Below are 72,089 nucleotides of genomic sequence, written 5' to 3' on the forward strand. Positions count from 1 at the left end.
CATATGTTTCATATTCGCCTGGAGTTCGCTCCAAGAAATATAGCCATCCCCACCCCCTCACGTCAATCCCACAAGCTTCCGTCTAATTCGAAATTATAAAAAATGCATAGGTTGTTAGAAGCAACTCGAGTACACAGATACATATAATATATCATCTCATTACTTTATTTCCTCTATGAGGGAAAAAGAAAAGTAATAAACCTGCAATCTCGAGGGTGGATGTGTGTCGAACTTCAACCTTCGACAACCTAAGCGAGATTCGCGAGATTTTCCTTGTCGAGGGTTGAAGTTTCGGCTTATGTATTGTTTCCAAATTTTTCTTTATTCGTCGAGTTCTCAACATTCGACCTCCACATTAGTCGAGTTCTCAACGTTCGACCTCTAGCCTCGAACTCCCAAAACAACAATATTTCTCTAATAAGTTTCAAAACAACAATATTTCTCTAATAAGTTTTGAAAACAACAATATTAATATTAAAGGTCCTTTTAATTGTCTTTAACACTTAAGAATTATTGATTGTGAGTTCAAACTAGTTTTAGACTCCTTCTACTCGTTTCAGCAAACAAGTGTGTTTTTTTTTAAAGTAAGATTTAGGTGGTAAAGTCTCATTTAGATTTTTTCGAACCCTTAATAAATGGTAAGTTGGTTTAAAACCACAAATCAAGGTTTTGGGACTATTTGGGTTAGTTTAGTAAATATATCACTCGCTTTGAATAAACTAGATTAACATATTTTTTAAATGTTTCAACACTTGAAACTTATTGATTGTAGGTTTGAACTAGTTCAGGTTTCCTTCATATTCATTTCAGCGAATAAGGAAGCTTTTTTTTTTTTTTTTTTTTTGGTACAATTTAGGTACTAAACTCTTCTACAATTTAGGTACTAAGCTCTTCAACTATATTCTTATTGACTAGAAAATCTTGTAATTTTTTTGGGAGTACAATAAGTAAGTGGAGTTCAAACTAGCAAGATGTGTTCCATTTAAAAGGTAATATTATTAAACATTCTTCTTAAAATCTAATTTGTCTAAAGTGTTGGATCAAAATATGTGTCGAAGTGCTTTGACTATCCTGCAGTTACGTAGTCATAACTTAGTTATTGTTTATGTTTCCATTGAGTTATGATTTCTAATCGAGTTTATTTTGATTCATGAATTTCATTAACTTCTTGTTGAGTTTATTTCTTTTTATAAGATGAGTTATTTATAAGTACTTTTTGATTATGCATTTTGTCAAATGAATTTGGTTTTTATTAGTCTTTTCTCTTTGTTTTGATAATCTTGTAACTTGTGTTGCTTGATAAGTCAGTTTTTATTGAGTTCATTTATGTTTATAAGTTTGTAAGTATTTTTGTTTTTATTTATGCATATTTCTAAATGAAAAATGTTGCTATTAGTCTTTTCTCTTAGTTTGATAGGCTTGTTTGAATTTATAATTAACTGTCCATTAAGTTGTTTATATTGTCTATTGAGTTCGTCTTAGTTCATGACTTTCATTACTTTGTTGAGTTTATTTATTGTGATAAGTTGAGTTTTTTGTGTTTAGTTGTTACAAGTTATTTTTGTTTATGTTTATGCATTTGCCAAGTGAATTCGAGTTCTACTGGTCTTTTCTCTTAGTTTTGATAAGCTTTAATTATTTGTATGGATAAGTTTGTTTATGGTTTCTATTGAATTATATGTGTTTTAAGCTTTTTGGTGTATGATTTTGTTTAATTTTTCTTTCAGTTTGATAGACTTACTTGCTTGGATTGATAAGTAGTTTTCTATTGAATTTGTTTTAGCTGATGAGTTTTTAAGTTGAATTCATTGTGTTTGGTTGTTTGTAAATTTTTTTTCCTGTATCTTTCTAAATGAAAATGATTGTTATTAGTATTTGATGAGTTGTTTTTCATTGCGTTGCTTAAGGCGTTAATTGAATAATTCATTTTAGTTCATGAGTTTCATTACCTTATTGAGTTTATTTATTTTGATATGTTGAATTGTTTGTGTTTAGTTGTTCATAAAATTGGTGTTTAATGTCATTTTCTCTCGGTACTTAGCAAGAATTTAGTTAATGAGAAAGGTTTATGTGAAAGAAGAGGTGGGTGTTTGATAGATTTCAATTTGGTTTCATTTCAATTAAGATGGGTGTTTGATCTTAGGTGTTTCTGTGAATGACTAAATCAGTTTGTATTTGTGTGTTTGTGTTCATCTTTCTAAAATTAATTATTAGTTTAAATTTTCTAACTATGATCTCTCTAAAATTATTGTGTTCATCTTAAATGCTTGTTAATTCTTAAAGAAGATAAAGAGTCAAATGAAGTTATATTGAAAACATTCAAGATGGAAGTAGGAAGATGCTTGAGTTCAAGTTGGGTGTGGTGAAACCGAACTCTTCACTAGAAAAAAGCTAGGTATAGTGAAACTGACGATGGGACTTCATGAAGTATTTAAGTTCAAAAAGACAATTATTTAGGGTCAACAAGTAATTTTAAGGTTTTAGAGTCTTTTTGTACTTATTATAGTTACCAATTTCGTATATCTTTGTAAGTTGAATATAGCTTGTGGAGGGACGAATAATTACATTACGTTCATTGAAGTGAGTTAGTTGATTATTATGTTTGTTGAATGTTAGGTTGTCTATACAAATATCATATTACTTTTATTATATCCATATAAATATTTTTAGTTAGCCTTCTTTGATGTTGGTCAGTATCTCTATATTATTCGAATTTTGATCGACATTATAGCCCAATATTTTTACTAGTGATAACAATTTTATGTACTAAATTGAATATTATTTTTTTAATTAATGAAATACTTTTACTGATGTTTACATATGTTGCAAAAGATACTTGCAATTGCAATGATCATTTATCCACCTTTAGCAACAGTCTTATACGTTGCTAAAACTTAACTTTCAGTGACAAATTTGCAACGTCACTATATAAGACAAATATCGACAAATAATGTGTTGTTAAAAGTGAATTTTTAATAACGCGTATGCGCTAATAAAAGTTGTCTTTTAGCGGCAACAATGAATAGATCACTAAAACCTTTAGCTACGTGGCTACAATGACATTCTTATCGAGTAGCGACGCGGGTTACAGCATTGCTAATACTTTTAGTGACACTTTTTCACCTTTAGCAATGCATTTTATGCACCACTAAAAGTGGTTTTTCTTGTAGTGAGATGGAAGAGAGATAACAAGAGAGAGGAGAGGAGGGAGAAAGAAAATAGAAGATTAAAGAAATACTTTTTCCATGTAATCTTGCCACATAAGCATCCACAAATTTCTTTACATTAAAATTAAATTTTTTTAGAGAGGTACGTTTTAACTTATTCTTAAAAATTCAGGGATCAAATGGTCAATTTCAAACACCAAAAAACTAAATGTATATATCCTTCAAAACTCAAAAGATAAAAAAAATATTTTTTTCTTTATTATTATTTCCTCGTACACATATTCATACACATTCATACAATGCCCAATAAAAAAATAAAATTGGAAATGTAAAATATTAAAATAGAATTACGTTGTGGTAATGGATGAGGCCCATGTGAAGGTGTTTGCTAAAGGAGAAACAACGGTAGTTTAAAAAAAAAATGGAACAAATCCCAAAGTTAAAAGATCAAGATTTTATAAATTTAAAAATACTCTAAATTAAACATACAAACGAAAAAATCTTCATAATTTAATTTAGGTTAAATAACACTTTTTGTCCCTATACTTTCATAGAAATAATAATTTGATTCCTAAACTTTTGTTTTATAACGATTTAATTCCTATATTTTTTATTTTATAATAATTTAGTCACTACAATTTAGCATATAACAATTTAGCTCTTGTATTTTTAAATTTGTATCAATTTAATCTCTAACGTAAAAAAATTATCAAAATTAGATGTCAATTTTGTTACTTTATGATGTGGACTATGTATTTTGTAAAAAAAAAATTAGTCTATAGTTAGTTCATCAATTTATTTATGCAAGAAATCTTATTAAATTTTAACACTAATTTCTACAATAAAAATTAAATCGTTAGAAACTTTAAATTACAAAGACTAAATTGTTACATAGTAAAATTCATTGACTAAATTATTATAACATTGAAAGTATAAAGACTAAATCGTTACTAATCAAAGTTTAAGGACTAAGTTATTACTTTTATGAAAGTTTAGGTACTAAAAATATATATATTTTTTTTTTAACCTTTCTTAGATCCCACGTTATTTTTAATATAATATATACGGAAGGTGAATTAAATTTATAACTTTTATATGTTGATGAGAGTTACTTAAAAAATTAATAGATGAAAGTAGTATAAAAAAATTGTATTCAAAATTTTTCGAACGCAAGTAAAAAAAAATATAAAAATAAAAGGATAAAGAAAAATGAAACTTGTATGTGGGAAGTAGACATAAACCAAATCAAATTTGTTATGGAAAGGTGAAAAAGTAAAAAGCAAATAACAACCTTTGAAATTGAAAATTGGTCAATTACAATTTACAACTACCGACACTCCTATAAAAGAACGTGCTGACCCAATGTTTTATTTATTTATTTATTACTATTATTAATAATTTCTCTATTTCTTATTTTATTATTATTATTATTATTATTATTATTATTATTTTATTTTTTGAAGAATTTTCTATTTTCTTTTTGAAACAACAAATTCTCACTTTTCCCCGTCTCTCCGACATTCGCCATTACATTGTAATCTACGACCAACTGTGTCTTTGATTAATATAATCATATTCTCATTTGGATCTTTAAAAACTTTTTAATATTGTTTTAGCTTTAAAATTTATGCAAAAAATTCATTTTTAATCAAAACTTTCAATTTCGCAAATTTTTACCTTTCTATATTACTAAAAAACAATTGAAAAAATTTCACACGTATTCAATAAATTACATAATGCACGATTTGAAAGTTGATAGAATTTCAAAGGAAAAAAAAGGTTATGATTGTTTTAAATCACGAAGTATTAAAAATATTTTCAAATATAGTAAAGTATCATTGTCTATCAATGACTATGACGTATATTGCTATATTTATAAATAAGTTAGTTTATTTTCATATATTTGAAAATAACTCATTTTCTAAATATCATGATTAATTTTAACATTAAATATTATTATGATGCTATTATTATCCATTTAATAACATTTTTTTAGTATAACAAGTTGAATACGAAAATTTGAATCTTCAACCTCAAGATGAAATACATGTCAATTTCCCACGGAGCTATTTGAGAAGTATGAGTTTAATAACACTTTGTGTATATATTACAAGTTAAAATATCATTTTGGTCTTTGTACTATGGAGTTTGTTCAATTTTAGTCCATGTACTTTTAAATGTTCAATTTTAGTTCTTGTACTTTCAATAAATCTTTAATTATTCTCTCAAAGTTAACTTCATTGAAAATGGTTAAATAATAATAATAGTTTCATGTCATAAAATATAATATGTGAATATGTTTTCAAAATTTATGATGAAAATGTTAATAGATAATATATTTTTTAAAAAGATCCAATAATAAACTAGAAATAATGACTAGATTTAAGATTTATTAAAATTACGAAGACTAAAACTAGACATTTGAAAGGATATAAACTAAAATTAAATAGATCCTAAAGTACTGCATCGAAATAATATTTTGACATTAGAAAGTGGACCCCAATGACAAAAATTGAACCGTCAAATTTATACAATTATTACGATTTTTACAATATAGAAGTTTGAAGGTCCAATTTTAATATTTGTATAAGTCGAAGGATTTCAATTTTTACAAATTTTTATTTGTATTTTTTTTTTTTTTTTTTTTTTTACCATTTAACCTTTTATTATATGAGAAGAATTTGGGAAGTATGGTTCCTTAAAAAAATGGAGTTATTTTCCATATTTCAAGAGGGTGTCCCCTTCACATCTCCCAAAACACAAAGCCCTTAGCTTCAAATTACAAAGCTAAAATTTCAAAGGTTTTTGAAGCTTCATGGGTTTGTTGTCTACTAATACATAGTCTATACCTTTGACAATTTCCCCACACACATGCAATAAACGACCAAACTCCAACCACATTCTCTTCTTTAATTTTTTTCAATGCAAAACCAAACAATACAAACATATTTGTTTTAACCTAACATTTGACTTCCAAATATATTTTTTTTTTAGTTTTTGTCTCTATAAATTACCCTCCTCTTCTCATTTCAAATGCTTCCTCTTTCTTTCACGCATCTCTCTTTTTTCTTCATTACTCATGGCTTTTAGAAGGCTCGTCATCTTTCTGTTCGTTTCGATTTCTCTATGTTTCTTCAACGATCAAGGTAATCAATCAACAACTTAGATCAGATTTTGTTTAATAGCGTCAGTTTATGTACATGTCGTCTCTTTTATTTAATTTTGTTGATATTGATCACTTTTGTTGAATCACTATTGAACTCGAAAACTCAAGTTGAGGATTATGGTAAATTTAGTTATTATATCAATACTTAAACATTTTTCCTCACTCGTCTATCGACTCAAAAATTTGTAGAATATTCAATGAGTAAAAGTGAATACAAATGAGATCCTACTCTGCTATACTGTTAAATCATCACTAAATTCAAAAACTTAAATTTATGTGTAGGCAGAGTTGCTGATGGAAGAAGCTATCCATTTTCAACACAGGCGAGTAGAGAAGCACAAAGTAAAATAATGAGAAAGATGGAAAGAATAATGGTGAAAGAGCAAAACGGCCGTTATTCTCTTTCTTCGAGTACAACAAACTCCTTTGATAATTTTTATCAAAGAAATAACAAAAATAATTTGAATGTAAAATACAAATTGATTAGAAAAGGTGACAATAGTCATGGTAGGAAAGGTTCTAGATTTATGGCTTTTAATGCTGACTATTTTGTTGCTAAACCTCATCCTCCAAAGAACAATGGAGGCAAATGTCTCTAACTATTTATTTTATTTATTTTAGTGGAAATTGTTTCACATGATAGATTTCTAGATTTTTTTTTCATTGTAAGAATTTTAGTAGGAATAAATGCTAAATCATTTAAACAACACAATTTTTTTTTTTTTTTTTTTACTAAACTATTATATTTCAACTTATATATGAGTTTGCTTCAAATTAAAGGTGCAATGAACAAGCCAGCTAGTTTTGTAGAAATTGGTGAAGTTTAAATTAATGAGCACTCTCCATTCTTAGAATGTTTTCCATAATTTCTTCATTATTACTTTCCATTAATTTGGTCTTATGTTTCTCCAGTTTTTTTTTTTTTTTTTTTTTTGTTTCTGAAGATAATACAATATTAATGGTTTTATGTCTAATACTTTGTTGGATCTTTTTTTCTATAAAGAAAAAAAAAACACTGTATTTATGCTCATATTAATATTTTTTTTGAAAATATTAGTAAATAAATAAATACATGATTTTTTTTGTTGGTTTTAAAGAGAAAATGTACAAATTATTATTTTTCTCGATATTTAATCTAATTAATTATGTTAAAATGTAAATATAACTTAATACTAAGCTACTTATATTACTTTTAAGGGGCCAAACCAATTAGGAGTTGGTGGAGTTAGTTATTATAACCCGCTCCAAACTTGGGACACCAAGTATGATTGTGGTGTGTACAACTATTTATAACCTATAATTAAAAATAGTATTTATTTTCCTATAATATTTACTATTTGTCACTATCTTCTATTTATTTTCTTTACTACCGTGTTTACTATTTCCTATCCAAACAAAAATAGTTTACATCTCAAACACAAACTATTATAATCTAAACTAAATAGTCAGCATCCTAAACACTAACTATTATAATCCACCAAGTATAATAAACACATACTATAACTAACTCAGTGTCTCAAACGCCTCCTAAGAGTTCACTAATTTTGCCAAAATGAGTATTACTCAACTGACGTAGGCTTGTATATTAATTTCGAGATCAGAGATTCCCCTACCCTGCATATTTAATCTTAATACCTTTGAAAAAAAAATCACTAATTTTTTTAACTAAAAGAAAAAAAAAATAGTTATATAACCATAAGCTAAGGGTCGGCTTAGATTGACTTAAGAAAAAAATATTTTTTTCAAAAAACTCATTTTTATTTAAACACTTTTGACCAAAATTGATTGATATTTTGAATGGTTGCCAAACACTAATTTCTTATAAAATGACTTATTTTTTAAATTAAACATTTGAAAATGTAATCCAAACACACCCTAAAACTATTCCTCTTATATTTAAATTTACTTAAATATAATAGGATTGGCATACAAGCCATTAACCGATTAAGCTAAGCTGACTTTTTGATTGTCTAAATTTATATATTTTTTTTTATTGGATGGAGGATCAAACTTCTAACTTCAAAATTGATTGTACAAACACTAAGCTAATTGATGAGCTATTGTTAATATGGGTGTATTCTTCATTAAATTACACTCAAATTGACTTTTTAGATAGCTTTCTTTTCCATTCTAATCTTAAGAAACTTTGTATTCCTCATGACTTTAGTAGTAAGTGGAAATATGATATAATCATAGAAACTAAAATTAACCTAGAGAAAATTGAAATAAAGCTTTAAAATTTTACGTTAAATTTCATAATAATAGACAATATGTTAAAGTGAATATAACTCGACTGCAATTAATATATACTCTTTCTTTAAGATTGAAAAGGTCTCAATCTTCATATCTCGACTTAATTACTGTATACTAAAAATGTATTTTTCTAATGGACCGTAAGTATATTTGAAAATTCATACAACAACAACTATAATATACAAATTTAAGGTTTTTTTAAATATATATATATTAATATGATCTTTCCCTTTTGAAAGTTTTAAGGAGGAATAAAATAGAGAGAATTAAAGCATCTTGTCCTTTGTCGAGTCAACTGTTAAAGATCAGAAAAACAAAAAGATAAGAACCTGAAACCCATTGAAAAGAAATAGCAATGAAAAGAAAAGTTAAGTAATTATCCTGATGGGATAATTTAGATTTAAAAAGTAGGTAGCTAGTGATGATGAAAATACACATATATTTGATATATATGATAGTTCCTGATCTTCTTCTTCTTGTTCATGCAAATTAAAGATATACCTAGGAGGAATTTGGTTCATCTCTTCGATTTTTAATAATTGAGTTCCCAAAAGCATCTTCACAATTTCTCAATGGAGTCAAGAAATCGGTTAGAATAATTTGAAGTGAAGAAACTTTTCGTTTCAGTTCTGCATTCTCATGCAAGATTTGTTGGTTGCATTCTACCACCTGTATTAGTTTTTCCGATAATTGTCGGTTCGAAACTTCCAATTGTCCTACCTGATAGTTAGAACATATTAAATTTCTATCAACATTTCAATATTTGAATTTACGACATCTTACAGCAAGAAATTATATATATAGGTCTTTGAGAATCTTGCCTGGTATTGCAACTCTTCAATTTGCTTCTTTTTTCTCATTCGCGACCTCCTTGCAGATTCTCGATTTGATATCATTCTTCTTAGTTTCCTCTCGGCCATTACAGTCAGATGATGATGACGATGAACGTCGAGAATTTCAACGACATCCAAAACGTTATCGTTGCTATAGTAAGAGGTGGAATTGGGAGAGGAGAAGACATTACAGTTGTTGTTGTTGGTAGGGGGTTGGCAAGTAGTGTTCATAGTAGGGAACAATATTTCTCTATGGAAACCACAAGAACCATTTGATTCATCTTCATGATCATCACCTTCTCTTCTCATCACCCTATTTGTTTCCATGATCAAATGTGAAGAACAATGCCTTTTCAAGCTTCCATTAAATGGATTTTCACCAAATCCCAAATCTTCATTCAACTCCATTATAGAAAGAGAGAGAGATTTAAAAAGAAGAAAAAGAAATAAATAAAAGGATGGTTATAAAATGAGAAGCTTTGTTTTGATTTTGAAGGCCCTTCTTCATTTCCTTTAAGAGAGAAGAAAAAGGACCATTAGGGAAAATTAAAAGAGGTAGATGGGTACCCATTTAGAGGTCAAAAAATTAAAAGACTCATAAAAAAGTGTTATTTCATAATGGGCAATTTTCTTCCCTTCAAAATTTTCAGATTATTATTATTATTATTATTATTTATAATATGCCCTTTTGATATATCCTTTTGTAATGTACCAAAATTTTGGAATAATTTTTGCCGATATATAAATGCATGGGCTTCACTTCTAAAATGTAAATTAGCCAGAAATTTATTCTAAATGTTTTTGAAAAGAAAAAAAGAAAAAATGGGGGGTTGCTTAGAACAAATCTTCTACCTCTCATGTCTATATCAACCACAAATATTTATTTGATATTGACATATGCCAATATTCCTACCAAAACCATATGCAAATCCTAAATGATAATGTTTCCTTCTCATTTATTTTTTTTCCCATAAAATCTCTAAATAAATAAGCATAAGCTATAAACTTTTCTTTTTCAAACTCCCACCCACTATGCCACATCTTGGATTCATTTAAGGAAATTTTGCAATTTTTTTCTTTTTTTTAAATATCATTATGTGTTATTGGAGAAAGTGTTAGTGCTTTAATTAAATCCAATTTTAGTTCTTGTAAGCATTTTTTTGTGGGGGGAATTGAGATTGATTATATTAATTATTTGACTACTATTGTTAGTTTAGTTTTTGTATAGTATGAATTTATTGGGAAAATTTGCTGTTTTGTCCATAAGGTTTTAATTATCTATGGTTGCTTCCAACTCAGACCCAAGTCTGCAAATTAAAAAATTTTGCCCTTAGGCTTATTCTAAGCTAGCTTCCATTATGACATGGCCCCCCACCATTTAATATTATTATTACTTTAAAGAATCTGTCTCTATAAAAATAAACCATAACTTTATATATAGCTAATGAAGGGGCCCTTGTAGTTAAGTTATGGCAAAAACTTGGTTTAACAAGCAATAATATTTCTTTTAAAAAATCACATCAATGTAAAACTTAGCTCATCAAGTGGGTGTTCTTTGGTAATTTGTGTTGAAATTTTATGAAAGGAATAAATTTATCCAAACTTGACTTTGTTTTGTATATATATATATATATTATTAAGTCGTTCAACATTTGTAAAATTAGTATATATGTAGTATAAAAGTGAGTTGATTTGTATGTTTAGATTTTGTAGATGATTTTATGTAGTTGATCCAAAAGTCAAACCGTATATATCAATATAGGTTTGATTTTTCGTAACTTCATTTCATTTGTTTTAATTAAAAGGAAGTTCAAATGTAAGCAATTTTCTATATATTGTTTGAAATTTTTATGTCGAATATTATTTTAAATGAAAAAAAAAAAAAGATTAGTGTTAATAATTTGTTTGAGTTATTGTTCTTTTAGAATGTCACTTGATTCCCATATAATATCAAAATGATGTATGTGTACCATTGAGATAAGAGCATGACATGATGGGAAAAACTTATACTAAATAAATTAAAGGACTAGTTGCATAAATAGAATTCAAGCCTAAAATAATAGAATATGTAGTATAAGGATAAAATAATTGCATATATAGATCAAAAAATGGTAAAAGACTAAAAAACTCATGCCTAACCACCATTTTGTTAGCTTCTTCCTGATTTTCTCAAATTAAAAGCTATCATTGATAGCTATCACTGATAGCAGCTATCAGTGATAACCACTGATAGCAGCCATCAGTGATAACCACTGATAACTGCTATCATCTGCTATCGTTGATAACTTCTATCAATTGTTATAAATGATAGTTGCTATTAGCGTTAGCTTTCAATTTGAGAAAAATTAATACAATCTTAAAATATTAACTTTTAATTTGCTATCAATTATCAGTAGATATCATTGATTCACTTTCATCAATTGGAATCAACGTTGAAATATTACTACTTGAGGCTATCAGTTGAAATATTACTACTTAAGGCTATCAGTGGATATAAATGATAGTTTTATAAATAGTGATCAGTTTTGAAAGAAGACCAACAACTTTGAATATCATAGTAGTTATCACTAATAATCTTTTATCATGGCTATCACTGATAACAGCTATCAGTCGACTTTTGTCAATGAGAATCAACCTTGAAATATTAACACTTAAGGCTATCAATGATAGACTTCTATAACTGGTTATCACCTTTGAAAGAAACTCGATATATAGATATCACCCAAGTTTTATCACCGATATCACTAACATCACTCATATTCTGGTTATCAGTGATAGCTTCGTTCACTGATAACATCATTGATAAGATGTTATCAATGATCTCACTGATATCATGTTATCAGTGATAGTTCTCTATCACTGATAACGTGCTATCAATGGTAGCTTCTATTACAGATAACGTGTTATCGGGTAGCTTCTATCATTGATAACATGCTATTAGTATTAACTTCTATCACTGGTAACATGCTATCAGTGGTAGCTTCTATCAATCATAGCCACTAAACACCTTTTTGCCCCTTTCTTGTCCTTCCCAAACATTTATAAGTCCATTTTCCTTTCGATGACAACTTCTATCACTGATAAACATGCTATTAGTGATAACTTCTAGGCATTTCACTTACATAATTCAAGATTCAACTTTATTGATTAAATTCACTAAGTTGGCTAATAATGATAGATTTCTATAAGTGGCTATTAACTATGAAAATATAATAAAAAAAATTAAGCTATCAATGATAGAAAATATTAGTGACTATCACCGATAGACTTTCATTTGCTATTTATATTTATTATTTATTATAATAATCAAACTTGATGATTGGCTTGTTGGTGTTAAGTCACTTATGAATTGAGTATTTTCCTGGATACGGAACTCAACCTCATAATTCTTGTGAAAAAAAAAAGAAGAAAAACTTCAAATAAAAGAAAGAAAAATTTTAAAAATAAGAGAAAAGAAAAAGAAAGAGATGAAGCAAAAAATCAGAGAAAGAAAATAAAATAAAATAATAAAAAAAATAAGGGAAGAAAATAAAAATAACAAAAAAAAAAGAATAAGCAAGAACCGAATAAAGAAAAAAAAATAGAAAAAGGAATAAGCAAAAACCGAAGAAAGAAAATAAAATTTAAAAAAGAAAATAAAAAAAAGAAGGAAATGAAAGAAAATAAAAAAAAAATAAAGGAAAGAGAAAGAAAGGGAAAAAGAAGGAAATGAAAGAAAATAAAAAATAAAGAAAAAAAGTAAAAATCGGATAAAGAAAAGAATAAAATAAAATAAAAAGGAAGAAGTAAAAATTGAGAAAGAAAAAAAATCAAAAAATAAAAAAATGGAGGGAAGATGTAAAAATAGAAGAAGAGAAAGAAATTTTAAAAAAACTAAAAAAATGTGTACAACAAGATAAGAGAGAATGAAATTAGAAATTTAAAAAAAAAAAAAAAATCAAAGATTGACAGATTTTTTCTCTATAGTTACAAATATCCTAAATTAAATCCATTTGATTAAATATTAAATAACAATATATGTTATTTAACTAATCTCATCAAAGATTTACACAAATTATGAATGAATTTTTTAGTAAATTCGTCTCAACTAATTTTAGAGTTATTTTTCTTCTTAAACGAAATTAAAGAAAGAAAGAAGAATATTTAATTTTCTGAATTTTTGAGTATATTCTCATAAAACATAAAAAAAGCTAAACCAATGGAATCAAGCCTAACAAATTAAGAAACAAAAAGTTTAAGAAAAATTATTCTTTTGCCACTAAAGAAAATATTTAATGGGTGTGGTTGGGGGAAGATAAAATCTCACCCTATATGTCTATTAAAGCAATTTAAAATTCGATTTCTACCAAAATTACACAAAATATGAACGAATTAAAACATACCCTTTATCTTAATTAGTAAAATAATATGCGAATTCCAAAAAGGAAAAAAATAAATTAAAAGCTTAATGATATTAATTAAAGATATGCTATAAACAGCCATTATTGGTGTATATAAATGCTTCACCTACCTATTGTCAAATCCTATTGACCCAATAAAGGAGAGATTATGACATTAAACTTATAGCTAAAATTTGAACTTGCGTGTGAAAAATGAATCAATATTTGATTATTAAAATTTGATTATTCATGTGATTAGAAAGGAATTACCCGAAATGAAACAATTAATGATATTCTTAGTATGAAATTGTTGAGACTTTGATATCTTATGTGTAATTCTTTTAGTAAAACACCTAAAATGGGATATTTCCAATGTTATATATACTACAATTAACATACAGTGTAATTATGGCTATAAAATTAGGGTTAGGAAGTCTAATATTTATATGCATTTATATTTGGATAATGATTTACCACAATTTTACGTAATAGAGTAATGTATTTTTCTTTTCCTTTTAATTAATTTTAGTTTTAGGATGAAAAATCAAATCTTGGAGGCGGTAAAAACAGTATATGTTTATTTTGAGGCTCTTTGAATTGATGGGAGAAAAATAAATGTAGTGGTATATACTATATATATTTATGTATTTTTCTTTTTTGTTAAATAAATAAAGAGGTAATTATGTTGGGTAGCACTTTTAATATTAATAATTAAGTGTATAGTAACATTTTAAAAGGATTGTAAATATAGTAAAATCTATCAGTTATAGACTTTATCATTGATAGACTCCTATCAACGCTATGGTCTATCACTTGATATACCCCTACTAATGATAATGCTCATAGATTTTGAAAACATAATCTAAATTTTATTATATCTGCAAATTCTTTTGCATTGTGATATATCTGTAAATATTTATAACTGAAAAAATGGGTTAAGTTATGAATTGGGTTTAGTTACAAGTAGATGGGCTTTCAAGTTTCTAATATTGGGCTTGAGGACCAAGTTGGATAATGTTTTTTTTAACACGTTGATAATGTTGGAAATAATCAGGTAAATAGTCGTAATTATACTATCATTTGGAAAAATAGCAAAAGATAGAGTAGTTTTGAATTATAGAAAAATGAATGGAGATCACGTGAATCGAACTTTTGGAAATCCAAAAATGCCTTTATCATCTCTTTTAATTGCAGTGTAATTAATTCGACATTTGTATTAATGAGACTGTAATTAATTCAACTATATATTCCAGCAGACTTTCAACGCCAACTAGCTTGATTATTTCAAGTGGATAATCATCCTTAAATCTCACGATTTTAGTAGTTGTTATGAATTTATGTATCAAATTTAATACTTATTTGAATGCTTAAATATTCTACACAACTAATTTTAAAATCTTTGTTTGAAATTTAAATTATCATATTATATTAATTATCCCAACTGAAATTTATTATTTTTATTATACTTTCTATTAAATTTAATCAAGATTCACAGTTTTAAAATACTTTTGAATATGATATTTATTATCCTTTTGTTTCAAACATAAAATATTAGAATATGTAGCCCTAGCTTTTTTCATCCTCTCGACGTTTCTTTCTTATGGTTGTTAAACAATTAAGAGTTTTGTTCAATGGTAAGTGAGATGAAAATAACTATTACCACGACTTTTGATTTATTGAAGTTTTCGTTGCTTCAAACACATCTTTTAAACATCTTGTCGATCTAATCCAATCTAAGATTTTTCCAACTTCTGAATATATTAATCCAATCTAATGTGATAAGAATCGTGGAAGACAAAGATGTGAAATCCTAATGTGATTAGAATCGCGGAAGATAATTGACGACAAGTCTACTTTGCAGGATGAAAGACTCGGCTTAATCGACCACGACCAAAGTTCAGATCGCAGAGTCTCTTTTTCCAAAGTGATTCCTATCGAGCCATTGTGAAAAGATAGGCCAAGCATACAGATGGTGTTGGTATTAACCTACTTGCCTTGGGGTCTTATACCCATCTTGATTGATTTGATCAAGGAATGATGTATCATCCTCGAATATTGTTTGTTTCTCTTCTATTCATCAGATCTCCACGACTAACATCAACACCACATCATAATTGGTTAGTAATTTCAATTGATGATTTTTAATTGGGATTTTCACACTCTACTAAACTAATATTTTGGTCTAGAACCAAGAAAAAGTATTGTTACAGAATTTTGGGCAAGTTCAAAAACGATGTAGATGTTTTGGTTGAGTGATTTTTAATTGCAGTGTATTTGTTTTTAAGTTTAGTCTATTTGTTGGGTATAGTTTGGAAACTAATTACACTGAATTTGTAGGTCACATAAATATATATTTCATTGGAAGTATCGCCAAAAACTTTCAAAAGATCTTTGATGACTACAAAACCCTCATCCGAAATATGGTGTAATTAATTTTTCCTTAACCCTAAAATGTCCACATCTGGATTTTCAGAATTTTGAGTAGAGTGGAGGAAATTATGGTTGAGATGATAGATTTAGAGATAGTGATTCTATTCACGACCGTAGTATTGTTGGCGAAGGAGCCAACTTCGGAGAGGAAAATGGCAACAACTTGGTTGGAAAAGAGGACAGTGTAGTGATTAGAGCCTAGCCAACCGATAGTCTCTAGATGTTAGTTTTAATTACAATGTATTTACGTATATTTCATAATAAGTCAAATGCAATCTCATTTGTATGGTTGGAGTAGTTTAGACTTTTATAAATTCGTTTATTTTTTATTTTTAATTTGTTTTACAATTTTTATGAATGAAATGATGATTTACTATTTTTACAAATGAAAAGTTAAAATCTGTTATTCTTCTCATTAGCCCTTGATTTTGTTCTTACAAAAGTGTTAGACATTGAATTGATCTTTGAACCTAGTTGATATGCACTATTCCCCTTTTTAGGTCAGAAGTTTGACCAATCTATCTCTATAGTTTTTTATTATAAAAAAAAAATGAAAACATGACATTTAAAATGATAATAATTGACTTATTCATCAAGCCAATCTCAATATATATATTATCAATGTTTTGTGATGATAATCCTTTTCGTAGAAGTGTATTTTCAATCATGTTCCAATATTTGTATTAATTACACTTCATTTTGGTACTATCCTCATGAATTCACATTCACAAAATTTTATTATTCAACCTTAACATAGTTTCTTTTTTTTTCCAATATCAATTACTTACATAATCGGCGAGCAAATTATAGGTTTGAGGGATGAAGGTGAAGACACATTAATCGAATTTCTCAGATAGAACGTTTATCTCCTCAATCCAGCAACTGATTTTAGCAACGACAATAGATTTCCCCATGATTAGGTTAATCACTTGAAGATTGTCTAATTCAACAAGGATGTTTTGGCAATTTAAGGAAGCTGCAAAGTTTAAACCTTTCTTGATGGCGAGGGCTTCGGCAAGGGACGCTTCATAGTAAACTTGAAGATGAATAGCAGATACGGTAAAGATAGAGCCATTATCATCTCGAATGGCAATTCCAATCCCAATCGATCTGGAAGAAGAATACCAAGATGCATCTACATTGATTTTGTACGAGCCTTGTGGTGGAATCCACTGTTGTTCTCTTGAAGATTTTATATTGCTTGAAATTTCTCTATCACCATCTTGAATCACTCAAATTGAACTTCGGATAAAAAAGATATAGCAATAGGAAGTGACATGACGAATTAATCATCAAATTAGACCAATTAGAGATTGTCACTTAAGCTATAGGTGAGTGACATATGGGGCTTTTAAATTTGCAACCAGTGGATTTTAGTTTTTATTGAAAAAAAAGAGAATTAAAAGAAATTGATTTTGTAAAAAAAAAAAAACAATTTTGTTAAATAAAAAAATGAATTTAATATTATTTTATATGTGTCTAATGACTAGTTTTTACAAATGGTGAGCTCTTTTTTTTATTATTATTTTTGGGTTTTAGAAGAAATTATTTTAAAAGGCATATATTATTATATTTTTTTTTTGTTTGTGTCTAAGAGTTTAAATCTCCACCATTCGATTTTTAACTTTTTGAACAATCCAATGGTCCAAAATAAAATCCACTTTTTGCCCTACTTCCCACTTTTTTTTTTATACTTCATCTTCTCCAAAATTATTTCAACTTTTCACATTTTATAATCCTTAAAATTAGCAAAAAAAAAAAAAAAAAGTCACCATTGTCACTCTTTCTACAAGCTTCCAATTTTGTTTCATTTCATCTTATTCTTGAGAAAAAATCCTATTATATTGTGAGGATTAAAGTGTGTGAGCTTAAACTCATATACCCACTCTTTTTAGAGAGTTTTATTGTGTGATTTAAAGCTTAAAAAAATATTATAATGGTTGGATCCTAACCATTATAATATTTTTTAATCGAGTTTGCTCTTGAACTCATAAAATGAGCAAGGTAGCAGTTTGACTCTCATCCGTGGAAAGAGTCAAAGGAGATTTTTTAATCGAAATCCCAAGAGGCACTTAGGAAAGTGGATGTATGTCGAGTTTGACTGAGCCACTATAAAAAATCAGTGTCTTCTCCTCTGACTCTTTAATTATTTTGCATTTAATTTTAATTGTATGATTTTATTGGTTGAGATTGATTGAGTATATTGTTACATAATTTTTATCAATCTTGTTATTTAGTATAAATTAGAGTTTTTATTAATTTAGTTTTAAAATATCTAATTAGATCAAATTGAGTAAACTTTAAGAAAAAAATTTAATTAAACCCTAGTCACATCCCCCTCCCCCCTCTAGGGTTGCCATACCAGTTTAACACATTGATCTTAGCCTAATCAGAAGATTACAAGGAAATATGGCCGTTAGGAAAGGTAAGGCCACAAAATCACCATCTACAACTTCTCCCCCTTCCAAGACAACCCTGTCGGGGAGTTCAATGCATACTACCCTAAATGATACCACCTTCTCCTTTCTTGAAAGAGATCATGAGACTTCAATGTCAGATCATCAACAAGATTCATTCTACATACTTGCCTCAACAAGTCAAGTGTCTTCTCCTCCTACTGTAACTCCTGCCTCTGTGGCTGGTGATGAAGCCATAGCACCTCATCAGCAGCCATATGGTGTCAATGCTCCATTTGTTCATCCCACTATTGTGGTGAGATATATGGTTGGTTGTTTAGAGAAGTTCATGGAGTAATCTCGTGCTTACTGGAAATATGCTAAGGAGAGAAACGTGACCTTCCAAAAATTCCTTATCTCTGCTAGACTGAGATATTATCCTGTTGTTTCTTCTTTCCCGGGTCGCATCCTTCACGACACTATGAATGAAGAACAAGATTTAGAAGTTGATGATGATACTTCATCTATTAGAGGAATATTATGTTCCTTCTCTTGTTCTTTCTTTGATAATCTCATAACTCATTTTATTTTTACTTTGCTTTTAGTTTCTTTTATGTGTAGTTAGGTTAGTTTTTGCTTTTGATAGGTTAGTATTATTCATTCTACTGGAATTATGTTTGTATGGCTGGCATTATTTGTAAATAGTTTGATGCATGTTGTTTTATTTGTTGTGCAAAGTAGCTCTTGATGATGATATCTAGGGCATATCTCCTTTTGCATACCTTACATTCAACCCCAAATGATACAAAACCAAGACTCTTACTTTTGTCTATTTGTGCAAAACCTCCTTAGGCTAGTCTTCTACATGTACACTAGTTTAGTACACTCGGAGAACCTAGCCTTACATGTTGCAACCGAGCCAAAAGTCATACTCTTGCTTTTGCCCCCTTTTATAGTTTCGCTTTCTCAAGCAAGGAGACATTGCCTATTTTAGTTTTGGAGGAGAAATTTTGCATTTTGTGTATCAGTGTAAATATCTATTATGGGAATATGTATATATGTGTGCTAGAAAAAAGTCAAAAAGAAAACAAAAAAAAGGAGAAAGAAAATAAAGAAAAGAAAAAATAAATAAAGTTAGGATGACGCTCCTCCTTCCAAAACTAACTAAAGTAGCCAGGGGCAAGCATGACACCCGTGCTTTCTTTTGTAGCAAAATGATTAGTGCAGGAAGTGAATGGAACCTAAAGTGTGAGGATTACTCGTAGTCGATGCTTTGCATGACATCTGTGTGGCAAGCTAAAATGAAGGTAGAGATGACACGAGGAGTTTGTCCTAGGAAAGAAAAAGGAAAAATAAATAGCAGTGAAACAAAGGCCTAGAAAAAGCTCAAGATTGGGGATGTGCGAAAATTTTTGTACTTCATATTAGACTTGGTGATTGGTTAAGTTGTAGTGTGTTAGGGATCTCACTAAGCTCAATGATTGGTTGCTAGGTTGGTCTGGCATGTTTAGATAAATGGTTAAAGAATGTTGAACCTCTGGTCAAGTGATACTCTTATGCGGATTCTTTAGAAGTTCATAAATACGCAAAGTACTTAGATTAAAGACCGTTTCTAAAAGTTACTATCTTCACACTTATTGAACTAAGCATGCATGTTTTGATCTATTAAAACTGTTTTTTATGATGCTTTCTTGAGGATAAGAAATGATTTAAGTTTGGAGGTGTGATACATGCCATGAAATGCATGTTTTTGGGCACTTTTACTTAGAAAAATAAACTTATGCATGTGTTTTCCTCTAAACTCGGTCTTATTTGGTTAAAATGAACTTATGAAGGTTTGATTGAGCTTAAAAGATGTTATTTACTGATTTAGAGTTATTTTTGTGGATTTTGGTACGAGACTGAGGCTATATTGCTAATTCTCGACTGATACAATCACATCACCATTGTGACTGCATCATTGAGTTCTAATTTTTCAGATTTCAACCCAGTTAAGAGTAGTTGTGATTTTCACGTTCCAAGCTGTTGGGCAACCCCCATTTCGACTGGTGATCCCTCAAGGCATGGATTTTGGCCCTTTTCAATCGATTTGGGGCCTATATAAAGAGGATAAGTCCTCCATTTCAACACACAACTTTCCACCTCCGAATTCATCACTTGCTTCCCACAGATTCTATCATTTCCATCAGTCCTCTTGGACATTTTCTCAACTTCACAAGGCAAAGCCTCGAGAGCGAAAGTTCTTCTAAGGCATAGTGGTTATAGGTCATTTCATCTCGTGAAAGTGTGTGGTGAGGAACGATTTTTCCTTGAAAAGGGGGAAGACTAGGAATTTGAGGACTTGTCCCGAGATCCCTTGAGTTGTATTTTCCAGCATTTCTATTCATTTATTTCTTGTAGTTCTTTTATTTTCTTTAAACATCGAACTCTACATTGTAGCTACGATTTATAATCTAATAAAGTTCATTATTTTGTCATTTATCATGGGCTAAATCTTCCTAGGGGTCCAACAATATAGATGACCTAGGGTTGTTATGGCTTAAGTTATGTTGCACCTCATACCACTTTGTTTTACACATTCTCTTTGTTGAGTTTAAAGATAAAATCGGTAAGTTAAACTAGCCACTTAATTTAACAATCTAGCGAAACTCTAATGCTGAGAAGGTTAGGGTGTAAGCAGATATCACAATGAGATATGAGACTTAGAGCCTAGAAATAGGATTGTCACATCACCTTAGAAATAATGGCACCACATGATAAAGAAGCTTAACTTGAATTAATCTAAAATCCAGCTAACCATAGAAACATTAACCATTAGCTGCTTAGACCTCCTAAAGAAACTTGACACAAGATCGAATAGGTGTAGATTTCTATTCATGTGTAATTCACTATTAAGATATGATGCAGCCGCATTGTTTAAGGCACAACACTCGAAAGGTCGAAACATTGTTTGCCCCTATTCGATTACCGTTGTTGTAACAACATGACCCCCTAGGACTTAGGTTGGGCCGTTACTAAAATAAATACATGCATAGGATTTGAAACGACGCTCAGTAATGTTGAAATAAATGCTAAATAGTCAAGAGAAGTTCAAAAGAAATTTATTAAACGCAATTTTTAAAACAATAATTGGGTACCCATAATTCGTAAAGACTATTAAAATATAAAAGTAACAATCCTTCATAATAAGTTTCAAACAGTAAAACTAAAAATTGAGGGTAAAATAAGGATTCTAAATTTCATGATGCGGAAGTGTAAAAACTAGTCCCAATGGCTCGATCATGAATTCCGCTGCGCAATCGCCGGTGCATCTCTATCCTTACCTGAAACATCAACATAAGAAAGAATGAGTATGAAATACTCAGTAAGTAGGCCCACCACTGGGGTCAGGCTAGGCATCTATATCCTCTAGATACCCGCATATGGCACATAAATACATGTAACAGACAAGAGACTGAGTCCTATCCAATTGTAGTTAAATATGCCCACAAAACTAGTGAATCCCGAAGGAAACACAAAACTAATGAATCCCGAAGGGAACACAAACTGGTGAAACCCGAAGGAAACACAAAACTGGTGAATCCCGAAGGAAATACAAACTGGTGAATCCCAAAGGAAACACAAACTGGTGAATCCCGAAAGAAACACAAACTGGTAAGCATCTAATTAATCAATGAGGATATTCACACAGTCTTAACGTGCTAAGATTCAACATTTTACAGTTCTAAAACATACATAAAAATCCTTGATACCATGGCTTCATCACATACACATAATTCTTAATAACATATTATACATCATCCATGTATAACTTACATCATAAATCCACAACATGCAAGTATGTCTCAACACCAGCAGATCAGACATCGACATATGAAAATGCATACTATCACATACTAACGATCAAGTACTTAGATGTGTATGTAAACAAATCAGAATTCATGCCAGAACATACTTTGATTCAGGTCATACTGTCAATCAACATGCTAACATTTACCATAACATACACTTATCATGCTAGCATACAACTAAAGCCTGACCCGTGGGCAGTTCCAGTGGTAAGATTACTTACCTCAAATTTGGTCCCAAATTAACCCAAGTAATTAACCTTCTTACAACTCTTGGAAGACTTTGAATCCACCCTATAACATACATTACAAATATTAATTTAGTACCCCTAGTCCAAAAATAATAAATCCAAAGTTTTAAACTCATCTTTGGGGTCTAAATCCAATTAACCAAATTAAATCAAATGACCACAAATTTAACTTGCCGAAGTCGTGGCTTGGTTCGAGGCCAGTTCCAAAGTTCTATTTATTTGTCCAAACTGAACCTAAATCAAAACCAAAGTATAATAACTAAATTTTCAACAATTACCCTTAATCAAAAAGGGAACCAAACCAACTACTCACCCAAATTTTACCAAAATTGATGGAACTCATAATCTTGTCGGTAGCACACAAAAGACTTTAAAATGCCTCCAAACTTTGTATCTAAAATCCAAAATCACAACTAATCCAGTAATTAGGCCCATAATTGGTTAGTTATTCAAAACCTGAACCACAAATCCTCAAATTCCTAACAAAACTCACCCAAACTAGTAGATCCAGCGAGTGGCGATGACATCCTGCTTGACGGTGGTGTCGGAGTGGAGTCGCACAACCTAGGCAGCAACGACTCGCAACCAGAGGCGACAAGCTACAGATTCGTGGGTCAGAGAGAGAAAGGTGGGCGTTTGAAGCTCACCATTGAGCGGTGCATCGCTGGTGAGAGTCGGATCCAGCCGATTGAGAAAGGGGCGGTGCTGGGTCGCGAACGGCGAGGCGGCGCTTCAGATCTGGATTTTCCGACGGAGTCGACACGAAGGTAGAGGGCAAGCGGCTGGATCTGGGACTGAGACAGCTAGGACGTGCATCTCAGATCTATGACTCGGTGTCGACTTCAGTGGCTGGGAGGAAGCGCCGGCGCGACGAGCAGTGCGAAGGAGGGCGAGCGGCGCGAGAGGCAAGCGGTGCAGAGGCTGGGTCGACGGTGTGGCTGGGAGAGTTTCGACTCAGATCTGGCGGCTGACGAGGTTGGGTGACTGAGGCGGCAGTGAAGCGATGGAGGTCGGGGAGGGGTCTCGATGGCTGCTAAAAGAAAGGGGGAGAGAAAGAAAAGAGAGAGGAAAAAAAGAAAGAAAAGGGAAGGATTAAATAAAATAAAAATAAAAAATATATATTTAATTCTTTTCCTAATCCCGATTATTTTCTTAAATTCCCTCATTTTCCAATTTGGAATTAATTCCTGCCATCAATTTCCAACATAAATATCCAACTTCAATAATCAAATTCCAGTAATTACTCTTAAATATCCAAAATTTCCCCAACTAATATAAATTAATGAAATTACACTACAACAAAATTTTGAGGTGTTACAGTTGTTCATTATTTTAAAAACTTTTCTTTCACTACCACAATACAATCTCTTATTTGGTTACCTCGATTTCATTGATTCATAGTCATAGGTAAATTAAAAATCACTATGGTTCTGTGGGATTCGACACCTGGAATACTCTGAGTTTATTACTTCATTGATAGTGTATGCTTTTATCCATAATATTTTGTTGCTCATATATTTGGTCGATCAGAAAGAGAAATTGAAGGTGGAAGAATCTAGAGAGGAAAGGGAAGGGAGGACAACATTTACAGAGGAGGAAAATGAAAAAATTAAGGCTTTTGATTTTTTCCCGTTTCATTCTCTTTTTTTAAATAAATAAATAAATATATATATATATATATATATATACACACTTTAGTGGCACAGTAATTTATCATTAAAGACTATTAATTTTCTTGTGGCGCGGGTTAATCTGTCACAAAAACTTTTAGGGATGTTGGTTTAGTATCTGTCACTAATATTTATTTTCTGCGACATGTTTTTTTAACATATTGCCGTAAATTAGTATTTAATTAAATATTTTGACCATGTCGCCAAAAAGTCATTTTCTTGTAGTGTCCATCCTCTCTCTCTCTTTTTTTCCATATCATCTTACCACAAAACATGGAGATGGAGGAGAGAGAACAAGAGAGAGAAGAGGAGAGAGAAAGAAAATGAAAGATTAAAGTAATTTTTTTCAATGTCATCTTACCACATGCATCTATAAATTTCTTTATATTAAATCTAAAGTTTTTTTTTTTTTTAGAGAAAGACCTTTTAAACATATTCTTGAAAATTCAGGGACCAAAATGACCAATTTCAAACATCAAAGACTAAACATACCTATCCTTCAAAACTTAGGGATCAAAATTGTAGTTTTCCCTAATAATAACAGATAAAATATCATTTTAATCCCTCTAACTTAAGTTTTATTCTATTTTAGTCCATGTATATTTAATTTTAGTATATGTACTTTCATAAATCTTAAAATTAGTTTTGATAGTTAGTTTCTTGTTGATTTTTCTTTAAAAAAAAAAATAGTCACTTTGAGCTTTCTCTTTATAGATAATGAAAATATATTTACATAGTGTCTATTCGCACGTAAAAATTATTAGTATTATTTAACCAATTTCTATAAATTAACTTTGAAGACTAAATTTAAGATTAATTTGAAAGTATATATATTAATTTAAAAACATTATTGAAAGTGCAAAGACTAAGAATGGACAATTGTAAGTATTGACACTAAAATGAAACAAAACCCAAATTGTATAAATGAATTTGACATTTTAACCTAATAAAATACATCGTGGAAAAATTCAAACTTGCAACATGGCTCAATCACCAGATGACACGTGTTGGGGGTGCAACCTAAAGCATATTGAGGTGTTAATAACTTGATATGAACTTAATACTAGCTTAAGCACATGACTAAGATCAAACTTGTGAGAAATTTCGGTACAAGTCATATTGCTAGTTAATTGCACCTCCTTGTGTTAATAGCTCTACATTAGTACCACTTCTTACTTCTTTTTTTTTTTTAGATACAATAGGGTTTCAATATTCAAACTCCAGATGTCGTGGTCAATAATACTCATGTTGCTAAATTTAGTTAAGTATTACCATTTTTATCTTCTATTTAATTTTTATTAATACACCTACTATTTTGTATATATAGAAATATAAAGTATACTAATTACAATGGAAATTATGGCAAATCTAAAATTATATTCCATCAATACATAAAGTAGATCACTAAATTACTCTAACAAAACTCATAAGTGTTAAGTGATTAAATGTTGTTCCTTAAATTTTATTGACTTATTGTACGTTTTTTTTAATGATTATTCGAATGGAAATATAAAGGAGTTGAAACGTAAACACTTATAAAGTTTTAAATAAAAATAACATTTATCTAAAATTAAGGTGCTATTTAACAAGATTAACTTTGAACTACAAATAAAATAATGGGAAAAATAGTTTTTTTTTTTTTTTTTTGGTGAAATGGCTAATAATTAGGAGCGAATATTTAATAAAAAATTAAGGTTAAAAATGTAAAATTTGAAATTAGGGGTGATATTGAAACAAAACTCAAATCTCAAATATAGAATTGTAATTTTCTGAAATTGAGAAATTAAGAGAGTGAACCCAGTGAATGATTATAAAAACTCACTTCATATTTTGGATACCAATTATAATCTATAATTAATATTACTATTTCAAACATCTATTTGTAAAGTAAAATTTTGAAATTTAAAATTAAAATAGAAAGTAGCAACTAACAAAAAATTAGCGACAAAAATATATTTTTCTCTAAATTAAAAAGGAAAGCTTAGGGCACTTTTCCAAGTTGAATTAAAATTTTGATATTTTTAATTTTAAATTGGAGGTTATTTCCATAAAGAAAAAACAAAATAATAAATTGGAATTGTTTTCTCAGTTCTCACGCTCGCAATTTTTTTTTTTTTTTTCTTTCCTGTTTTATTCTCTTCGATAAACGGATAATAAAATATCAAAGAACGAGAACGGCGGCCCCTTTGCCCAAGTACTGATCGTCGACGACGATCCCATCTGAATTCTTTCGCCGGAATTAATCGAGGCGGTCCGGCCACTCTGCCACTCATCGACGATGGCGGAGGACTCAACTAACTCTTTCGTCTCCCCAGAAGATCGCATAAAAGCCCTCATTTCTTGTCCTTCCGCGAGTACGAAATCCGGGGCCGAAAACGAATCTGTAGAAGGTGGATTTGATGAAAATCAGTCGCTGAAAGACGACAACCCTTCTTCTATCTGTGTAATTTGCTTTTCCGATGATGGAAAAGCGGAGAGAGGTAAGCTTGATTCCTGTGACCATTATTTTTGCTACGTCTGCATCATGGAGTGGGCGAGGATTGAATCTAGATGCCCTGCTTGCAAGGGCAGGTTCACTGTTATTCATAGAATTGCGAAGGATGGCTGTCGTCTCCGTGAACGAATTGTTGATATTCCAATGCGGAATCAGGTCGGTAACTCTGTAATTGACATTTTACATGAAGAAACTCTAATAAAGATTGACGTTTAGCTTTTCTAGGGTTTTAGGGATGCGATTTTTTGGTTGGTTGAATATCGTGTGCTTAACTTTTGTGAATATAGGAATTTTTCACCTTAGAAGTGATGCCAAATATGCTTGACTGCAAGTATTAGTCTGATTCTTGTTTCAATAATGCAATGTAGCAATCTCTGCAAGTATAGTTCTTCTCTTTCTGTTGAACCATGTAGTTCTAGGAACAATTTTTCATATAATTGCGTTTGATTGTATTGAACTATGTAGAAAATTTGAGGGCACTTGCTTCGTTTTCAGGATATGGTCGAAATAGATATACTTTTGCATCTCTACCGCATCTATGACTCTTTCTTCTATTATCTACTCGTTCCAGTAACAATTGCAGAAGTCTTTAAAAGATTGAGAATTTTTGTCCTTTTATAAGGTGAAATTGCTTAAGATATTATCTTGGTAATGAAACATAAATATGAAAAGGTAATCACCACCTTCACTACAGTCTCAAAAGCATATTTTTGAAACATGAACATCTAAGACCCATTTGATAACCGTCATGGATTCAATCCATGGTGGCTACCTATTTAGGATTTCCTACAGGTTTCCTGGACACCCAAATGTTGTAGGGTCACTCGTGAGATTTATCGAGGTGCACATAAGTTGGTCCAGGCATTCATGGATAGCAAAAAAGAAAAAGAAAAACATTTGATAACCCTCTCATTTGTAGTTTTCTGTTTATTATAGTTGGTCATGGCAAGTTTTTTCTAAGCTTTTCACTTTCTTTATAAACAACAAACTCAAGTTTTCAAAAACTACTTTCTTTTCTAATTTTTAAAATTTGGCTTGCTTTTTTGAAATGTTAAAAAATAGTAGGTGATAAAGCAAGAAAACTATGTTTATAAGTTTAATTCTTAAACAGAAAACAAAAACAAAATGGTTATTAAATGACCTTAATTTTGTAATATTCGTTTTAAGCTTAATTTTAAAAAATATTGAAATTTCTAATATTCGTGTTTTCTAGAGCTTGTTTTGTGTTTCTCCTGAAACATAGTTCCAACTTGGATGTAGAAATCTGCATGGTTTCACAACCTTGTACCTTTCCTGATTTCAGGATCACTCTGCTTCTGGAAATACTACGATTAGGGATCCGTATGCAGAAACATGTTGTACTGTGTGCAGGAGTATGGAAGATGAAGGTCTCATGTTACTCTGTGATCTCTGTGATTCAGCTGCTCATACTTATTGTGCTGGTCTTGGTGCTAATGTACCTGAAGGTGATTGGTTTTGCCATGATTGCACTATCTCCAGGGCTCGACATACTGATCCTGAATTGGATACTAGTTTCAACGATCAAAATCAAACAGCAACAGTTGAACCACACATTGCCATTTCCGTTATAGTAAAAGAACCAAGTGCTCAAACAGTTGCCATAACTCGCAGAAGTGCTCTTTTACATTCAAATCGTGAGCCACCTTCTGCTGTCCCCAGTTCAAGAAGCAGTGTGGCCCATAAATCATTGCCTAGTCGTGGTGGTAAAGCTGCGGGGACAAGTGCAAGAACATTACGTCGCTGTCGGAACATCCATAGCCATATAAGGGCATTACGTGATAATTGGGATGCTTTACAAAGAGGGTCACTGAACTTTCCTGCTAGCAGCTCATCGACATATTACAGCAACACTTCCAAACAAAATACTCGTGCTGCACTAAACAACCAAACAGGTCAACCCCACTTTTCCACAGGCATTAGCTTGCAGGCGACCTCTGGACCTGTGTGTAATGGAATCTCTTATGATGTTGAGAAGGCATGGCGGATGATGGAAAGTGCAAAGGCAGAGGCTATATGTGCGGGAGATCAAACCTTGAGACATCCTGCTAAGAGACAAATGAGCACAAAAACGGAAGATTCTCGTACAACGAAAGGTCAACAGTACAAAATCAAGAAGCCAAATGAGCCAGCCAAGCATAAAAAGGAAATGGGAAAACAAAGATTGCTCGAGTTGGATAAGCTAATGTGTCATCCAGTAGCAAGTAAGAAGTATAAAGCTTCTGATGAGTTTTTTCCTACAAATTCATCCAGTTATGGAGAATCTTCCTTGGTTAATATGGTTCACACTTGTCGAGATGATTTCAACTATGAAAACAGAAGAAAGCCATCAAACAAAATGGTGGATGAACTTTCATCATCCTCCACAATGACACAAGCCTCGGAAAAACGCCATCCCACTCAGGAGGCTGGCAATGATCACGATTCCAAAAGTGAGATACGAACACTGGTCAAGATCAATCTAAAACTCCTAAGCCGAGGCAAAAATTTGGGTACTACCTCATATTCCCTGCTACATGGCACCCATAACCATTAGTTTGATGTGCAATTATATCTTGTAATAGGATTACGTTGAGTGGAGTAATAATTAGTTGAGATTTATCATTTATGCAGGATATGAAGGATACAAGGAAGTGGCAAGGCTTGCAACACACACAATCATGGCAGGATGTGGTTTAGAACCCCCTCCAAGACCGAGCAAGCGATTCTTATCGTGCTCGGTTTGTAGACATACACAAGAAGAAATCCAACGGCTTCACAGGTCCACTCTGATGCCAAATTCTTGCAGGGAATGCTTCCTGGCGTTTGTGAAGGATGTTGTTAATGCCATAATGTTAGAAAAACTAGTGGTGGGTTCTTCTTCCTAAGCTGTAAAGAAACTAAATTATGTGTATTATTTACCAGAAGAGTCGGGAGAGGACAGAATAAAAGCAGAGAGTTGAAAATTAGTCGGGTTAGAGGTAGAAGAAGGCCCATTTTGATTGACTTTTCAAGTGTTTATAAACACGTTTTTGGTTCTTAGAAACACTTATTTAAATACTTAGAAAGTTAATCTAGCACGCCTGGAAAAAAAGAAAAAAGAAAGGAGAAAGGGGTGTTGAGTGAGGGATTTGTTGGAACATGTGGTGGGGCTAAGGGCTGATGTGAAAATGCTTTGTGCTTTGCTGTGGAGTCTCTGTGAAAGCACTTCAGAAAAGCGCTTTGCGACAATATCACGTGACTTTCAAGAACGTCAGCAGAAGTGGACTTGGCCATTGTTTTTTTGTTGGTACTCTTGTATTTCTTCTCTTCACACTTTGAATTTTTCTTCGTAAATAATTATTATTATCATTATTAGTTTAGTATTTCAATTAGATTGTGTCTCATTGATCACTAAATAAAGATGAGAGGTCATTTAAATTCTGATTTTAATAGAATTTTGGCATTCATGATTTAGACAAATGTTTCAAAATTGAAAGTTCAAGAAGGGTGTAGATTTGGAAAGGTGATGGATCTATGGGACAAATAAATTAAAAGGTTAGAGACTCAACATAATCTTAAAAGTTTAGAGAAGTTTAGAGATATGATCTTGTAATTTAACTAAAAATTATTTTCAAATCTATGTCTAGTGGATTTTTCAAATTTGATTGTCTAAAAGATTTTTTCCAACTTTAAATGTGTAAAATAGGTTATTGAATTTTTTATTTTGTATATAACATCTGCCTACACTTTAGAGTGTTTAGTTTTTTTTTTTGTTTCTAATAATAATAATGCCTAATATGTCGTGAAAAAGTTCAAGGCTAGACGTATAATTTAGTCTTAAAAAATGATACAAAGTCCATAGTATTGAATTTTAATCTACATGTAGCTATCAACGAAGATTTGAAGTCGACAAGAGGGTGGATCAATTTATATTATAAAAAAAATCTATGAAATATGAAAAATAAGCTGTAAAATGTCACTGATATAATCATCATATTATAAATAATGAACATATTAATTTATTTAAAAAGCATAAAATATTATTATATTTTATATTTCTTTTAGATAAATCCATCCACTATATTTTTTATCAATATTTTTATATAATTAAGACCTCAGTTTTTTTTTTTTTTTTTTTTTTTTTGGCCAATGACATTTTAACCATTTGGTAAGTGAAATGTGTGAAGTAAAATGTCCCCACATCCAACCAAAACCATTACTATATTATAGCGTGAAATCTTTATTGTTTTTATTTTAATAGACGAGTCCCACACCACACGTGACGCGTGTCAGGAGAGGAAAACGGTGTGTTTGGGGGTTTGCGAATGGCAGCACGTGGGGGAGGAGGCGGCAGTGGGCAAAGCAGGCAAGGATGGGCACACGTGACCTAACTGCCTTATCACGTGCCTTGAAACTGAACTAGACTGCCGTATTGGGTGCTGTCACTTCATCATTTGTCACAGCCCTAAATGCCCTATCACATCTAACACACCTCTTTTTCTTTTTTTTTTTCCTTTTCTATAACCATTAATTATTCCCCCACCAAACCGAAAAAAAAAAAAAAAAACTCTCTTTTTTACTATATTAATTAATGGGAGATCTTTAAAAATACAAAACTAATTACACGAAATAACCAAATTTAAACTTTTTTTTTTTTTTTGTCTATTATGGATAAAAATTGATAGAAGTCTATTAATAGTATCTGATAGATGCTAATAAAAGTCTATCAATATTTATTAGTGTTTTTTATTTTTTTTGTAAATATTTGACATTTTTTCTATATGTGAAATTTTTTCTTAATTAATTATTTAATTTACTTTTACAATTAATTTAATTATTTATACCAAACATTCTCGGATGACATCCATCTAAATCGCTTTTTATTTCTTATAATAATTTTTAGGTTAAAATATTATTTTGTCCCATGAAATTTGTTTTATTTTAATCTCTATATTTTCAATTATTCAATCTTAATCATTGTATTTTCAATAAATCTTAAATTTAATCATTTAAAATTAAATTTTACCAAAAATTTATTAAATAATAATAATAATTTTCATGCAAAAATATATATATATGTGAATGTTTCCAAAGTTCATAATAAAAATACTATAAATAACAAAAAAAATTAAAAGCATCGATCATAATGGGATTAAATTAAGATTTATTGAAAATATAAGAATTAAATTTGAAATTTTTTTAAGTATATTATATTATAAATATTATGATAATAAATGTCCATTGGATGTTCATGCTTAGTGTCCATTAACCATATGTCATGTTCTCCTTTTCCAAAGTATTGTCCATGTGTCTCAACATTACACATTTATTAGTATTTATGTAATTCATTTCCTACTTGTCAAATTGTCTATAAATAGTGTGATTTGTCATTTTGTGGGTTTTGGAAGACGCACACATTAGGTTGTTGAATGAGAAATTTTGGACCAATCATAAGTTGGCACATCATTTATAAATTAATGACGAAATTTCAAATCATTAAATTTTGGCCCAATTAAGAGTTGACATATGTACCGAATTTAAGTCGAAGATAAATTTCGATGATGCACGTGGTTTTATCATGACCATTGAATTATATAAGATTAATATAACCCAATTTGATATTATTATTTAGGTCAAAGTCCAACTAGGCCCAAAAATAGGTTAGTTTGACCCAAATGTCAAATCACGTCTAAATTCGATTAATTGGGCCCAAATGCTAGACCCATGGACCAACCAAGCCCAAGTCCAACTAATTGGGCCCAAAGGCTAGGCCAATGGATCAACCAAGCCCAAGCCCAAGAAGCTCACTCGAGAGCCCTATAAATAGAGGAGCTTTCTTCATTTGTGGGGGTCAACAATTCTATATTCCAAAGAATTTAGAAGGAATTTTCTACAATCAAAAGTCTCTTTGACTCCTAAATCTGATCACGCAACATTCTGACCATGCTTAAAGACTAAAGTCCATTGAAGATACAAGCATTCTGAACACTCTTGAAGACTAAAGTCCTTTGAAGATACAAGCACTCCTCCAAGACTCGAAACTCAAGAATATCCACACGCCCCGCTTCTATACATCAAGCGTACGAATTGGAGAAAGTGTAGAAATTCATCCTTTTTATTTTATTTACTTTTGTTATCTATTTTATTTACTTTGGTTATTTATTTATTTTAATATAATATTTTATTGGTATCTAAGTTCCTGTTGTGCTCCTCAAGTTCACAACACATTATCAACATGAGCTCTTATCGTTTAACTTGCTAAATGTAGGTCCTAAAGGTATGTCGGTTTTTCTCTATTCGTTATAATTAATAAATTAAATGTTTTTTTTACATATTTGATAAATATTAGATTTATAGTATAAATATAATATTTTGTAATAGTTTTACTATTAAAAATATTATAAAATTAGAATTTGTAGCATTTGATATTAATGGTAATAATTATTTGTCATTAGTGTTTGATGTCAAAACACACCTGGATGCCATCATAAAAATGTGATAATTGGAAAACACTTTTTCTTCCTAAAGCTTGTCGTAAAGGGATGCACTTGAGACTCTAAAAATTTAAATCAATATGTTAGAGAAGACATTTTTCTACATTTCGGATATGCTCCTGCAATAGTAATATCGAGAAAAATATTTTAAAAGTATCATGCACTCATCTGATATATTCTCGTGGCTTAATGAAATAACGAGTTATTGATTAAAAAAATATATATGAATCTCAGCCAACTAAAGCAACAACATTCCCTGGAGTGAATATCGTGAATTTTAATAATCGCAGATGAAAAATCATGAATCTCAACCAACTAGAACAACACCATTCCTTGAAGTGAATGTTGTGAATGTTAATAATCGTGGTTGAGGCCATGGTCAAAATTGAGGTCATGACCGTGGCAAATAAAGAAATAATTATTATTTTCATGGTGGTCGTTCTAATCATTCAAATTTCAAAAGAACCACACAAAATGATGATCACAAAGGACGAACTCACAAGATAAGAGTTTAAAAAGTGTTGAAAATAAATGCTTTTAAGGTAGAATGACTGGGTAGTGGTCACGTACATGTCATACGTCAAAGCACTTAGTTGATCTCTATCAAGCCTCCCGGAAGGAAAAAGGAAAATATGTGGAAGCAGATTTTACATACTACGATAATGAGATATTTTACCCATCCAATATAAGATATTTGGATGTGACACGTTTTTTCATATCTCCTGAAGAGGAAATTGGCACAATTGATGGCTCAGGGGTTTCTTTTGATTTTGAGAATATTTAATATTAATGTTATCCGTTTTTTTTCATGTTTATTTAATTGGTTAATATTATTTTTTGTATATTTCAAGTGTTGTTTTTCTTATTGTAATTATTTTCTTTTAATGAAGAAATTTGGATAATTTTCATATGTTGGGGGACTAAAAAATAAGTAAAAAAGATCTATATCTGGCCGATAGTGCAACTATACATACAATATTTATAATTAGAAAATATATTTTCAAACTGACAATATTGGAAGCAAAAGTCAATTTAATATCAGGTTCTGCAAACTTGATTGAAGGTTTTGGAAAAGAAAATATTATTTTGTTTATAGGAACAAATTTTACAATTGACAATGCGTTGTTCTCTAGTCAATAAAAAAAATCTACTTAGTTCTTCATGCTTAGTGTCTATTAACCATATGTCATGCTCCCATTTTCTAAAGTTGTCCATGTGTTCCAACATAATAATGTATATATAATCTCCTTCATATTTGTCAAATTGTCTATAAATAATAACATTTGGTTGGTTTTGTAAGATACACATAGGGAAAAATCCAAAAAGATTGGAGAAAGTGAAGGAATCCACAATTTTTATTTTATTTACTTTTGTTATTTATTTATTTTATTATTATATTATATTACATTAATATCCGTATTTCTATTGTATTTCTCAAGTTTAGATCATATTAGTCTAAAATGATATTTAAACCTAATTTTTAAGCTTCCATATTAAAGGAAAATGAAAGAAAAGTAAAGAAAAGAAATGAAAGTATGGGCAGAGAAAAAGAAGGAAAAAAACAAAGAAAGTGGGTCCCAAAAGTAGTGAGTTGGCCACGTGAGGCAGAGGGTGTGAAAAAAATCACGTGCACCTCGCGGATTCTGCGCCGGTACCCTTTCAAATTTTAATATTTGTTAACTGATCCCTAAACGGATCCCTTCAGAATGTCCGTGTTTTATGCCACCCCTTTCCATCTTTTACATTTTTTTAATTTCATTTATTATATGACCCTTCAATAAGAAAATAATAAATTTGATTAAAAAAAACACACACACACTTTTTTTTTTAATCTTTCAATTATCTATTAGTTCCATCCTAAACTTAAATAAATAATGTAATTTTCTTTTTAAAAAATAAATCATGTAATTTTTATTAAAATTTTTTTTTATCTTTTTGTTCCCAAATTCCATAAGTTTTAAAAAATTATCTTCTTTTAATCTATGAGTTTTAAAAAATAAGTTTAAAAGGTTTGTGTAATAATAATAATTATTATTTTAAATTCAAATTTGATTTGGTAAGAATTCTCTATTTTTAAAAACATATTTTTTAATTCAAAATATCATATAATTATATAAAATAAAAATAAAAATATTTAAAAAGACATTTTAAACCTATTTTTAAATATTCTAATATTAAAAACTTACATTTTGAAAATTTAGAGACAAAAAATGTATGTTTTTAAAATTCAAAGACCAAACACATTTATCCTTCAAAATTCAGAGACTAAAAAGACAGTTTACACCTTAAAAAAATGTAAAGAACTTTCTATTATATATATGTTTCACGATCCATTAATCACATAAGAGAGTGAAAACTTATTAGAGTGTGAAACTTAAAATATTTTTAAAATGGTAATGATGAAACTGAATTTTTTTTTTTCTTTTTAGCAAAAAAATCCATAAGAAGTTATAGAAGCAATAATAATGACAGATTCTTGTCTTTAAGTGTGAATGAAAAGAAAGAAATGATGGAGAGGACAGGGAAGATGGAATTGGGTCACTAACTATTGCATTTATTATTATCAACTTAAATGAACCCACTTATTAATCATATTTCCTTAGCATTTATTTATTTATTTTTATTAAAATCAAATTAAATTACTATAAATAAACTAAAGGAATTTAACTTCTTTTCCATATGTGTGTATATAAAAGTTAACTAAAGAATTTTTAGGCCATGATTTGATAATGCTTTTGGGCTTTTGTTTTGAAAAACACTAACCAAACATGTTCATCACATGGTTAAATGAGGGTGGGAGAGGAGATTTTAGAGAGAGGGGAAATTAAAGAACACGTCTTACAAATAATTTTTGTTTCTAAAGTCAAATTTGTAAGATGATGAGCAACTCGATTTTCTTTACGATGAATAAACCTAAAATGCACCTAAGAGGAAGGAAGTAGTCATTGTCGGCATAACTGGACAACTACACCAATGTCGAACATATTAGAGAAATCTCTATTGTTAACAGCTTATAAATTTGAAGACAATCTGTTTCCACAACAAGTGGATGTGGCCCTACAAGGCTGCAATATAAAGCTAAACTGAATGCCTACAATAACAACTAAGACTGAATAAGACCTGCCAATTCCACATAATCTATAGACTGCACACTCGACAGAAGAGTTGTAAATAGTAAAATCTAAATGATATATACAATTCCAAAGGAAATAAATTTTATTAATTATTTTTTTCTTAATTTAATAATAGTGATTACATCCAACAATTGAATGTATGTCCATTATCACTAAATTAAGTTCATCCTAGTTGCTATAGTTAATATTTGAAAAAATATATATAAATGTTATCATCTTTATTTCTTCTACATATTTTACTATAATAAAAGTATAGTAACCTAGTTTATTTGAAAATTAAAAATTTTACTTGTAGAATATTAATTAAAAATTATTTATGTAATCAATAGGTTGTTGAAGATAAGTATAGAGATAAACTCTAATTAGGAAAATTAATTCAAACAAATTTAGGAGGTTGTTCTCCCGTTAAATCAAAAAGACTAAAACTAATCAACAACCTAAAACCTTTCATGTTATATCAAATGGTAACATAATTATATTAATAATTAATATGCAAGTTGGAAAGCTAATTAGATTATTTTATAAAGAAAACAATTGTTTACTTGGATTTAAAGAAAATTAAGTTAAGTAATTGTACTTTTAAAAAAAAAATGTGCCTACTACCATTTCATTACTCTTACAATTTTTTCTTGATATAATTTCCCATAATTGGCCTATAACTTTTTACAATTTTTTTAGAATCAAAATATCATATATATTAAAAACTATAACCACAATTTTTTCCCTTTTTCACAAATAATTTTTTAAGGTACACTTCTCTAATAGAATTAAAAAAAATAAATAAATGTAGAGTATTTAGGTATCGTACATAATCATTAATTTTTCAGATATCGTAATTCTTTAGTATTTTAATATCTAGTTTCCTTTGGATCTTTTTCTCTTCAATTAATTTTCAAAGAGATCTTTATGATTTCGTTCAAATATTTTTTTTAGATAAGACTCTGTATCCATCACACAGATCATTTATTTTCAACAGCGAAGGATATTGATAAACATATGATTTTTTAAATGATTAAAGATATATAAACCAAGTCCAAAGTGAATGATTATATTATATATTCATCCATGCTTGAAAGAAAAAATAGAAAACATTATCTTAAAAATTTTAGAAGCCTAGTTTAGTTGATTATTTATTAGATGGGTGTTATTTAATTCAAGATGTGCACATGGGGGAGGGTGATTGTGGATAAAATAAATAAATAAATATAGATTAAAGAAAACAAAGAAAGAGAAAATGCCAAAAAAGTGGCCTTATTTTTTTGAGGCTTTTGTTTAAGCTTCAAGCTTTGGACTTTAAAAAACACAAACAAAACACCCTCATAAAAAGGAAAGGAAGGGGTTGTCAGTCACGTGATTATCCCACCCCTCCCACCAACATCCTCTCCCTCCGCAAAAATTAAACAAAAATATTGGAGGTGATATGAATTTGAGAAGCATGACCGCAAATAAAATATAATATTAAAATAAATAAATATGATATAAATACAAATAATATGAAATAAATAAATATTAAAATAAATTAAATATAATATATATAAATATATAAAATAAAATAAATAACAAAAGTAAATAAAATATCAAATTATGGATTTCTCCACTTTCTCCAAACCTTTTAGAATTTGTCCAATGTGTGTGTCATTCAAATACCACCAAATGACACTATTTATAAGCAATTTGACAAGTAGGAGGTAGATTACATGGATACTAATAATAAGTATTTACAAGACACATAGACTAACACTTTGGAAAAATGGGGACATGACACATGGTCAATGGACATTAAGCATGGGCATCTAATGGGATCTATTTTCTATAATATTTATAATATTCCTCCTTAGGTGCCCATTATATATATATGAAATATGCGTTAAAACCTTACTAGGAAAAAACCCATTGGGAAGAAAATCCTAGTGAAGGAAAAAGAGTATATATTTCATATAACCTAATACTCTTAAAAAGAATACAATATATTTACTCCCCCTCATGGAAACATCACTTGAGATCTTCGAGTCGTCGCATTCCAATGTTGTGCACCAATTTTTCAAAGGTTGTTGTAGGTAATGATTTCGTAACTAAGTCCACCAACTTATCCTTTGAATAAATTTATTGTATAGTGATGTCACCAGTTTTTTCAAGATCATGAGTGTAGAAAAGTTTTGGTAAAATATGTTTTGTTCAATCTCCTTTAATATATCATCCTTTGATTTGAGATATGCATGTTGTGTTGTCTTCGTATAATATTGTTAGAAGATTTTTACTAGAAAACAAACATATGTTTCACAAATGTGTGAGTCATTTATCTTAGCCATATACATTCTCGACTAGCCTTGTGAATTACAATAATTCCAGCATGATTTGAGGAAGTGGCTGTTACGGTCTGTTTCACTGATCGGCATGATATAGCAGTTCCTCCACATGCGAATAGATAACCAGTTTGAGATCTAGCTTTGTGTGGATCACATAAATATCCAGAATCTGTATAACCAACCAGATCAAAATTGATTTATTTGAATAAAACAAACTCATATCAATCATTCCTCGGAGATAACGGAGTATATGCTTAATTTCGTTCCAATGTCTTTTAGTTGGAGAAGAAATATATCTTGCTAATAAACTTACTGAAAATGCAATATTTGGTATTGAATTATTAACAAGATACATAAGTGTACCAATTGCACTAAGATATGGTACTTCAGGACCAAGAAGTTCTTCATTATCATCTCAAGGTTGAGGTATATCTTTCCTCATATTCAATGAACGAACTTTCATTCGAATGTTCAATTGATGTGCTTTGTCCATATAAAATATTTTCAAAACATTTCCTGTATAAGTTGACTGATGAACAAATATCTCATATGCTAAATACTCAATTTGCAAGCCAAGGCAAAATTTTGTTTTTTCAAGATCTTTCATCTAAAATTCTTTCTTAACATATTCTATTGCCTTTGAAAGCTTTCCAGAAGTTCCAATTATATTTAAGTCGTCAACATATACAATTATAATAGCAAATTATGTCTGTGATTTCTTTATAAAAACACATGGACATATTAGGTTGTTTTGATATTATTCTTTCAACAAATATCCACTCAGACGATTGTACCACATTCGTTCTGATTGTTTCAATTCATATAGCGATCTCTGTAACTTTATTAAATACAATTCCTCGAAATTTGGTTTATATGTTTCAGGTACCTTAAATTCTTCTGGGATTCTCATATAAATATCATTATTAAGAGATCCATATAAATATGTCGTGACTACATTCATAAGATGCATGCCCAGACTTTTATACATAGTCAAGCCAATTAAATATCTTAATGTAATTGCATCTACCAATTAGAGAATAGTCTCATCATAATCAATACCAAATCTTTGTGAAAAACCTTGTGCAACTAGTCTTTCTTTATACCTTGTGACCATATTATTTTCATTTTTTTCTCATAAATACCTATTTGTATCCAACAGGTTTGACACCTTCTGGTGTTCAGACTACTGGTAAAAAAACACGACGTTTTGAAAGTGAGTTTAATTTGCCTCGATTGCTTCTTTCTACTGAAGCCATTCTTTTCTATGTCGATATTCTTCAACAGATTTTGATTCAGAATCCTCATTTTCAGATATAATATCAAGAGCAATATTATACACAAAAATATTGTCGATAACTACATGAGTTCGGCTCCATCTTTTTCCTGTTTATTTTTTAAATCACATTATTAACTTTAGGTATTCCACCTTCCTCACTAATCATGTCAAGGATTTCTTTATGGGTATTTAAATCCTCAACCAAGTCTTCTTGACTATTAATTATTTTTTTTCAGGGATTTTTATCTTTGGAACCCATTGGTTTACCACGCTTCTGGCGTGTTCTAGACTCATTAGTAACAACTTGTTTGGTTGGGATATCAATTTTCAAAGGAACATTTCTGGCTGGTATATGTGATTTAGTTACTTTCTTTGCATCTATAAATGCATCTGGTAACTGATTTGCTATATTTTGCAAATGAATTATCTTATGAATTTCAAGTTTACATTGATCTGTACGGGGATCTAAATGAGACAATAACGATGCATTCCATATAATTTATTTTCCAACTTTTTAATTCCTCCCCCTAATATAGGAAAATTTATCTCATTAAAATGAAAATCAACAAATTGTGCAGTAAATACTTCACCCGTTAGGGGTTCAAGATATTTGATAATTGATGGAGAATCATATCCAATATATATTCCTAACCTCCTTTGAGGACCCATCTTAGTATGTTGTGGTGGAGCAATTGGAACATATATTACACGTCCAAAAATTCTCAGATGGGAAATATTTAGCTCATGGTCGTAAGCTAATCATAATTGCAAGTACTTATGATAAGCTACTGGCCTAATGTGTACAAGTGATGTTGTATGCAAAATAGCATGTTCCTATATAGATGTAGGAAGCGTAGCTTTCATAATCAATAGTCTAGCAATTAACTGCAAACGTTTTATGAATGATTCTGCTAAACTATTTTGTGTATGTACATAAGCTACAAGATGTTCAACACTTATCCCAATTGACATATAATAATTATCAAAAGTTTGGGATGTAAATTCACCAGCATTATCAAGACGAATGGTCTTAATTGTATAATCAGGAAATTGTGCTCTTGATTTAATTATTTGAGCAAGTAATCTTGTAACTGTAAGATTTCGACTTGATAATAAGCACACATGTGACCATCTGCTAGATGCGTCTATTAATACCATAAAATATCTAAATGATCCATTTGGTGGATTAATAAATCCACATATATCACCATGAATTCATTCTAAAAATGCAGGTGATTAAATCCCCACTTTAGCTGGTGATGGTCTAATTATCAATTTTCCTTGAGAGCAAGCATCACATGATAATTCATTAGATTGAAGAATCTTCTGGCTCTTCAATGGATGTCCATTTGAATTCTCAATAATTCACTTCATCATTATAGATCCTAGATGACCCAATCAGCCATATTAAATTGTAAATACGTTTGGATTCATGAACTTCAGGTTGACTGTTGCATATGTATCAATTACTCGTATATGAGTATAATATAATCCAGAAGATAAAGCAGACAACTCTTCTAGTATACGTTTTTCATTTGAGATAGTAGATATTGTTAGCTTTAGGGCTTCAATCAAACTAAGTATTTTAATGATAATAGACTTAGATTTTTTGTACTAATATTTTCAGTGTTTCAGAGTCACTATCTTGTAGAGCTCGGAAAGACGATTCCAACGCAATTTGAATTGCTCAAATCGGAGTTTAAGCGAGAAAGTTATAAGCAAAAGAAAATTGGAGAGGAAATCTAACGTGGCAGATGACGTGGCGCTCCAACCGGTCACTTTTTGCTGATGTGGCAGTGACGTGACCACCGTGGACGAATGAGATAATGACAAGTGGCGGTCACCCAGCTTCACATGCGGACACGCGCGTGCACCGCACGTGCCTGCGGTTTCTTCACAGAATGCGGCGCGTGATGCTAAATCCTCTCCCCTATGCACGTGGTGCTCATTTCATCCGGCTATTTTTTTTTTATTTTCATTCTTATTTTCCTTTAATTTCCTGATCCAAATTTCTCCAAATTCTCACTAAATTTCAGTCTTTTCAAATTTGATTTCCTTCCTAAATTGTCATCCTTCAAATCCTTTTTATTCTCCAAATCTCAATAATTCTAATCTTACAAAATTCCTCTCTTAATTACAAATCCTTTCCTTTTCTATTTTTATTCAATCTCCACCCTTCATTTGCAATCATATCCAATGGCCAAAATTTATCCCCCTCGCCTATAAATTCGACTTGATTTTACTCTTCATACACACACCAAAAGCTATCAAGTCTTAAGCTCTCAATTCTCTATACTCTCAAATTCTTGTCCTCCTTGCTCCTAAATTGGCTTAGAGTTATTTTTGTGAGTTTTTTTTAGTGCTCAACTTATTTATTTAGCCTTCAAGAGGTAATATTGTGAGGTTTTCTTTTAATTTTTGGGAATTGTATTAAGGTGTGGGTACACCTTGGGTTGTGAGAAAAAGAAATTGGGTTGATCCTGAACCAGTAAAAAAGATCTTGGGTTTCTCTTTAGAAAAGAGGGTTGTGTGTCAGTTTGGTCCTCACCCGCAAGAGGATCACTTAGTGAAATACCCAAGAAGGAGTCTTGGAAAGTGGAGTAGGCAATTTGCTGAACCACTTATAATTCCCGGTGTTTTCTCTTCCTTTCTCTCTTTTATTTCTTGTTTTCAATTTTTTGTTTCTTGTCTTAGATTATTTTTTTAATCTTTCCTAATTACATATTTAATTTCTAGTGTGTTATTTAAATTTATCATTGATTAAATTGTCTTTAAATTTGAAGTTATCATAGCTTGCATGATTTAAGTTTTGTCTTGCATAAATTTTCTTTAATCAAATTAGTGGGTTAACTTTATTGAGCATTGTTTAAAGATAAAATTATTTTTTAAAAATTGGTAGTCAATCCTATTCACCCCTCTAATGTTGCCTTTAGATCCTACAAATATGATATATAGATATTGTACATTATTCTTACTATCAGTCTCAAAAAGATAACCATTGCAACGTATATCTTTAAAACTAAGTAGATTTCTTTTTGATTGACTAGAGAACAATGCATTGTCAATTGTAAATTTTGTTCCTCTAGACAAAATAATATCTGCTTTTCCAAACCCTTCAATTAAGTTTAGAAGACCTGATATTGTATTGACTTTGGGATGAGTCATATGGGATGGGTCAAATATGTCATTATCCAAAATTTTCATATGAGATGGGTCAAATATATCACTAGTATGCAAAATTTGATTCCACATTTTTCTATTTTTCCTTCAAGGAGGCTTGATAGAGATCAACTAAATGTATTGACGTACGACAGGTACATGACCAATGTCCAGTCATTCCGCATTGAAAGCATTTATTTTCAACACTTTTTGGACTCTTATTTTATGGGGTTTTTCCTTTGTGATCATCATTTTGTGTCAATCTTTTGAAATTTGAATGATTAGAACAACCACCACAAAAATAATAATTATTTCTTCCTCTATCACAGTTACGACCTCGACCACGATAATTTAAAATTTACAGCATTCATTTCAGGGAATGATGTCGTTCTGATTGGTCGAGATTCATGAATTTTCATCAATAACTCATTATTTTGTTCGACAATGAGAAGACATGAAATTAATTCAAAATACTGTTTAACACCTTTCTCTCGATATTGATACTACAGGAGCATATTCGAGACATGAAATGTAGAAAATGTCTTCTCTAACATATTAACATTAGTAATTTTCTCTCCGCATAATAATAATTTCGAACTGATTTTAAATAATGCGGAGTTGTAATCACTTATTGATTTGAAATCTTGTAGCCTCAAGTGCATCCACTCATAACGAGCTTTAGGAAGAATAATTGTTTTTTTTATGACCATACATCTCTTTCAAGTTTTTCCACAAGATATGAGGATTTTTTATTGTAAGATACTCAATTTTCAATCCCTCGTGGAGATGATGACGAAGGAAAACCACAGCTTTTGCTTTGTTCTGATTGGATGTTGTATTTTCTTCTTTAATAGTCTCTTCAAGATTCATAGCATCCAGGTGGATTTGAGCATCAAACACCCATGAAAAATAATTATTGCCATTAATATCAAGGGCGACAAATTCTAATTTTGTAAGATTTTTCATGGCAACACTATTATAATATATTGCGTTTATGTTAGAAATTTAATAGATGTTAAATATGCAAAATAACATTAAATTCATTATAATGAAGACGGAAAAACCGACATAACTTTAGAACCTATCTTTAGTGAAAAAAACGACAAAAGTTGCTGATAACGGTTGTGAATTCGAGGAGCACAACGGGAACATAGATGTCAATAAAATATAATATTAAAATAAATAAATAAAATATAAATATATGAAATAAATAAATTAAACATAGTATATATAATATATAAAATAAAATAAACAATAAAAGTAAATAAAATAACAAATTATGGATTTCTCTACTTTTTCCAAACTTTTTGGAATTTGCCCAATGTGTGCCATTCAAAACCCACCAAATTTCACTATTTATAGGTAATTTAAAGATTACATGGACACTAATAATGAGTATTTACAAAATATATAGACAACACTTTGAAAAAATGGGGACGTCACATGGTCAATAAACACTAAGCATGGGCATCTATTTTCTATGGTATTTATAATAGGAGGACAAATATAACAAATAGTAACTTATTATTGTTACTTTTTTAATTTAAATTTTTTTATTACTAAATCGAAGATATGTACTTATGTGAATTGACCTATTCTTATATTGACATATAAATAGGATAAATAAAACATTGTTAGCAATATTTATATGAAAAGATTCTAAAGAACAAAGAACAACTATGATTTTCAACTCATTTGAATAGGTTTAATTTCCAAACTTGGATATTTGTGTGTGATAATATTTAAAAGTAAAAATGCTATTGTCTTATAGATTTTGATTTTTTTTAAAAAATGTTTAAAATGTCTTTCACGGATTATTTGGTGTTTTGCTTTGAGTCGAATTACAAAATTTGGAGTTAATATGATCAGTTGGGTTATAGGTTCTTAGAGTCAGGCGTTGAAGATGATTGATAGAGATGGTTAATTGTCAAAAATGATTGTCGAAATTGGTTGATGGATTGTGGTAATTACATGGAGTTGGACGTTGAAACATGTCACTAACAAGGATTATCATTAGAACTAGTAGTCGACAGTGACTGACAAATGAAATCATTAGAAACATTAAACGAAGGGAGGGAGAGAAAGAAGGAAATATGAAGTTCTTGATTAATATACAAACTCTAATATTGTACATTATTAAAATGGATGAAATTGAATTATTTAATATCGATTTGGTAAAGTTGATAGATCAAATACTTCTTAAATTGTAAATTGTGTCCACGCGAAAAAAAAAATACAAACTTACCTAAAATTCAAAATTAGTTTCAAAGTTATAATATTGTGGCTTACAGCTTGGAGGCAATAAAAAAATTGGACTCCACAAAACATTATTATTATTGTAACAAATTTCAAATAAGAATTTCGACAAGTTGGGATTGCCGAAAATATTTGAAAAATAAATCGGGATTGACGCCCCGAGGCATTATATATATATATAAATGAATTTAAATTAAAGCTCGTGGACAGCGACGCCGTTAATTAAACGGCGTAGTCTCACCGAACGGAAAACGACGAAAACCAAAGAACCAAAAAGCAGGAAAAAATAACTTTTTGGTCCACAATTTTTTTATTTAGTTTTTATTTAATTTCAAGATTTTAAAAATGTTACCTCATCATTCCTTTAGTTTTTTTTTTTTTATTTACCCTTTAAATTTTAAAATATTACAATTTTAAGTTGGTTTCCATTTATTTCCAGATGTCAAATTTCATATTTTCAACTTTAACTTTTTACTAAATATATAGTTTTCAGTCATGGCATTTTCTTTTACTACTAAAATTAATTTTAAAAGTTACCATCTTAATTATTGTAAATTTATTAACTAAAACTTAATGTCAGAAATTAAGATAAGCCTTAACAAAAATCCGTTGGTAAAAGTATAAATATTTAAATTTAAGACCTAATGAAAACTACACATAAAACTTGAAAGGTTAGAAATAAAATAAAAAAAACTTGAAAGTTTTTTTTAAAGAAAACTTTCAAAGAATAGAAACATAAAGGAAACTATTAACACAGAATAAGCAAAAATTTAATATTCTTTTATAGAAGCGGATAAAAGTCTATCAGTGTCTATCAATAATAGAAATTAGTAGAAGTATATGATTGAAGTCTATCAGTATCTATCATTCTTTTATTATTTCTATAAATAATTTTATATTATTTCTCTGTGCTAAAATTTTTCTTCTTTAATTAGAAAAAAAATAAATAAGAGAAAAAGAGAGAGTATAAATAAAGATGCTGAATCCACCACTAACGCTTGTTTTTTCAATTACAATTATTATTTAATTTTTGGGATTTTCAGTTTTTGAAAAAAGAGAAGTTGGAACCCCAAAGAAAAGAAAGAAAAAACACAATGTTTTGTTTGTAAGCGGCAATTCGAAGCAGATTCTTCTTCTTCTCCATTTTCCCAACTCTTTCTCTCCATTTCTATTTTATTTTTCAAATTTTCATTTCTGCTTTTCAGTTCCCATAATTTCTCTGTTTCCACCCAAAATTCTTCTAAATTCACAAGAAACGATCACTTTCTCATCCGATTCATGCTGGTACTGCTCTCTACTCTCTGCTTATTCATCAAATTCTTCATTTCTTATTGTCTCTGTATGGTTTTGTTTCTTGAATTTGTTCTACTGTACAATTCATCTTGTTCTTCTACTGTTCTTGTAGCTAGAATTCAACAATTGCTTTCTTCAGAATGAGAAAGATGTTTTTTCTGAAGGAACAATCACAATCTTCCACTCCGATTACTGAAAACGTTAACTGAATGAGCCTTTCAGATCTTCATACCAAGGCGTAAATTCCCCGATCCGTAAGCTTTTGCAGGAATTCAGGTTCTGAGCGATTCATTGCTGGAGAATTTTTCGATCTCCATACTTAATTCTAGAGTAAATCACTGAGAATTGAACTTTTTTGGGAACGCTTTTGAACTCGAGGAATTCGCATTGATTATAATTAGCGATGGAGCTTCCTCAACCTCCCCGTCCACTAGGAACTGAAGGTTATTTTTCGATTAATTTCAATTTCTGTCCAATTTAATATTTCTGAACTTAAGTTTACAGAAATTGAATGTTAATGTCAATGTTAATGTTAATCTTAATCTGAAAGCTCTTGTGTACAGGACGGAAACCAACGCATGACTTTCTGTCACTCTATAGTCATTCAACTGCTCATCAACAAGATCCATCCCAGTCCTTTCAAGGTAAACCTCGCAGATTAAAGTTAGCAAATCCAACTCAAATTTTGATTTCCATAAACTATGTTTCTTCCTATTATTAATGATGTAATATACAGTTTAGATCCAAAATCAATGGGACTTTTATGTTCTTTAGAATTTCTATTCTAAAGTAAAGCCACGTCTTCTGTTTTAGGTATTTATTTATTTATTAAATTGTTTTTGTTTGAAAACGAAATAAAAATTATGGTTGTTCGTGCACGTGACCTTGAATTAAATCATTGATCTGGGAACAGGAAGTAAAGTAAAAGTAGGGCTTGAATTAAATTAGAACAGAATAGGCGATAGAATAGGGTCACTGAATTCCAAAAAGGAAAAGGAAAGGGTCGGCAGGTAGCAAATTAGCGCCACCAGATTGGTGCGCGCTCTTATCGATGGGGACCCGCTTTTCAGCTCATGTGTCGACAAATGACTTGACCTATCGCACATTTCAGGATAAGGGATGCAAATTCAGCCTCCCTTGCGGTACCCCTTAAAAATTGCAATTCTTTTCCTTCTTTTTCCTTTTGAGATGTGCATATGCTTCTGAATAAATTCCATAATAAATAAAGCGAATCTCTCTAGCTTTGCCATGTGGATATATCTTTATACTGTTGATACTTACTGCTCCCCTACCATGCGTATCGATTACGGAATCGTCATTATGAAGTGCTCTTTTAATGTGGGGACTTTGAAATTTATGCATTCAGCTTGTTCTTGTTTTTTGGGACAGTTGTTTTTCCAATTCTTTATAAGCAATGATTGTCATATTAGTGGGTTACCTCTCTCCAATGGAAAAAAGAGAATAGTTAAACATGAACAGGGAATTTAGTCTCGAAGTTTTTTAATCCCATTTTGAGGCTGAATTTGGATTAGCTTATTACAATATATTTTCTATTTCTATGAGAACAGGAGGGTTTCTTAAAACGCATGATTTTCTCCGGCCGTTGGAACGGATTGGGAAGACATGTGCTAAGGAAGAGAAAACAATCAATGTGTCCACTGCAGAACGAGCAGCGCCAGCCTTGGAAACTCTAGCACATAATTCTCCTGCCGAGCGTCTATTACCAGGTGGAATTGGGACTTACAGTATTAGCCACATTTCTTATTTCAACCAGAGGGTTCCAAAGGCAGAAGGATCGGTATTTCCAGTCCCTCAGGCGAGCAATACTGACAAAAGTGATGACAACTCCCGTTGTAGCTCTTTGTCTGGAAATGGTTTCACATTGTGGGAAGAATCTGCAGTTAAGGGAAAGACAAGGAAGGAGAATTTGGGTGACAAACCTGGCTTAAGGGGTAAAGTTTTTATCGTTACAATCTCAGTTCTAATATACAGCTGGATCACACACGACATTTGCTACCGTACCATAGGCCATGTTCACAGAGGAATAATATTTGACTAAAAAATAAGTCAACAGAGTCCTCGTGGACTTTCTAGTTTCTAATGTTGCTGGGGTCCCTATTGACTTCTTAACATTGGTTCTTTCTTGGTGTTAAAACAGTCAGTAAGAACCCATCTGCGCGTGCATCTGTGTGCTTTCTCTTGTCAACTTTTTTGCTTGTTTTGCTTGCATGCATAAGAATTCTAATACAGAGTTTTGGTATTAGTTCATATTTTTCCCTTATCATTTGAGCTTTTCGATTATGTTAATTTCCCACTGAACGGATCTTCTGTTCTTTCTAGCAGAACCACCGGCAAAGATTGAGCAATGGGCCGTTTCAACAGAGCAGCCAATACAATCATCATCAAGCATCCATCGCAGCAACTTCAGCTCTCTCTCCCCCTCTCAGTCAGCCACTTCTCTCGTTTCTAACTTTTCAAAACTTTTACATTATTGTTTTGGTTTCCGTATATAAATATTGAGACTGGACTTCCTTAAAATTTACGTACAGGCCTTCAGGTCAGCAGAACCGGAGCTTCAGTGAGATATTAAAGTCCACAGCCAATGTTTCCTCCATGGAAGAGGAACTAGACGATGGCAAAGCATTTGTTATTAAGAAAGAATCATCGCCATCCACTGCCTATAAAGGTCCATTTCCTTCATGATTTCTGTTCGTTATACCCATTACCCGCAGATTTCTTTTGACTACTATTATAAATAGCGAAGCAATAGGCCAAATTTAAGGAAAGTTGATCAGAAACGTTGGAGCTTTTTTGTTTCTTTTTTGGAAAACAATCCATTTTTACCCTGAACTATTAATTCATCCAATCGCACTGCAATTTCTATTCTAAGTTTTCGTATGAAAAATCATTGGAAAAAATGTATTTTGATATGCTTTTAATGAAGTATAAAATACATATGGTATAAAATTGATAAGATTTTAAAGAAAAATGAAATTTGTGAGCTTGGGCAAAGTTACCACAGTAGTTAATTTGTGGACTTATCAAATTCAATTTTTTTTATAATAAATTTTGATACTATTGAAAATAGTGACTTTATGGAGTTTTTTACACTACTGTCTGTTTTAAAGTTAGTGAAAATGGAATCATATTAAACTAAATAAGTTTATAGATAAAATTGATATAATGTGACAAGTTTAGCGGGGAAAATTGAATTTTACCCATTTTTTAATAACTTTGAAGAATTTTCCCCAGAAAACTCTTCTCAAGTATTCATCTTTCTAAAAACCTCGGATTTACAGGTGACTTGAAGATAAATGTCGGTGGAAAATGCTCTGATCAGAAGGCTAACACGCCGAGGTCCAAACATTCTGCAACAGAACAGCGTCGAAGGAGCAAAATTAATGATAGGCAAGATTCCATAAATATATGTTAATTCAGTGGCAGACAGTACCTTCTTCAAAGCGTGTATATCTTTCCTTATAGAAAGCAATTCATTTAACAATCACTCTAGAAGTTTGAAGTTGAAAAGTTGCATGCAGGTTTCAGAAGCTGAGAGAACTTATTCCCCGTAGTGATCAGAAGAGAGACAAGGCATCATTCTTGTTAGAGGTAAATTTGCATGTCACTAGATGATACTTCACTTCTCTTTTGCTTATAATGTGCAGTAGATTGATTTCTGAACATGTTTCCAGGTTATCGAGTACATTCAATTTTTACAAGAAAAGGTTGGCAAGTTTGAAAGCTCACCACCGCAAGGATGGTATCATGAACCAGCGAAATTGATCCCCTGTGTAAATATTCATTACAAACTTTCTCTCTCCATATATTCCTCTTATAAAAATTTTGATCTTTTGTTCTTGTTCCACTAAAGTTAATTGTATTAGCTACCTAATCAGGAAACCCTCTGATCCTCTGTCGTGCAGAGAAACAATTGCGATCTAGCACAATGTTACATCGATCGTTCTCAAATAGCAAAGAGCGGCCCTGTGTTTATATTTGCTGGGTCTGACGAGAAAAATATATGTCACTCCCCTGCGTTTCCTAGGTGTTCGCACAACCCACTAGAATCTGAAGTTAGTACTTCCACCACCTTCCGGGAAGCGGATCAACATCCTGGAACAACCAACAAAGGAACATCTTATTCAATCTTGGACCCACACCATTTCATGCCTGTCATAAGTGAAGGTGCAAAAACTAAACTCCGTTCTCAAGTAGCATATAAAGCAGACAATAAACCATGTGAAATGCAACCACTATCATGCGAGACGAGATCATGTACTACCAATATTGCTTCTGTTGATAACAAGCTGAAAGAACCTGAGCAGAGCATTGAAGGTGGCAGAATTAGCATCTCAGGAGCATATTCTCAAGGGTGAGTATGATATGGTAAATTATAATATTAACGATCTTCAGTTTTCATTCAGTCAAACAATAAATTTAGCGTTTTTCAAGATTGACATTGTAGTATTAGTAAGTAGCTCTTATTGGAGCAAAGTTAATTGTTGGAAGAGGCAAATAGTAAACAATTTGAGATTTGGTTTGTTGATGAGCAGGTTGTTAAAAATTCTCACACAAGCGCTACAGAGTTCTGGAGTTGATATGTCACAGGCCAGCGTCGCTGTGCAAATAGAACTTGGAAAGAGGACAAATTACAGAGAAACCGTTCCGAGGCCTGCTATTGTGGTAAACAAGAACTGCTAATACTACTACATAATAAATGTCAATTTTTCTAGTTTATTTATTTTATTTTTTTTTAGTACAATAGAGGTATGGGGATTTAAATCACAGACCTTTTGGTCACTACATCTTGTAACGCCACGTACCTAAGATTCAGAATCTGGATTCGGTACCTAATAGTCTCAACATTCTTTTGCATCCTTACGACCTAGTAATGTCATCCTTGCTTGTCTTGAATGATGTTGTTAGTTTGCAAGGGATGGAGGGGAATGTCGGGGCCATTAAGTACTAAGAATCCGAATTCCAAACCCTGAACCAAATCTTGTGTCTGGGGTGTTACACATCTATACGCCAGTTGAGCTATGTTCACTTTGGCATGTCCTTTTCCTCGTTGTACCAATATTTCCCCCAATTTTTATTGTTTTCTTTGTTATTTCATAGGATGATTCAGCTTGCCCAAGTGAGAGAGGGATTGTTGGTTCGAGAGTTGTAGCTGGAGAGGACATGGAGCAGGCATTCAGAAAGAAGCAAAAGACATGAAAGAAAGATGACATAACAAGTATTCTTCTCCTGTCAATTCAATTTGTTATCATTTCATTTTTACGTTCCATTTCTTCCCTGAGGGGTTAGTTTATGGCCTTCCAATTATTGGGGAAATGCATCTGACCCAGATTGATTGTACATTAGGATAGTTCAATTTCTAGTTTTAATTTAATTTTTTTGGGCATTCCCCATTTTAATATGGTGAAGATGTAGCTATGCTTTAGAAGTTAAGCTTTCCTTAATATTTAGAGGCAGTTTTAGATGTAAAGGCTTTTTGTAAAGTGTGTCTCATTGCCCACTCTTGTCATAAACTCTGCGCTTATTTCTGGGAATGAATCAAAATAACAAAACATGTATAGTTTGCTCTTCAACTAAACACTAGCTACATTACTTTTATAATTTTGGTTAAAACCAAAAGTTGAAATACTATCATTGACCTCCCACTAGAATTTGAATCGTTCTATCATTCTAGTTGGAGCACCGCACCATTCTAGGTCAAAATTTTAAAGGATAATTGATAGCACTTTTATGACTAATAATTAAGTATATAATAATATTTACAAATTCTTTTGCATTGCTATATCTCCAAAAATTTTGGACTTGCAACTACACCAAATTTAAAAGATTCTTTTTTGAAAGATTTATGAAACATCACTAGGAAAGATTGGGTAACATTAGGCATTACAACTTTTAAAAGTACAAGGAAATAAAGGGTAAGTTGAGTAGTATTTTTATAATTTAGCTAACAGTACTCTAGAAACCTTGTGATCGTGTAACATATTTTCAATAAGCTCGAAGAAGATTAGAAAATTTCGCCAGAAATTCTAAATTCGGAAATGTGTGATAATTACAAAGCTAAATGAAATCATTACGCAACTTTAATAATTATATTGAATCAATTAGCATGGATTAATTATATTTTAAGTTATTTATTAAAAATTTGTATACTTTCCTGGCACGACTCTATTTTTCCTCATTTTATGGATCTCAACGTTGCTCTCTATAAACATTTTCTTTCTTCTAGCAAAGATTAATTCTCCGCCGCTATAACTTAAAGAAGCATCAAACTACGGTATACTCCCATCTTTGTTATTTAATTTATTTAGTCGTAATCCAAAAGCATATCTTAAAAAAAATGATGAGCATCCACTTCCCCTCTACTCTTGATGATAATATTTGAGACAATTAGAATTCAACCTATGTTTCCCATGTTAACAGAGTTTGCCAGCTTTGAAGTCCATGTGCACTCTTATTCCACTCCCTTATTATGTTCCATCCACAAAGCTGCAAAAATCTCAAACAAATCTGCAAACCCTTTAATCTAATTCTATTATTCCATTCATTAGCTTTCTTGTTAAGCTTAGATATGATATTGCTGCAATGAATAATTTCACATGATTTGATCAGAACACAGATGGCAATCAGGACAAGTTCCTAACCAAGAAGAAGTAGAAGAAGAAGAAGAAGAAGAAGGGATCTTAGAACAAAATAATGATCATCAATTGCGAATAGATATAAAAATCAATGAATAAATTTGCCATTATGATTGCCTGCTATGTCTTACAGGCAAAAAGAACATATCAGAAGGAAGAAAGTGAGACGAACTTTGCTAAATACATAAAATATGAACTTAACACTGTTGCTTTTATTGGGAGAAGGAGTAAAATAAACAATCTTTCACTCCCTAAGCTCCTCCCCTCCTAAAATATGAAGACTGAGGCTATGAATGGGAGTGAGGCAATGAACTGTGGAGAAATTCCATTCTACAATTCATACCAAATCCATCTGTGTATTAACTGTGCATCTCCTACTCAGTTTGATGGTGCTGCTGCTCTCAGCTGTGTATATACAACCATGTTCCAAAGAAAATAAGCGTCCCTCCAATTGGCTTCTTTATATACTCTGGCTTTTCTATATGCAAATCTGTTGACCTTGAAATTCTTGATCGATCCCATTAGTTCAACCTCTCCATGTACTGAAATGTGTCACAGTCTCAACATTCAAAACTCAAATTATTCTCTTTAGCATTGGAGAAGAAATAGCCCATTTTTCGTCCTCCGACGGTGGCAAACATTCTTCAGGGTTCGCATAGAAATAATCCTCTTCTTTAGGTTTTCCGTGGATCACAGTTCGTTTAGTTGGTTTCCCCATCCGGTCTGCATGGGCTTCTTTTACAGCCAAGGAGAACTCCTCCCAGCTTAGCTTTTCACTATTGTATTGATCTATCAAATTGAAAAGTATCCTTCTGTCCAACAATATGGTCTTCTTAAATCCAAGGTATCTACATAAGTAATTACATACCAGTTAACATCATTTGGAAAGTGAGAATCAGCAATCAAACAACAGCTCGATAAGCAAATGACTTAACCATATGCAGTAGATAAGCAAATGAATGTAAATCACTAGGTACCTGCGATGACCTTCAACAACTTTAGCCATATTCCCATCATATGTAGGAACAAATATATCACTTTCCAACGAGACAAGGTAATCTAAAGCAGCCATCTGGGATGAGTGATTCTGAAAGAACCTGAGATCAGAAGGTTTCAGCAATGTCTCCTTCTTGACCTACGTAACCAAAACCAAAGACAGCTTGTAAGGGCAGGAGGACATAATGTTAATGGGGATACAGAACCTGTTGCATTAACTAATCTACAAACCAGTTTTGGATAAGCCTTTGCAAGACTCTCCATCCTCCTTTTTCCTCCATAGATTTCACCAGCTGCAATATAAATCTGAAAATTAGGATCAATGTCCAGCGCCCTCAGTGTAAGTGCAGTTTCTTCTGGGGTCAAGGGGCACAATCCATCCTTCCTTTTCTGTTCAGAGTCTATTACTTTCTCTTTCCACCATGGATATGCATATCTGCATATATGAAGTGTGAAGAGAATTTTCCAAAAATCTTAATGCCAAATGATTGAAATATAAATAAATAAGCATCACCTCATTCTTGTCAAATCTTCTATTTCTTCACTGTTACAACCTTGAGTACAGCCAGAAAAAGCCAGCATATCCATCTCATACCTAAGATGAAGTACTAGGAAAGGGCCATTTTTCCTAAGCAGCTTGACAACCCTTTTCCCCAACTCCTCTATCGCTGAGGTGAATCTCAGAGCACTATAGTTTACTCGACATCTCAGCTTCTGTATCTCCATTGGTTGCTCATTGTTGGCAAGTCGGGCATCAGTTCTGTTCAGATGTAAAACTTTATGCTTCTGAATCAGCGGAAGAATCTAGAATTGGAGAGAGGGGGAGAGAGTTTTCAGAATTATGTAACAAAGATAAACAAAACTACATAAAATCCAGAGGGAGGTCCTAATAGTTATTTAGAATACCTGTTTGGAAATAACATTGATATGTCAGGATACAAGAGTATCTAAATGTTATATTCCATTGCATCAACATCTGAAGAACATAAAGAAAACTAACCTGATTATGATAGTATGAAATGTCAGACCAACTAATAGGTGGCATTGTGTAAGCCTTTCGCTGTTCCATTCTCTTCTTAAGCCCGTCAGGCAACTCTCTTATGATGCGTACTTGATCTCTCAATGATCCAATGAAATGTTCCACATCAAATATATCTTGAAATTCACTGAAACATCAATATAAGTTCATTTTAACTAATCATATGAAATTTTCTCTCACCCAAGATGAAGGAAATTGGAAAGAAAAATCACGCACCTGGGATCATTCCAGAATGAGGTCTTATCAAGTTCAGGTACTATAAGAGTTACATTCAAATATTTTGCAATTGCAACCATGTCACATATCTACACAACATACAGAAAAGGAAAAGGGGGAGTGGATGGGTAGAGTTATTAAAGTATAGCATAATTAAAAATTCAGTCTTTTTTTCAGATTTTGAGAGAGACAGTATTATGCACACTGAACTATTGAAATCACTCACCGCTGCTCTCATTTGGTTAAGCCCTCCATTGCAGGACACCATCAAGTAGCCATTGTTCTTGTAATATCCTGAGGGAGAAATTAAAATTTCAGATATAAGAATCACAGTTCAACATCCCATGGAAATAAGTAAAGACTAAAAAAGGTAAATAATTATATAAAAATCGACAATAACCCTTCTGTGTATCTCTAATCTAATAATGAAATGAAACAATTCCACACGATTGCTCCAACTAAATTAATATTAAAAAGAGAAATGCCAAGTAACAAATCAATCTTGATTCCCAACCAAAAAAAACAAGAGGATTAAAACTGATGTCAAGATCGTTTTCAGTGATTTCCAATTCAATCAAATCTTTCACAAACGAAAATTGAAACCAAAACTAAGGGAAAGAACAAACAAAACTCACGTTTAGGAGGAAATACAATCTTGGGTGGAACTGAAAGAGGATTTTCCTGAACTCCAGAAACAGCAGCAGCCACAGATTGATGGGAAAAACAAGAGGGCCATCCTTTCAAGACCCCAGGCCCCCAAAACTCCATTAAAGAAATCAATTGAACAATGCAAGTCCAGAGCAAAACAGTCGTTGTTAAACGGATTAACCACGGCCGCACTCTCGACCCTGACGAGACCATCGAACTCTTCAGTTTATCAACCTTGCTTTCTCCTAGTGTTTTCAATTCCATCACCGTTGGTTCATTGACCTTCCTCCGATTTCCCTCTATCTTGCACATTTCTATTCTTCTCACCCGTTCTTTCAGGTGAGAATCAAAGAAGAAACCTCCTCTGATGTATTATTATTTCAGGAAATCAAGAAAGAACCCTCGGAAATCGATCTGTTCTGTATTCGATGAATGCCGAATCAGAAATGCACAAACGAACACATGCAGCCAAAACGGAATTATGTGTGTATATATATATGGGAATAAGTTATTACGAATCTTGAAGATTCGTAAGGGGGGGAGATTACGGTTGAGAAACCAGATCAAAACAAGATAGAAACTAAAACAAGAATCCCGGACCTCAGAGAAGAAAAACCGATATATAGAAACAAATTCAAAACAGCATCAACAAACACTAAAATACTTTCTTTCTTTCTTTCTACAACGCACATTACCGAAATCCCCGTCGGCGTCCCCTTGAAATCAGTCGTCTCGAAGAAACGAAGAACTTCAACAACAATATCGTTGAAAGATTCTTGAAATTCTCAATTCATTCAAAATTGTGAAAACGATGATGATTCTACAAACAGAAGTTTTCGGCGGAAGAAGATCGTTTTTGCATCACCATTCGCCCGGAACCTCGCCGCGAATACCGATGACGCTGTTGAGAATATATAGGAATCGGAGAAATTATAATTATATTATTTTAAAAGGAATTTTTGGGTCTAATTTCTATTTGCTAAATTTGTCAAAATTAGCCTCCAAATTTTACCATACTAGTACCCTTTTAGAAAGTTAACATTAAGATTTTTTTTTTTTCCAAAATTTGATATTTTTTAAAATTTAAAAATCACTATATAATCATAATCTATTTGATATAAAATTTGAAAAAATATAAGTTAATTTTTATTCCAATCTTGGTGATTGATCTTTGACTGACGTTTTCAACTAATTTTTTAAAAGAATCTTAGTTCTAAGAAATAGTATAATTTAAGGATTATTTCTGAGAATTTCTCTTCGATATGTTAAATTTGTTTCAATTTGCTATAATGAGATTTAAGTTTTGTTTCAAATTGATCCCAAAATTTCTAGTATTAATATTAAGAACCGGAAATAAGTATTTAGTAAAAAAATCGAGGTTAATAAATATCAAAATTTATAGATCAAATTGAAATAAAACTCAAATCTCAATCATATAATTATAACATATTATGAAATAAATTGAAATCAAACTCAAAATTTAAAGGATTAAATTGAAAATCAAACTTAAAAATTAAGAATAAAATGTAGATTGAAATTTAGACATCAAATGAAAGCGGTATTTTTTTTCTAAATTAAATTAAAATCTGCGGAATTCGGGTCGGACTCGGGTTCACGTGTAGATAAAACCGACCCAACTCGGACCCAGATACGGTGACCCCACTGTGACTGATTAGTCTATCTTCTACCACTGAGATTCTTCCACGTGTCTCATAGAAAATCAGGCTTAAGAGAGATCTCGCCTGGGGCTCACTGTCTGTGACCCTCGGTAGGTGGTGAAATAAGTACGCGAAATCTTTGATATCACGAGATTTACTGAAATCTCGCGATATTTAACTTGTAAAAAATATCGCGACGCGGTTTTCTTTGAAATTTGTAGTCGGTGGACGTAGATTTGAGTTTCCATTTTTTTTAAATATTTTATTTCGCTTGACATGGGAGCCCACTCACAGAATTTATTTATTTATTTTTTATTCTTTTCTTAATTCACAACATTAATTTATATCATTATTATTGCTTTTTGTAGACACTTATTGTATATTTATTGTTTATAAAAATATATATGTTTCTTACAACGAAGATTCTCACAAAATATTAACAAAAATAAAAAAGGAAAATATGTATTTTTTTAACATTCAACCAGAAAGATGTATTTTTTTAATATTTTATAAGAAATTAATGAGAATTTAAAGGAACAAAGGATTAAAACTAGTTTTTTGGGCGAGATTTTTGAGTTTTTGAAGAGTTATTCAATCTTTAAATTTGTCATTGGTCGAATTTAATTTTTTATTCTTCTTATTTATTTATTTAATTATTATTATATTATTATTTGTTAAGATTTGTGGAGAAAAATAACAAAATTGAGAGAGTTAAAAATGGCAACTCTTGTCTTATTTCAAGGTTTAATTTAATGGGTTTGATTACTAATAATGAAAATTTGTACACATTCCATTTAAATTTTGATTTGTCTTTTCCTTTTAAAAATAGTAAAATTATGCATTACATTAAACTGGGATTTGACATGTAAGGAAGCAAAATTATGATTACTCATTTATTCTTCAAATTTACTTTGTTTGTTATTATTTTTTAAGAAAAACCTTTCGAATTTCCTTAATCTGAATGCTTTGACTTACAAAATCAACTGGTTGAACGTATTAGGTATAAATAAAAATTTAATATCATATTTCATTTATTAGACCCCGTTTTTTTTTTCATTTTAAAAATTAAATCTATTTTTCTTATCACCTTAAAAAAAAAAAAAAAAAATTTTGTTCTCAAAATTTGATTTTATTTTTAAAATTATTGGTAAAAAATAGATAATAAAAAAATTAATTTGAAATTGAAAGTAATATCCATAAGCTTAATTTTAAAAACACAAAGTGATTATAATAAAAAATTTAAAAATATATATTTTCATTGTCGAGATCTTTTATATAGTATCAAATGTAATTTTTTTTTCTAAAATATATATTTCTCTGTTGTCGTGATGAGCACCATTTTGTTTCCTCTTTTTAAATTTTATTGTCTTTGTCGTTTTGTTTCTTAATAATATTAATTCCTTTATTTATTTATTTATTGTTTTTATTATTATTATTTTTTTGCAGTAGTTGATATGATAACAGAGACAAAACCATAACTAAAACATGGTGTTCATGTACCAATTTATGTTCCTCAGTCTATGAACTTTACTTGGATAAACTGCAAAATATTTATATTAGAGCTTTTTTTTTTCGTGATTATTTATTTGATTGATTAATAACTAGAACTTCTTGTGATGTTGAGATCTCGTCAAAGTTATAAGTAAATCGAATCTACAATTAAGTTGTAGAGTCCTCTTTTGATTCATTCTAAAACATGTTTCGATGCTTTTAATATTTAGACGTAAAGTTGAACATATAATAGGTTGCTTAACTGTATAGAGAGTTAATTCCTCTCCTCGACGTCAATGTCAACATCATACGATGAGTCATTATGTCTTAAAGTTGAGGAGTCTTAATTTAACTCATTGATAGTAAAGATGAATTTAATTGTTAAATGTCCGTTAAAATAAAGGTTCAGGCGAGGGAATGTATCTTCACTAGATACTCACACGTCTGTTAATTAATTTAAATAATTTAAAGAATTAAAACAATCATACATAATTGATTATGTTTCATTATTTTTCATCACTATTAAAATTAAATTTACAATTTTAGTTCATAGTAATTTTTTTTTTTTAAAAGTGAGTATTTAATTTAAAAATTCATGGATACAAGTGTAAATCATGAAATAGGATCTAAATTGAATTAAAATTCAATCTCCAAATAAAATTGTAAAATTTTCTTAAAAATTATATGTATAAGATTTGAAATTTAAGGATCAAATGAAAAAACTAAATCTAAAATTTAAAGACCAAAAATGTAGTTTTTCAAAAAAGTAAAGTATCATAGTATATAAGATTGTTTTTAAATATAGAAAATGAACAAAAATAAGAATTATCAATGATAGACATTGATAGGCACTGTCTATCATTGATAGTTCTAAAATTTTAGAATATCTTGTAAATATTTTCAATAATTTTACCATTTGAAATAATTTTTCTAATATATGTGTGTGTGAGAGAAGATAAATGTCATTTTTTTTTTTAAAAAAAAAATCTATTTATATTAGAAATGTTGACTTCATTGGAATGAGAATAAAGAACAATGAATGTAAAACGTCAATAGAAATGAAAAGTCATTGAATTATAATCAAATTTTTAAAGTTTTGTTGCTAAAATTATTTTAGAATATATATTTTTTTATTACACATATATATGTGGTGGTTATTTGAGAATCATGGAGGCTATAAATTTCCAAAAATTATTATAAATTGATTTTCTATTATTAAACTCAAGAATCTCATTCCTAAATTTGTAGTGTGAGACCCACAAATTAAGAACAATGACAAATACATTTAAATGATTCATATTTCTATTCTTTTTATTACGCACCTCATTAATTAAGTAAAACACAAGGTTAGGTTAATTTGGGTACATCTCATTTATTCTCTAATGTGTTCTTTTAAGAGTTTGATTAATGTTCAAAGAATTGTCAAAAAAAGAAAAAAAAAACAGTAATGTTCTAATTAAGAATCTTGTGTGCTTTAATTTATTAACATTTTTTTTTTTTTTTACATTTGCTCCAAGAAAATTCATAGAATGTGAACAAGATGTTTACATATTCATTGTAATTACTAAGTCCCAAACATTCTACTACATTATTTAGGACTTTTTTAGGAGGTATCAGAGTTTGAACGTAAAGGAGTAAATTTGTCAATTACGGTTGATGTATATTCATGTTGGTTCACTAAACATGATTATAAATATACAAGACAAGAATAAATTATTTGAATCAATTAAGAAGACTTGAATTTAACACATATATGTAATTAATAGAGTTGAGTTAAATTCTTGAGATTTGGAATTTCAAATCAAGTTAGTCTTTACATTCAAAATTTTGAACAAGTTTAGACAAAAATGCTCACTTTTGGTTATTCACTTGGAAACCATTAAATAATTTTACAATAAGGTTTTAAAAATACACTTTTGAGGTTACAAAATTCAGTTGAGGTAATGATAATCAATCATTAAATTTAGTTTGTAAATAATAAAGTTTCCATACTTTCAAATGGATAAAAATTTAGTACATCTATATTTTAGCATGTAGCAATTTACTACTCAATTAGGTTTGTAATGGGTTAAATTACGAGTGTGAACTTTTAAGCTTGTATTTGAAAAATCTCCAAAATTTACCTGAGAAAAATTAGGAACAATGCCAACATGAGTGTAACTCAACTGAAGGGAAAAATGGCTACCAATAAAATTTGAAAGACTACTTGAGTTTTGCTATATGTGTGGCTGTATTGGTCCCATTGCCAAAACTGTACAGGGGACAATCTGAATATCAATGAAAAATACTCCTTCCAATGTGGTGCTTGGTTAAGATTCTCGGGTTTCTCGAAGAACCCAAGAAATCCACAATCCCCTCCAAGAAAACAAAACGAACCTGATCAACAACATCAAACAGAACCTTGTTCCAGCAAGTCACCTTAAACTAGTATACCCCCAAAGGTTGTTAAAACAGGGGAGGTAAATCTAGAAGCAGGGAAAAATCAAGATATGAAAATAAATGAAGAAGATGAAGTACGTCATCCTAAGAACAAATCTTTATTTTCCAAGCAACTTGATAACTCATAGAAATACAAGTTATTTCACTTCTCTTATCTATAAGAATTAAAAAAAATCATCGGAAATGTTTTAGCTTAACAAGAAAATCATGCAATTAATTACATTACACAATCACTAGCATACAAAAATTCATATCCTTGCAAATTATAAAATTTGAGCTTTTTGAACGTAGAAATATACTTAAAGCGATGAAGAAACTGCTGCTGCCGGAGCACATGGAAAAACTTGACGCCTAAAATGGAATCGCATTAGTTCAATTGAGGCCCAAAATGGAATCACATAAGTTCAATGCGATAAGTGGAGACAAGGCATTAAATACAATTGACGTATGGGCGGTGGAGGTCAAATCAAAGTTGGTAGCTGATAACTTGTAGAAATACAAGTTATTTATGCTGCCTTATTCAGATATTGTGGCCAAAAGTGAAGGAATATGCGTCGATTGTATGAAAATGAGCTCAGAAATATAATAATTATGAATTATCGAAATTACACCCATTAACATGTCAAGATGGTAGAAGAAGATATTTTTACTCTGTTTTGCAGGAAACCAAATCACCGCTTGCGATCAAGGCTCAACGAGAAACTGAACAATGCATCTCTGTTACATTGCGTCCGTCAATCAACAACGAGGCGACGATTAACGCAATGACGACACAATACAACAGTCGATCCAGAGCTAAATTTCAATCGCACGCGGTAATAAAAACACACCGCATGCGAGCAATTGATCGAAAGATGCAGCTGAGTAATGCAAACGTGGAGGATTGTGACACGTGTACAACTAACCGTTGTGCAGATTTGACGGTCTGATTGCATAACAGAAGGAATATTTATTCCTCCATCTTAGGAATTTCCATAACAAGAAGTGGGGTCCACAAGCCAAAAGTCGAAGCTTTTTCACCTATAAATACCCTTATAGAATTCAGAGAAGAGATACTTGATATGGGTATAATTGATATGAGGGCTAATTACTGCTAGATTATTGAGAGAAAGGCTGAGCTGAGTACTGATCGGAAGAAATCTAGGAAGAGAAGAGACAAGGCCGAGAGGTGAGTCTCAGTGCAAATCTGCCAGATCCCCGCCGTGAAGCTTTGTGCTTAGTTCCTTGCTATTGGTTGAGCAAGCCTGAGAGGGAGGCTCATCCTTCTATTCACTTCATCTACGCCGACAAGCAAATCTCCATCCAGATTGGTACTAAGACGTTGGCGCTTATTTGTATTTGTTTTTAACTCTATTTCATCAAGTGTATTTCATCTTCTTAATCTCTTCATTCACAAATCATGTATCAGACGTTTAATAGTTTTATTGAATGTTTCGATCACTTTCATTACCACTTTTCTGTCTATTTTCGTTCCTCTATTAATCGATTTCTCCATGAAGTTTTCTTAATACCTTGGTAATTAATATGGATTAAACGAGTAACTTAATCTGTGCAAAAGAGATAAATGCATTTAGCTAAGGCATGCTAGACGACATCTTCACCTGTGAGAGCAAAAGTAAAGATGTCATTACGATCTGTCGAGAGAAGGTTAGAAGAATGCGTTAACTAAAGCAAGTAGTACTTCTAGAGATGGAAGCAACCTTGCGTTCATTACGTTCATTCCTATTTCACCACAGAGATGTGGAAACGTGGCCGATCACCTAGAGGTGTACGCCAAGGGAAAAGCGGAACAGTACTTATATCTTTAACGCAATTAAAGAACTTGCGTTGTTTATATTAGTTATCTTTTCTGTTTCTTCTTCGTACATAAGACTTGTCACTGCATTACACGATCTTTGCATAATCTTCACAGTCAGCCTTGACCTCAGTATCTTGTATCATGAATTTTGTATCTTGTATCATCTTAGCTTATATTTACTTTATCGTAATTTACTTTAACGCAATTTATGTTATTATTGCATTTTTACTACTTTACTTTACTTTATCGCATGTTTAATTACTTGTACATAAATTCTTTTATAAATTGAAAAACCCCTTGTCGCATATATCATAAGCATAATGCAATGACCTAAAACAGTCCCTATGTTCAACCTCGGATCACACCGAGAAACTTGCGGTGAAATTATACTTGGTTTCAACGCAAGAAAACTTGTGACAACGCACAACATACTACAAGAACATTTATCAATAACGTATATCTAGAAGTAATATAACATATTATCATCGCATGAAATCTATGTCACAACAAGTTTATGACGCATAAGATTACATTTTGCGTTTACAAGTTTATGGCGTCATTGCCGGGCAGTGGTTAACGGTTTATTGTTTGAGTGTGTTTGTGGAATTTGCAGGACAAATCTCGTTGTACTGGCTGTTCAACGTGGAGAGCAGCTTGACGGTTTATGAGTACTGGTGCTGAACCAGAATTCGAAGTTGACTCTGAGATCGAGCGTACCTTTCACGCGCGAGCACGTCAGAATCAGATAAGGCGAAAGAAAGCAGCGAGTATGGCAGATAATAACGACAATGCGGTTCCCGTAGTAAATCAAGAGGCTATTAGGCCAACACAGGATCCTGTTTTCCTGGCTGCTGATCGCAACATCCCCACGAGGAATTATGCGGCGCCCAACCTGTATGATTTTTCGCCTGGGATTTTCGAGGCTTACTATGAGGAGAATGCAAGGTTCAAAATAAAGCCGGTCATGCTACAAATAATCCAAAATGCAGGGCAATTTGGGGGTCTGCAAGGTAAAGATCTGCGTGCCCACTTGACCAGCTTTGTCGAAATATGCGGCAACTTCTCATTACCTGGCGTAACCCCAGAGAGTATTAGACTGTATCTGTTCCTTTACACCTTGAGGGACGAAGCCAAGAGGTGGGCTCACTCGCTGGAGCCGAACGAGATCACATCATGGGATCAGCTGGTAGAGCTATTCATAAAGAAGTTCTTCCCACCGGCCGTCAACACAAGGCGACGAAAGGATATTTTAAACTTTGAGCAAATGGAAAATGAGACCCTGAGCACCGCCTGGGTGTGATTTAGAAGATTGGTGAAAAACTGCCCGCATATCGAGATACCCGATTGCGTTTTGATGGAGACCTTTTATAACGGCCTGAACAGATCGACGCAGGCTGTCTGACGCCTCCGCGACAGGAGGTTTTATGGACAAAATGTATACTGAGGCTAAGTCATCCTTGACCGCATATCGTTGAACATGGATGATTGGATTGATGATGGCTATGGAGGCCGAGGCGCCAAACGAAGAAAGAATGAAACTGCCATTGTCCCTGCGGAGACAATGACCACGTTGGCCGCTCAGATGGCCGCGGTGACCTCCATCCTTCAATCGATGACAATCAATCAAAGAGCCATCTCCCAAAAATCAGCGCAACCCGCTGCACCGGCTCAAGTGGCCGCAATAAGTTGCGTTAATTGTGGAGGGGCTCATGTAGCAGAAATGTGCCCATCGAATATCCAGCAAGTATGCACCATCCAGAACAACCCCTTCAGCAACACCTTCAATCCTGGCTGGAGGAGCCATCCTAACTTCGGTTGGGGAGGCAATCCTAACCAAGGGGGGCCAATCAACCACTAGAGTGGCAGTCGAGGAAATCCTCATTTTCACCATAACTCGAACCAAGGGCAACCAAGGCAATCGTATAACTAACAACCCTCATCATTAAACACCTCTGGAAGCTCGTTGGAGACCTTGCTAAAACAATACATAGACAAAAATGACGTAGTAATGCAAGCGTAGACGTCTTCAATTCGAAACTTGGAGATTCAAGTGGGCCAGCTGGCATCTGAGCTAAGAAATAGAGCACCAGGAACGTTGCCCAGCAACTTAGAAGCCCCTGGATCCAATGCTTTCTTTAAATTCCTGTCTTATTGAATTTCTAAATTTTGTCTCTACTTCCTCATTTAATTCGTTCTTGACTTTATGAATTTAATGCTTCATTTATTCCCTGTGCATTTATTTTATACCATCTTTAATTCTTTGAAATTTTTTGTAATTACTGCGTTAGTCTTTAAATGGTGAATGATTGAGAAATAAAGAGAAATTTATTGCCGCAAGTCTTAGCAACTTGCGTTGATGAAAAAATGATAATAAAATAAAATAAATAAAATGAAACAATCAACATTTAGTATGCAAGGCGATAATGGACGCATCTTGAACCAAGTAAGACGCGCTTTGCGTTCATCCAACTTAATTTCAACGGTGTGTTGCGCACGTATGTGTCCTTTGCCCGTCCTTAGCTAAATGCACTATGTTGAGGTATCCTTCAGAAATGTGTTAGTTAAGGAGTGTGTTGCAGGGGTATATGCGTTGTTTCCCATCCTCTGTGAAGATGCATTTGCATTGGTGAGCACATTGCGTTAATCCCTATCTTGTGTCCATTCGAATAAAATATTAAAAAAAATTCTTTTTCTATTTGAGAAGTCCAATCGTTTCATATCCCAAGCAATGATGATTCTGCAGACGAAAGGACGTTTTTCTAAAAATTAATAAATGAGAGAAATTCGAACGACGGGCCTTTTGAGCTTTTTGAGGCCTGTCGCCGCAAAAATCGCGTTGGGCCCACTGCGACCCAACCTATAAATAGGGACCCTTCCTCGTCTATAAGATTTTTACCTCATTTGCACTCTGAAAAACCCTAGCGTCAGCATATAGAGCTTTCTTCTTCCCTCAGCATCCCAACGATTTTCTAGTTCTCCCGAGCTTATTATCCAGCTGACCAAGCTTCCAACCAATCTGCCTCACCATCAACCCCTTCATCTGATCAAATCGCCATGCGAGAAGCAGCATTCCTTGCTGCCAGTTGCAGGCTTACTGCCCAACCCCATACCATCCCAAGAATTGCCGGTAAGACCCGGAGAAACCCATTGTCCATCCGGCCTTCTTTGTTCAAGAGGGGGTAAAGCACTGAAAGTACCCCTGTCCCAACCCCAGCTATCTCAACCGAGAGCGAGAAGAAAGGACGCGATGACACTGAGGTGTTTGACAATATTTTGAGCAATCTAGAGCAAGGAGGGGGATTACCCAAGACAGGGGTTGTCGGAGAAGGTGGCGGTGGTGGTGACTGAAGAAGTGGTGGTGCCGGAGGCAGTGGTGAACGAAGAAGAGATGGAACGAGGCAGTCTGGCCTTAGAGACTTCTGAGGTAACTGCCAACGCAGAAACCTATGACGGAACCTCCAAAGTTGCGGTGGAGGAGGTTGTGGTGGAGACGCAACCGGAAGTAGTTGAAGAGGAAAAGAAGAAGAAGAAAAGCAAAGGGAGAAAGGTAGGAGAAGCTGAGTCATCTTATCATCGCAAGGAGAAAAAGAATAAAGAAAAAAAGGATGATGATGAAGATGAGGAAGAGAAGAAGGAGAGGAAGAAGAAAGAGAAGGAAGAAAAAAGAATGCACCGGCATGAAGAAAGGCACCTAAAAAGGGAAGAAGAAAAGAAGCAGAAGACTGCGGGCCCAAAAAATGATGGAGAATCAACCTCTGTAAGAGAGGACAGGGAGAAACAACACAATTAATGGAATCGGCACAACCCGAAACAACGTAAGTTGTTGTGACCGACGAAGTTGAAGAAGGAAAAGATACCCCCTGATGTGGCGTCGCAAAGAGAATGCGCCGTAAGGGTCTATCGTTGACCCTTTAATTTTGATCAACGCAATAGAAGAAAAGGAAAGGAGGATGAAGGAGGAGAAAGAGAAACATGAGAAAATGGAGCACGCAAGGCTCATCATGGCAGAAGGAAATTGCAGAAGAAGACTGCAAGATAAGGAAATGTGCAGCAATAACGAGATCTTAAGGCTCGAAGGGATAAGAAGGTGCGAAGAGGAACAATGTCTGTTGCTGGCCTCCGAGCAGTTTGTAGAAGAGTTTGAGAGAGAAGAAAGAGAAGAAGAAGAGGAAGAGAAAAAGAAGAAGGAAGAAGAGAAAAAGAGATTGGAAGAGGAGAAGGAGAAGAAGCGCGAAGCTAATAGAAGACACTTACAACAGAAGAAAGACAAGGAACTTGCCGAGCGAGAGAAGGAGGAACAATGCAAGGAACGGGAAAGAAAACAAAGGCAACATTCCCGCCTTGTGTTGGCAAAAAAAAAGGGCAAAGCGGTTGCAGAAAGCAGCAAGCCCGCGTTGGCAAAGGCACGTCCATCCAGAAAGAAAGAAAATGACGACTTGTTGATGGAGATGGGCTTTTAACCTGCACCAACGCTACTACCTGACCTCATCATGAGCGTGATCGTGGAGCATGGATGGGATACATTTTGCCAGTGCCCAGCCATTGTTGTCCCAAAGGTAGTTCGTGACTTTTACCAGGACGGCTACATGACACAAGGGATGTAGTGTCCATAAAAAGGCAAGTAGTGCCTTTCAGCGCAAAGGACATCAATGAACTATACCAAATGAAGGATAACCCGGATGCATCGGGTAACAAAATCATTGATGATCCCACAGAACAATAGTTGGAAGATGCACTGCAAGTATTAACGCAACTGCGAAGTGGTCAGTTTCTTTACAAGGCATCAAGACCCTGGCGTCCAAGACTGTGCTTCCGGAGGCAAGGCTTTGGGTTTATTTGGTTAAAAAGCGGTTGATCCCAACTTCTCATGACAAGACCATTTCAAGGGATCGAGTTATGGCCACATACTGTATTGCGCGCGACATTCCAATCGATGTGGGCCAGTTGATCGCAAGCCAAATTCGAGGCTTTGTGGGGCATATTAGAGGACAATACTTCTTTCCATGGACTGTTTCAAGTCTGTGCCTATCAGTGGGCATAGGCATTGAGGAGGAACCCATGGAAGAAGTCCATGGCCTCATCAATATCAAAATCTTGAGGCTGCTCCTCAAAGACTCCCCGCCTTTCCCTGAGTTATCCTTAAAGAGGCCCGCAATCGATCTCAATGCGCCGCAAGAACCTAGGCCAAAGAGACAACGCAGAGACGATAAGGGAAAAGGGAAAGTCCAAGAAGAGACAACGCAAGATCCAGAACCTTTGGACCCTTTATCCTTAGTAATCTGCCATCCAAACCCTTAGAGCCCACCCACACAACCTTCTTCTCCACTCCATGAGCATTTTACCAACCTTTTCCTCACTCCAAATTCTCCAACCGCATATCCACTAATTTACTCACCTTCAGCTTCATTACCGCAACCTTCCGTTCCACCGCCGCATATTGATGACCCATACGATTTGGGTGAGGGAACTTCTGCCCAACCCTAAAACGATGCTGGCGAGACGTCACAGGCACAACCTTCCATCCCCTCCTTGGCTATAGAGTTAGCTGAAATGCAGTCCCTCTTCTCCCAACAACAACAACAACTCTTTGCATAACGACAAGCCTTCTTCAACCAGAGGTTTGATGTGGTGATGGAGCAAATCGACGATATACAATGCAGTGCTGCTACATCAAGGGAGGCGTTGATCAATATTCAGCGCAATATTTATAAAGTCCATTGCCACCAAGGACAGATTGCGGAGCGCAACCATGAGTATTTTAATTTTCTCACAACTTATCTTCATGGTCTCATGATGCCTCCGCATCTCAGGCAGTAATTGAATTTTGAAGAGGCTCCTATAGTACCACCTCAAAATCCTCCCCCAGACCCTCCTGCTCCTCAACAATAATCTTTACATTTTTTTTTGCGGCCATTCTATATTTTAATTCAATTCATTATTTTTTCTAAGTTAATGAAATTCTTTGATTCTTTGTATAGGCAACAATTTTTGTATTGCGTTAATTTTTCATTATTCATATACTTTGTTAATATTCAATACAAATGAGTACATATTCACTCCTTTTTGCCTTTGCCTTTTTCTTTATCATCCTTTGTCAATATTTGCGATGTTCTGATCTTTTACTTTTGCGTTATTCATTGCGCTGCCATGGTGTAATATATGTTTATAATTAGAAACATTTCCCATACTTTGTAAATTCTGACCAACACTTAGTTAATTCTTAGTTTAGCAGTACTTTACCTTTTATCTTACTAAGTTCTGCTCAAACATTCTTTTTGAAATTTTTATTTTAAGTGTTTGTCTAGTCTATCCAAACAACGCAATGAGGACCTTGCTTATCTTTAAATTTGGGGGTGGGGAAAGTTTGAGCAGATAAGATCAAGAATATGCGATCTTCAAGTAAATGCGTTCATTCTCATTAAAAAAAAAAAAATTAATGGCCAAACTCCAATGTCAGCTCAAGGGAAAACCTCAAAAATGTTCTCAACTTGATAAGAGTTTTGTTGTGAAAGGAGCCTGCTCGTAGTTGGATGTTCGTATGACACCCATAGGAGTAAGCCAAAACGAAGGTGGGTTTCCAAGAACAACGCAATATGAAAAAAAATAAAAAAATAAAAAAAATAAAGAAAATAAAAGAATGCAAGGGATAACTCCTCTGAAGATCATGAGTTAAAGTTGAAATTGGCACACAACCGTAGTTGGATGTTCGCATGACACCCGTGGGAATAAACCAAAACAAAGAGTGTAACCATAACCAACAGTCTCTAATAAATAACACAAAGGTTGACCACCGCATATAGATATATCAAGTTATTTTGACAAAGAAGAGATAAACATTCTATTTTGAAAACTAGAAATTATATAGAAGAATAAAATAGGGCTTTGTTAAGAATTAGCAAGGATAGAAGGAAATTGCGCTGTTAAGAAATGTGACTAAGTGTAACATTCGGAGCAGCCAATCGACGCAAAAATATAGGAGAGGAATTTAGCTTTATTGCCTTAGTAGAAGATATGCTTGAGGACAAGCATATATCTAAATTTGGGGGTGTGATAACTTGTAGAAATACAAGTTATTTATGCTGCCTTATTCAGATATTGCGGCCAAAAGTGAAGGAATATGCGTCGATTGTATGAAAATTAGCTCAGAAATACAATAATTATGAATTATCGCAATTATACCCATTAACATGTCAAGATGTAGAATAAGATATTTTTACTCTGTTTTGTATGAAACCAAGTCACCGCTTGCGATCAAGGCTCAACGAGAAACTGAATAACGCATCTCTGTTACATTGCGCTAGTCAATCAACAATGAGGAAACGATTAACGCAACGACGACGTAATGCGACAGTCAATCCAGAGCTGAATTTCAATCGCATGCGGTAATAAAAACAACACAGCATGCGAGCAACTGATCGAAAGATGCAGCTGAGCAACGCAAATGTGGAGGATTGCGACACGTGTACAACTAACTATTGTACAGATTTGACGGCCTGATTGCATAACAGAAGGAATATTTATTCCTCCATCTTAGGAATTTCCATAATAAGAAGTGGGGTCCACAAGCCAAGAGTCAAAGCTTTTTCACCTATAAATACCCCCATAGAATTCAGAGAAGAGATATTCGATACGGTTATAATTGATACGAGGGCTAATTGCTGCTGGATTATTAAGAGAAAGGCTGAGTTGAGTACTGATCGGAAGAAATTCGGGAAGAGAAGAGACAAGGCCGAGAGGTGAGTCTCAGTGCGAATTTGCCAGATCCCCGCCGTGAAGCTCTATGCTTAGATCCATGCTACCGGTTGAGCAACCCCGAGAGGGAGGCTTATCCTTCCATTCATTTCATCCACGCCGGAAAGTAAATCTCCATCTAGATCGGCGCTAAGACGTTGGCGCTTATTTGTATTTGTTTCTAACTCTATTTCATCAAGTGTATTTCATCTTCTTAATCTCTTCATTCACAAATTATGTATCAGATGCTTAATAGTTTTATTGAATGTCTTGATCACTTTCATTACCACTTTTTTGTCTATTTCCATTTCTCCATTAATCGATTTCTCCATGAAGTTTTCTTAATACCTTGGTAATTAATATGGATTAAATGAGTAACTTAATCTGTGCTAAAGGGATAAATACATTTAGCTAAGGCATACTAGACGACATCTTCATTTGTGAGAGCAGAAGTGAAAATGTCATTCTGATCTGTCGAGAGAAGGTTAGAAGAATGCGTTAACTAAAACAAGTAGTACTTCCAGAGATGGAAGCAACCTTGCGTTCATTACATTCATCCCTGTTTCACCATAGAGATGTGGGAATGTGGCCGACCACCGAGAGGTGTACGCCAAGGGAAAAGTGGAACAGTACTTA

General features: G+C 32.1%; 4 protein-coding genes and 1 long non-coding RNA gene across 9 annotated transcripts; 2 read left to right on the forward strand and 3 right to left on the reverse strand.

Annotated features, from left to right (window-relative positions):
* Positions 1–8,870: 8,870 nt before the first annotated feature.
* Positions 8,871–10,051, reverse strand: LOC120083621 (uncharacterized). The gene is made up of 2 exons (XM_039039455.2): positions 9,408–10,051; positions 8,871–9,306 (listed from the first exon to the last, which is right to left on the reverse strand). The coding sequence occupies exons 1-2, from the start codon at positions 9,825–9,827 to the stop codon at positions 9,088–9,090; spliced, it is 639 nt and encodes a 212-aa protein (XP_038895383.2). The 5' UTR covers positions 9,828–10,051; the 3' UTR covers positions 8,871–9,087.
* Positions 10,052–21,700: 11,649 nt separating this feature from the next.
* On the reverse strand, positions 21,701–23,847 carry LOC120083203 (uncharacterized). Its single transcript, XR_016531361.1, has 5 exons — positions 23,217–23,847; positions 23,037–23,117; positions 22,898–22,957; positions 22,697–22,766; positions 21,701–21,947 (listed from the first exon to the last, which is right to left on the reverse strand). It is a non-coding gene; the product is annotated as an uncharacterized LOC120083203 (long non-coding RNA).
* A 2,604-nt stretch (positions 23,848–26,451) lies between these two features.
* LOC120083586 (uncharacterized) lies at positions 26,452–30,258 on the forward strand. The gene is made up of 3 exons (XM_039039406.2): positions 26,452–27,043; positions 28,191–29,397; positions 29,519–30,258. Exons 1-3 carry the CDS (start codon positions 26,672–26,674, stop codon positions 29,770–29,772), a joined length of 1,833 nt encoding a protein of 610 aa, XP_038895334.1. The 5' UTR covers positions 26,452–26,671; the 3' UTR covers positions 29,773–30,258.
* Positions 30,259–46,448: 16,190 nt separating this feature from the next.
* LOC120082942 (transcription factor BIM1-like) lies at positions 46,449–52,380 on the forward strand. 2 transcript variants are annotated; one of them, XM_039038376.2, is made up of 12 exons: positions 46,449–46,775; positions 46,897–47,227; positions 47,348–47,428; positions 48,353–48,736; positions 49,128–49,230; positions 49,334–49,470; positions 50,084–50,192; positions 50,324–50,393; positions 50,477–50,575; positions 50,708–51,156; positions 51,338–51,467; positions 51,903–52,380. In XM_039038376.2, the coding sequence occupies exons 2-12, from the start codon at positions 47,188–47,190 to the stop codon at positions 51,999–52,001; spliced, it is 1,701 nt and encodes a 566-aa protein (XP_038894304.1). In that variant the 5' UTR covers positions 46,449–46,775; positions 46,897–47,187; the 3' UTR covers positions 52,002–52,380. The 2 variants fall into 2 exon arrangements, with proteins under 2 accessions (XP_038894304.1, XP_038894305.1); XM_039038377.2 differs by having other exon boundaries at positions 46,488–46,775; positions 46,901–47,227.
* Positions 52,381–53,482: 1,102 nt separating this feature from the next.
* LOC120082944 (rhamnogalacturonan I rhamnosyltransferase 1-like) lies at positions 53,483–57,242 on the reverse strand. Of its 4 annotated transcripts, none has more exons than XM_039038378.2 (9): positions 57,027–57,242; positions 56,324–56,755; positions 55,915–55,982; positions 55,689–55,777; positions 55,434–55,599; positions 54,948–55,237; positions 54,665–54,869; positions 54,415–54,572; positions 53,483–54,285 (listed from the first exon to the last, which is right to left on the reverse strand). In XM_039038378.2, exons 2-9 carry the CDS (start codon positions 56,646–56,648, stop codon positions 54,012–54,014), a joined length of 1,575 nt encoding a protein of 524 aa, XP_038894306.1. In that variant the 5' UTR covers positions 56,649–56,755; positions 57,027–57,242; the 3' UTR covers positions 53,483–54,011. The 4 variants fall into 4 exon arrangements, with proteins under 4 accessions (XP_038894306.1, XP_038894310.1, XP_038894307.1 ...); XM_039038382.2 differs by having other exon boundaries at positions 56,324–56,750; positions 57,032–57,221; XM_039038379.2 differs by having other exon boundaries at positions 57,032–57,221.
* Between the last annotated feature and the right edge of the window lie 14,847 nt (positions 57,243–72,089).

Source organism: Benincasa hispida, chromosome 8, assembly GCF_027475165.1.
Source record: "Benincasa hispida cultivar pf3 chromosome 8, pf3_genome.v1.1, whole genome shotgun sequence".
Lineage (NCBI taxonomy): Eukaryota > Viridiplantae > Streptophyta > Magnoliopsida > Cucurbitales > Cucurbitaceae > Benincasa > Benincasa hispida.

Coding starts and splice junctions, on each gene's coding strand:
- LOC120082942 (XM_039038376.2), top strand. CDS start 47,188: ATGGAGCTTCCTCAACCTCCCCGTCCACTAGGAACTGAAG. Junction 49,231..49,333: donor AGCTCTCTCTCCCCCTCTCA/GTCAGCCACTTC, acceptor ATTTACGTACAG/GCCTTCAGGTCAGCAGAACC. Junction 50,193..50,323: donor AGGAGCAAAATTAATGATAG/GCAAGATTCCAT, acceptor AGTTGCATGCAG/GTTTCAGAAGCTGAGAGAAC.
- LOC120083621 (XM_039039455.2), bottom strand. CDS start 9,827: ATGGAGTTGAATGAAGATTTGGGATTTGGTGAAAATCCATTTAATGGA. Junction 9,307..9,407: donor TTGAAGAGTTGCAATACCAG/GCAAGATTCTCA, acceptor TCTAACTATCAG/GTAGGACAATTGGAAGTTTC.
- LOC120082944 (XM_039038378.2), bottom strand. CDS start 56,648: ATGTGCAAGATAGAGGGAAATCGGAGGAAGGTCAATGAACCAACGGTG. Junction 55,238..55,433: donor TTTCATACTATCATAATCAG/GTTAGTTTTCTT, acceptor CTCCAATTCTAG/ATTCTTCCGCTGATTCAGAA. Junction 54,870..54,947: donor GAAGATTTGACAAGAATGAG/GTGATGCTTATT, acceptor TCATATATGCAG/ATATGCATATCCATGGTGGA.
- LOC120083586 (XM_039039406.2), top strand. CDS start 26,672: ATGGCGGAGGACTCAACTAACTCTTTCGTCTCCCCAGAAGATCGCATA. Junction 27,044..28,190: donor ATATTCCAATGCGGAATCAG/GTCGGTAACTCT, acceptor TCCTGATTTCAG/GATCACTCTGCTTCTGGAAA. Junction 29,398..29,518: donor AAGCCGAGGCAAAAATTTGG/GTACTACCTCAT, acceptor TCATTTATGCAG/GATATGAAGGATACAAGGAA.